This window comes from Chenopodium quinoa, unplaced genomic scaffold (assembly GCF_001683475.1).
Source record: "Chenopodium quinoa cultivar QQ74 unplaced genomic scaffold, ASM168347v1, whole genome shotgun sequence".
In the NCBI taxonomy this organism is placed as follows: domain Eukaryota; kingdom Viridiplantae; phylum Streptophyta; class Magnoliopsida; order Caryophyllales; family Amaranthaceae; genus Chenopodium; species Chenopodium quinoa.
In genome coordinates this window covers 7,919,151-7,991,239 of record NW_018743292.1, presented here as the reverse complement: position 1 = coordinate 7,991,239, position 72,089 = coordinate 7,919,151, and the positions used below count along the sequence as shown (strand labels likewise).

The 72,089-nt window shown below is 33.2% G+C and overlaps 6 protein-coding genes, 1 long non-coding RNA gene and 1 pseudogene across 8 annotated transcripts; 6 read left to right on the top strand and 2 right to left on the bottom strand.

Moving 5' to 3' along the window:
- The first annotated feature begins 272 nt into the window (after positions 1–272).
- On the top strand, positions 273–2,741 carry LOC110735898 (zinc finger MYM-type protein 1-like). Its single transcript, XM_021916075.1, has one exon. It carries the CDS (start codon positions 273–275, stop codon positions 2,739–2,741), a length of 2,469 nt encoding a protein of 822 aa, XP_021771767.1.
- A 14,362-nt stretch (positions 2,742–17,103) lies between these two features.
- On the top strand, positions 17,104–23,147 carry LOC110736818. Of its 2 annotated transcripts, none has more exons than XM_021917136.1 (4): positions 17,104–17,440; positions 20,461–20,656; positions 22,611–22,690; positions 22,818–23,147. In XM_021917136.1, the coding sequence occupies exons 2-4, from the start codon at positions 20,516–20,518 to the stop codon at positions 22,885–22,887; spliced, it is 291 nt and encodes a 96-aa protein (XP_021772828.1). In that variant the 5' UTR covers positions 17,104–17,440; positions 20,461–20,515; the 3' UTR covers positions 22,888–23,147. The 2 variants fall into 2 exon arrangements, with proteins under 2 accessions (XP_021772828.1, XP_021772829.1); XM_021917137.1 differs by lacking the exon at positions 17,104–17,440 and adding an exon at positions 17,447–17,893.
- Positions 23,148–23,559: 412 nt separating this feature from the next.
- On the bottom strand, positions 23,560–27,631 carry LOC110736817 (glycerophosphodiester phosphodiesterase GDPD6-like). The gene is made up of 8 exons (XM_021917135.1): positions 27,487–27,631; positions 26,698–26,876; positions 25,968–26,151; positions 25,766–25,840; positions 25,568–25,677; positions 24,608–24,826; positions 24,366–24,521; positions 23,560–23,909 (listed from the first exon to the last, which is right to left on the bottom strand). The coding sequence occupies exons 1-8, from the start codon at positions 27,497–27,499 to the stop codon at positions 23,667–23,669; spliced, it is 1,179 nt and encodes a 392-aa protein (XP_021772827.1). The 5' UTR covers positions 27,500–27,631; the 3' UTR covers positions 23,560–23,666.
- Positions 27,632–31,453: 3,822 nt separating this feature from the next.
- On the top strand, positions 31,454–35,275 carry LOC110736819. The gene is made up of 2 exons (XR_002514278.1): positions 31,454–32,133; positions 32,912–35,275. It is a non-coding gene; the product is annotated as an uncharacterized LOC110736819 (long non-coding RNA).
- Positions 35,276–38,170: 2,895 nt separating this feature from the next.
- On the bottom strand, positions 38,171–42,048 carry LOC110735897 (annotated as a pseudogene).
- Positions 42,049–45,227: 3,179 nt separating this feature from the next.
- On the top strand, positions 45,228–49,608 carry LOC110736816 (60S ribosomal protein L19-1-like). The gene is made up of 5 exons (XM_021917134.1): positions 45,228–45,456; positions 47,700–47,822; positions 48,075–48,388; positions 49,064–49,119; positions 49,203–49,608. Exons 1-5 carry the CDS (start codon positions 45,345–45,347, stop codon positions 49,225–49,227), a joined length of 630 nt encoding a protein of 209 aa, XP_021772826.1. The 5' UTR covers positions 45,228–45,344; the 3' UTR covers positions 49,228–49,608.
- A 3,091-nt stretch (positions 49,609–52,699) lies between these two features.
- Positions 52,700–55,332, top strand: LOC110736815 (lipoprotein NlpI-like). Its single transcript, XM_021917133.1, has 8 exons — positions 52,700–53,128; positions 53,340–53,406; positions 53,504–53,543; positions 53,851–53,983; positions 54,120–54,191; positions 54,551–54,631; positions 54,833–54,894; positions 54,980–55,332. Exons 1-8 carry the CDS (start codon positions 52,853–52,855, stop codon positions 55,056–55,058), a joined length of 810 nt encoding a protein of 269 aa, XP_021772825.1. The 5' UTR covers positions 52,700–52,852; the 3' UTR covers positions 55,059–55,332.
- A 1,939-nt stretch (positions 55,333–57,271) lies between these two features.
- Positions 57,272–69,533, top strand: LOC110736814 (phospholipase D zeta 1-like). Its single transcript, XM_021917132.1, has 20 exons — positions 57,272–58,104; positions 59,745–59,846; positions 60,053–60,168; positions 60,264–60,405; positions 61,062–61,226; positions 61,305–61,469; positions 62,417–62,656; positions 62,726–62,842; positions 63,740–63,879; positions 64,012–64,161; positions 64,315–64,471; positions 64,560–65,057; positions 65,972–66,082; positions 66,442–66,588; positions 66,671–66,868; positions 67,435–67,536; positions 68,232–68,363; positions 68,471–68,536; positions 68,779–68,840; positions 68,927–69,533. Exons 1-20 carry the CDS (start codon positions 57,856–57,858, stop codon positions 69,174–69,176), a joined length of 3,309 nt encoding a protein of 1,102 aa, XP_021772824.1. The 5' UTR covers positions 57,272–57,855; the 3' UTR covers positions 69,177–69,533.
- The last annotated feature ends 2,556 nt before the right edge of the window (positions 69,534–72,089 follow it).

Here is a 72,089-nt window from a genome sequence, read left to right as displayed (position 1 = left end):
CTAAACTTATGGTATGTCTTGCTAAGTTGCTAACCCTAATTCGAATTTCGAAATTCCCAATTTGTTAATTTGAAATCCCCAATTCACCAATTGTTAACCCTAATTTCCAGATTTTTGTTGAATTATTTTAATTTTAATTGCAATATTTGTTGAATTTTAATTTTAATTGCAATTTTAATGTTAAGTTTTATAGTATGCATTTATGCAATGATGTGAATTGTGGAAATTCCGAAATTGAATAATTGATATATATTTTTTAATGTAATTAGGAAATGTCAAATGATTCACCTAATTCAAACAAATCCAAGGCTACTAGAAAACAACCCGATCTTCGACAATTCTTGTCTAAAAGAAAGAAACTCCATGAAAATGAGTCAAATAACTCCCCTTCATTAAGCCCCCCTCAAAGTCAAGAAGATGATATGGAAATGGGTGGTTCAAGTACTTGTAATGTACCATTGGAGGAAAATTTGGTATACGATGTTGAACTTCTTCCTCATGATCCGGGAAAAAGAATAAACATAATGGATTACCCCGCAAATGAACGAAATGCAGTTAGGAGGGGTTATATTCTTAAAAAACCTTGCCAACCAAAAACTCATGACTTTCCTCAAAGACAAGTGTCTGGTTTACGTCGCTTTAGTGTTCATTGGTTCAAGAAATGGGATTGGCTTGAGTATAGTATTGAAAAAGATGCTGCATTTTGTTTTGTATGTTACTTGTTCAAGAATGAAGTTGATAGTTATTCGGGGGGTGATGCATTTGTTGATGGAGGGTTTAGGGCATGGAATAAACCGGAAAGATTTGAGAAGCATGTTGGTGGAATTAACAGTGCTCATAATCTTGCTTATGAGAAATATGTGAATTTAAGAGATGGAAAAAAAAAATCAATCTTGAATGTGTTTGACAATGCAAGTGAGGTGATTAAAAGTGAATATTTTATCCGCTTGAATGCATCTTTAACTTGTTTAAGGTATCTTTTGGGGCAAGGTTTGGCATTTCGTGGACATGATGAAAGCGGGGAGTCATATAATAGGGGTAATTTCCTTGAGCTTTTGAAATGGTTAGGAGAAAAGGTTGAGGAAGTAAGACAACATACTCTTGAAAAAGCACCTAAAAATTGTCAAATGATTTCCCCTTCTATTCAAAAGGACATTATTAATTGTTGTGCCAAAGAAACAACTAGGTGCATAATAGAAGAAGTTGGTGATGATTACTTTGCCATATTAGCCGATGAGTCAAGTGATGTGTCCCAAAAAGAACAACTAGCTCTTGTTTTGCGCTTTGTTAATAGAGATAGTGGAAAGGTAATGGAGCGATTTTTAGGCATTGTTCATGTTGGTAATACTACCGCTTTAACTCTTAAAGATGCAATCATGTCTTTACTTGTTGAACATTCATTGAGTCCATCTATGATAAGGGGGCAAGGGTACGATGGAGCTAGCAACATGAAAGGTGAAATAAATGGTCTTAAGACTTTGATTATGAATGATACTCCAAGTGCCTACTACGTACATTGTTTTGCTCATCAACTTCAACTAACACTAGTTGTCGTTGCTAAAAAGAATGATACTTGTGGTTGGCTTTTTGAGATACTTGCAAATTTATTGAATGTGGTTGGAGTTTCTTGCAAGAGAAGAGAAATGATTCGACAAGATCAAGCTAAAGAAGTTGCTCGAGCATTGGATGTAGGGGATATTGTGAGTGGATCGGGTTTAAATCAAGAACTTGGTTTGAAAAGGCCCGGGGATACTCGTTGGAGTTCTTATTACAAGTCTATTTCAAACATCATCCTCTTATTTCCTACAATTGTTAAGGTACTTGTACACATTGGGAAGCATGGTGTATCGGAAGATAAGTTCAAAGCTCAAATTGTTTTAGGACAGTTAGAGTCATTTGACTTTGTTTTTATTGCTCACTTGATGTTGACTATTTTTGGTTACACTAACGATTTGTGTGTTGCTTTGCAAAGAAAGGAGCAAGATATTGTAAATGTCATGGAACTTGTCACTTACACAAAATTGGTGTTGCAAAAAATGAGGGAGCAAGGATGGGATACTCTCTTAAACAAGGTAACTTCATTTTGTGCTAAACATGGTATTGTTGTTCCCACTATGGATTCTCCTTATGTTCCTCAAGGAAGATCAAGACGTTTTGTTGAAGAAGCAACAAATGAACATCATTTTCGGGTTGGAATTTTTGTAAGAGTGATTGATTTGCATCTTCAAGAACTTGATGATCGATTTAATGAGAGGAATATGGAGATACTAATATGTATGGCTTGTTTAAGTCCTAAAGATAACTTCTCATCCTTTGATAAAGATAAGGTACTTAAACTTGCCTCTTTTTATCCCGAAGAATTTTCAAGCTTTGATTTGATGGCTCTTGAATGTCAACTTGATATATTCATGGAGAATATGCTAAATGATGATAGATTTCAAGGTTTAAATGACCTTAACTCTCTTTCTATGATGCTTGTTAAAACTAATAAGCATAAGACTTTTCCTCTTATTCATTTGCTTATCAAGTTGATGTTGATTCTTCCGGTTGCCACGGCAAGTGTTGAAAGAGTCTTTTCCGCAGTGACATGTGTCAAAAATAAGTTGCGAAATAGCATGGGTGATCAACTTATGAATGATTGTTTGGTCACTTTTATTGAGAAGGATGTCTTCCTAAGAGTTTCCGATGAAAAAATTGTTGATCGCTTCCAAAATATGAAGACTCGAAGGATGAAAGTGTAATTTTAATGTAATGTTTATGTAATTTTTTTCATCATTTGAATTGTATGACTAAGTATGTTTTTTATTTTGAAATTTTAATATTAAGTATTAACTAATTTGTGTGTTTGAGTTTTTTTTTGTTTTTATTTTTTGTTAAGCTATTTGTAAGTTAAGCATTTTGTCCCCCCGAATTGAAAATCCTGGATCCGCCACTGCTCCTTCCTCAGTTCATGTTCTTCCTCATCCTTGACTACTTTACCCACCTCCATCTACTTCATGGATCTCTCTTATCCTTTCTCCTTCCTTCACCCACCTCCATCATCTTCATGTATTTCGTCTTTTGATTTCCACTCACCTTCGTTTCCTTCTTCAAGTCATTTCAATGGTAACGTCCATTTATGATCTGATGGCTAAATTAAACGAAAACCACCATTTTCAGTTATGAAATTAAACAGAAACCATCATTTCAATTCCGACTAATTAAAAAGAAATCCTAAGAAAAAAAAAGGAGAAAGAAAGGCATGGTTAACCCAAAGTGTAGGAGAGCTTTTCCCCTCCATTGAATTCACAATTAAAATTGGTATTGATTGTTAGCTTCTCCATTAATGATTTAATGATGAACCAAGAAATCTTTTTTTTTTATTTCAATTTCTTTTTAGATGTATAAAAGGTGAGAATTTTTTATTATTGTTGCACAAATATCAAGACAAGAGATAAATTAAACATGCAATGTTTCTCTAGGAGTTAATAGATAAGCTTGTATTTTCTCATTTAAAAATAAGTCAAGATTAATTAATTATTTAATAGGACACAATGCTTGTATAAGGACCCTACAAGTATTAAGTATTTGGTGGGGGGGGGGGGGGGGTTTATGTTTTAACGCTTAATCTCCTAATTGTAGTGTGAAACGTTGCACTATTGTTTTTAATGGAATTCCCAATGTTTTGGTTTAATGTGGGGGTGAAGTGCATGCAAATAATTATTTGTGTGTTTAATATATCCATGATTCTTGTTCATGTTCCTAAACGTAAAGAATTAGAGTTAAGTCAAGTTAATTTTTTATTTTTTTTAAAGGTAAGGAGAAGGACCCTAATCGTACCTCAGTCCTCAAGTTTTTTTTTGGTCCGGTATTTGCGGGTTAGACGCTTGGAGAATGGGGGGGAAGGGTAAAGGATCCCCACCCTCAAAGTGTCACTAGTGGGGATTGAACCCCCAACCTCAAGGTTGAAAGGTGCAATCTTTATCACTAGACCAAACTTAGCTTGGTAATTTATGTGTTTAATTGCATGATTAGTTGTTGATTCATGTACTACTACTTATGTGATTATGTCTACTGACTACTTGAATTTAATTAGTACTCCCCCTATCATTTGTTTTTTACGTTTTCATTTAGGGTGTTCCTTTTTATTCGTTACATTTAGTTTCTTTCCTTTTTTAGTCATAAATTTTGGATAGAATTACGCTTGCTTTACAATATAAATACTCGGTTGTCCCTAAAGGTGGGCACGGGCCGGGGCAGCCCGCGGACGGCTTGGCACGACCCGGAGAACGGCGGGGCACGGCACGGCCCGATGAGGTGGCACGGCACAGTGGTCGACCGGCAGGCCGTGAATCGTGCCACGGTCAGAGCTTCAGGGTTTCCAGCACGGCACGGCACGAGCCCGGTCAAAAGCCTGCGTGCTTGCCCGCGTGCCGAAAAAAAAAACCCGTTGCTCAACGTCTCAATTTGAGACCGTTGGAGCAAGGGCTCTTCTTCATTTCATTAGCAAATTAGCAACGACATTCTTCCTCCTTTTCCTATAAATAGCTCTACAACTCTTCATTCCAAATCACAAATTCACAATCTCTTCTCTTAATCTCTTATTTTCTCTAATAATTCTTTTAATCTCTTAAGTTCTCTAATTATTATCTCTTAATATCGAAAAAATTAAAAGTGTGTAATCGTAATTAGTGGAAAGCGTTAAAGCACGGTTGTAAGATCTAAATTAATTTTTAATTTATTATTGTTCTTATTGTTATTGTTATAATTATTGTTATTATTATTAATTATTATTATTGTTATTATTATGATTATTATTGTTGTTGTTGTTATAATTGTTGTTAGTAATTATATTATTGTTATTATTATTGTTAAAATTCTTGCTATTAATTATTATTATTGGCTTATTGTTAATTATGGCATCACCAAACACGAACAACCCATCAAATCCTCTAGGAAAGCCTAATTTGTCCGTGGTAATAGGTCTAGGGAATCAACTAATCCAATGACCCTCCCAATTCCGAGTCCGACCAATGACCCGGGTAACGTCCCCTTAGACTTTGATCAATTTAGGCACGATGGTACTTCCGGTTTTCAACCCTATAACATGAATAATATGAATATGCCCAATTTTCCACTAAACCAATTTCCACCACCAAACCAATTTCCCCAATTCGGTCAATTCCCACCTAATTTCTTTGACCCACAAAATTTTTAATCCAGCCAAGGTAGCCAACAAGATACCCTAAATGCCTCCGATTCTACTATTAACCAACAAACCCCCGAAACTACAAACACCCAATTCCCAAACACACAAGAGAAATGGTTAACCGAAAGTGACATGGTTAATATTAAAAGCCGCAAACGTGATGTTTGGAATTATTTATTGCTAAGTAAAGCCCAAACAAGAGCAAAATGTAAAACATGTGGCAAAATATACTCGGCAGAGTCCAAGGCCGGGACGGGACACTTGAGTAGACACATGAGAAATTGTGCACAACCAGCTAGTGATCCAACCTAGCCAAAAATTTCCCAATTCCATCCACACGGCTTTACCTACAACTATGAGAGGGATAGGGAAGAACAAGGGAAAATGATAGTACACGCCGAACAACCTTTTATTTTCTCCGAAAGTGACCCATTTAACACTTACATTAATAAAGCATTACAACCCCAACACAAAAAAATGTCTAGAAAAACCGTTCATTCCGCTGCCATAATACTTCCTAGAGTACAAATTGGCGGTTACAAGACGAATTGAGTAGACTTAATTGTAGAGTGTCTTTGACTGCCGATTCTTGGGATAGTGGTTATAAATATCAATATTTATGTGTGACTTGCCATTGGGTAGATGATCAATGGTTGTTACAAAAACGAATTATTCATTTCAAAATGCTAGAATACCCCCACACTGGTATTAACATTGCTCACCATCTAATGGAAGCAATAAATGAATACAACCTTCGAGAAGAAATCATGTCTATGACATTTGACAATGCAACCTCAATGACATATACTGCTAATTTTGTCAAACAAACTTTGACCGATGTAATATTAAATGGTGACGCACTTCATACTAGATGTGTTTGCCATGTTCTTAACTTATGTGTACAGGATGGAATTAGAGCAATTGGTCCATACTACAACAAAATTAGAGATGCTATTATGTCTATTAATAGCTCAAACATTAGATACCAGGAATGGAAGAGTTTTCTAAAACAACAAAAGATAAGAGCAATAAAAATCAAAACCGATTGCCCAACTAGGTGGAATTCCACCTATGACATGTTAACCAAGGCAATTGAGTATAAGACTCAGTTGTCAATTTTTTACAATGGAAAATTTCCAAACAATGCTATATATGAGGATGATTAGGATAAATGTGAAAGATATATGCAATTTTTACAGTTATTATATAACATGACGTATTGTTTTTCTTCTGTTTATAATCCTTGTGCTCAAAACTTTCTTTCAAATGCATGTTTACTCGCCCAACTTTTCGCTGATCATCGCAACCAAAGTGATTATGATCAGTATCTTCCAGCAATTAAAACAAAGTGGCGTAAATATTATAGTGAAATTCCTTTGATTTATATTTTTGCTTCCATATTAGATCCTAGGCAAAAGTATGAAAATACATTTATGTTAGTTGACATTTATTTTCAATGCATGATTCTTGACGATTATGTAGAAACGTATAAGAGTAATGTGACGGATCAATTTTTTACTTTATATAGAGTCTATGAAACCAAATATGGCACCGTTCCTCGCTCAGGCCCATCCCAACCATCCAAAAACGTAAGTAAGAAAGCCAAACATTTATTTTCACAAGCTACTAACTTGATTTCAAGGTTTTTAGGTGATTCATCAATAAGGAGAACGCAAAACGATGTCTCGGAGTTGCAAATGTACCTAAGTTACGACTTCACCAAGGGCATGGATGACGATGAGATAAACAACCTCGACCTCCTTGCATGGTGGAAACAACAAAGCACGAAGTGTCCAACTTTGGCGGCAATGGCACGAGACATTCTTGGTATCCAAGTCTCCTCCGTTGCCTCCGAACTAGCTTTCAGCGCATCCGGGAGGGTTTTAGATGATAGAAGAACAAGTCTAAAACCTGAAACACTTGAAATGTGCGTGTGCTTCAAGGATTGGTTGGATTTTGAAAATCGCACACGGGACCGTTCTTACGAGGACAACAACTACGAAGCCGAAACATTCGCCTCGAGCCGTTCGGGTTCGGCTAGTTCCCAATCTATTCAACTAGCCGATGACCTTGAACAAGAAGATGAACAAGAAGAAGAAAATGAATAAGAATAGACAATTTTTGTATATTGTACGATTTTAATCATTATTATCATTGTACAATTTTCATCATTATCCAATTTTTGTTTAATATCCTTATACGATTTTTATCATTATTATTATCATTGTACAATTTTTTCAAGTTATAATAATATGAAGTATGCATTATTCACATCCAAATTCCAATTTGTCTTTTTTCCCGTTAAGTTATATTGTTATAATTTGTAAATTAATTTCACATAAAAATAATTATAATATTTAATAATTAACAATACAAAAATAAATTTAATAAATTATAAACATTAAACTATAAAGTAATAGTATAAACTAAATATAAATATCAATATTAAATATAATAAATAATAAAAGAAAAATATTAAACTTAATTTATTTTAGAAAAATAATAGTATAAAGTTATAGACTTATATACATTATATATAAAAAAAACAGAATAAGCACGCAGGCCAGCTCGACACGAGCCCGCTCGGCACGTGGGCCGTGCCGTGCTGTGGGCTGGCCTGCAAATTTGGGTGGCACGGCACGACACGCCTCCTCCAGCACGGTGGCACGGCCCGGTATGATGCACACCTTTAGTTGTCCCTACTTTAATTTTCTTTGTGCGATTGTACTTTTTATCTTATTTTAATGGTTTTCCAATACTCATTATTAATATTATATCTCTCCTATCTCTTCTACTTTCTTCCTACTTTTGTAACCCCACATGTACAATATAATATTCTTTTTTAAACTAAAATTGTACTATCAATCATTGATTTTATGCTAATATACCTCAACTTTATACAATTTCTTAATAACCGCGCATAATTCCAAACGTCAAAAACAAAAAGGAACAAAGGGATTAAGTTTTAATTAATCAATCAAGTTTATTGTTTTAAAATGAATTAGACTTATAGTAAGGGTTTTATTTATTGAAGTTTACTTTAATTCATCCTATCTTGGTATTTATTAAAGTTTACTTTTAATTAATTAATTTAAGATCTTTTAATTAGTATACACTAGCTTAAGGTCCGTGCCATGCACGGTAAGTCTAATTTTTTTAAGAAAATTAATTATATCCAACAAATAAAATTTGATTAAACATACACATCAAATATAAGAAATTATATTATCATAAGCTATATTAATAGGCAAATTAAAGCAAAAAAATTAAACAAAAATGGATATTTTGGGCTACCCAATCCCGAGAATTTTTTTAGGCGAGTTTGGTTTGATCAGGTCTAGTGACCATATTACTAAATACTTATTTAAAAATGTCTTTTTAATAAATATCAAAAATTAATCAAACAACATACTAAAATCTCTAATAACACTCTTAGCTAGGCAAAGTGCATAACATGCATGCGCGCGCGCGCGCACACACACACATACACTAGCAAAAGTGCACACCGCACACACGCACACGCGCACACACAAAATAATATATCAACTTATATATCTAAATAAAAAATATTTCAATGGAAATAATACACGCACACACACACAAAATACTACTTTGATCATTAAAGGCAAGAACAATCAATAATTGGGCAATTAATCTATATTATTTACATTTTCTATTTATGGATTGAGCTGTACATATATGATATCGTCATTCTTTGTTGTTATAAAAAAATGTGTTTTAAGCTATCCAATAATTGTACTCCGTAATTTAATCATATTTGTTTATTGTCCTAAAAGTTTTATTGTAGATAATAGATATATATTCTTTTTTACAAAAAAATTACAAAAGGAGATGTACATTGTCACTACGTTTAGCATGTCTTTCAGTATGCAGATTATTTATGAATGTCGAATGTAATAAATTTATCATCTCAATCAAGTGTCTCAGCAAAAGATAATATTTTTTTTGCTTTTACTAAGATATTGATTTTTTTAATTACATAATTTACAAAAAAATTGATTGATATTTTACCTTTCTCTAGAATTAGACATATATTATAATCGTCAAACACAACATTTATTTTATAGCTATACTATACTCTATAAATCCTTAATTTGTGATAATATATATGTAGTAGTTAAATTTCAGAAACAAAATTGTAATTAATTTGAATATATAGTTAAATTGAAATTGAAATAAAATATTAGCTACAGGTATCTGAAAAATAAAAATTAATTGATGTTTTAAAGTAATTTTTGTAACATTAATTATATGAACCAATGTATTATTACTTTTTTGGCAAAAATTAATAATACTCCATTTAAAAGATAACTAAAAAGTAGCTGGAATACTTATTTTAGGTAAATGTGTATAGAAATATTATGAAAAGTAAAAAGAAATATATTTGTCATAAAAATATTAAATATATGGAATGACATTATTATAGAATCAAATATTAACAAAAAAAAAAGGTTAAAAAGGAAGGGGAGTTTTGGATGGAAAAAACAGCACCAAGATGTGACACGTGTCACTCCCGATGTCTGTTTTAGTATTAAGTTATTGATACATACTCAATATTTGTTGACTTGTTGTGTTTATTTGTTTTGTCATGTTTTTTTCTTCAATGGCACTGTGGTGATCCAATTTGCACTTTTGTTTATGCGGAGCAAGTGTTGTCAATTAGTTCGATCAGATGATTCTATGATGATGTGTGTCAAGGGATGACATGGGAATTACTTGCACTACCAGAAAACAGGACATTTCAAATCACCCTGAATTTAGTTTCCGGCGGAATTTCCGTCGGAACCGGTTGTCGAAAACCCTTTTGTAGGAAAAACGACCTTTTCCGATGAAATTTCCGTCGGAACAGTTTTTCCAACGGAATTTCCGACGGAATTTTTTCGTCAGAAGAGATTTTCCGGCACCGTAAAGTCCGTCGGAAACTGCTATTAAAAAATAAAAAAAAAACGCCCCACACCACCCCTACCAGCCCACCTAACCCGTACCACCACCCCTTCAGACGCTTAACGCCACCCACAACCAGACCAAACCCGTAAACACACTAACCCCTACCAGCTAGCAGGCCCCACCACTAAACCACCGCCGAACCACCAAATCCTAACCCAAAGCCCCCACCACCAGCAGCCCCTTACTAACCCTAACCCTAAGCCCCCACCACCAAACTACCGCCGAACCACCAAACCTCCGGCCCGACTTAAACCCTAACTAACCTCCCTCCCTTTAGCCCCCCAAAAACACCCCACCTACCCACTCTACCACCACGACACCGCAACCCAAAAAAACATGAACAAAATCCGACCACAACCTCGCCAACCCAACCACCATAATCCGAACTCCAACATCCACCACCACCAGCATAAATTTTCAAAAAAAAAAAAAAAAAAAAAAAAAACTGAAAAAAACAACAATTTAATTAAAAAAAAAAAGAGAGATACATACCTTGATTTGACCAAACAAAACGTCGAAATTGAGTTTACAAGGTCAAATTCGACCATGAAAACCTTGAGTTTAATTGCGCCGTTGATGTTGATGTTAATTTTAACCACTGCCTGCGTTGGTGTTGTTGCGGAGAGGAGAACGAGAAGAAGGAGATAGAAGAGGACGAAGAAGAAACAGCAACACCATGTCTGGGAAAGGAGAGGAGAGAAAAAACAGGTGAGAAGAAGAAGAGGAGAACCAGAAGAAGAAGAGGAGAGAGAAGGAGAACAAAGAGGAGAATGAGAAGAAGATCGAGAAAGATGAAGGAGGTCAAGAGAAGGAGAAGAAGATCAAAGAGAGAAGAGGAAATAGAAGAAAGAAGGGAGGAGGAGAGAGAATTTGTGACGGCTAGAGAAAGAGAAAGAGAAAATGAAATGAAGTAGGGGAACAGGGCCGTCTAGGGTTTTTTTTTGTAATATTATATTTCGACGGAATATTCTGACGGATTTTAATTCCAACAGAATAAAAATCCGTCGGAATTTCTGATTTTTCCGACGGAAATACGTGTCCGTCGAAAATCGGCCTATTTCTAGTAGTGTTGAGTGTTGAGATTATATATCTTGCTTATATGAATAAGCTAAGTGTTATGTTAGTTTTATTTGAACAATGTTGTCGAACTACTTTTCTTGGATTATTTAATGATGAGGCCTTAAATGGTTCTAAGTTGTAAGTTTTTTTTTTTTTTTAAACAAAGTTGTAAGTTTATTTAATTTAATTGGTTTCAAACTAAGTTATAAGTATAAAGTTTAAATTAATTAAAGTCTTTTGCTATCATATTTTGATAGATGTCTTAATAATATCCGATCAATAGAATTAGTTGATATGACGTCAATGCCCTATTGGTTCTCAATTTTATGATGTCACTCTACAAACTAATTAAGTATCTTATACAATAGAGAATTATCAAGGTGTTACATATAGGGATATATCATCTCTATGATTCTTCTATTGATTATCTTTTAGTTGAGGATCCCCGATCTTCATCATGGCCATGTTCTCCACCAAGGACCTGAAACATCAATCAATCAATCAATCGTAGCCTTAATCCCATAAGTGGGGTCGGCTAAACATGAACCAAATTTGATTATTCCGTGTAGTCATCGACATAAATCTTCCTCCTCTATCCCTTACGATCCAATGCTTCATCCTCATGCAAATCCATACACTTCATATCCTTCCTAACTCCTTCCAACCAAGTCATTTTCGGTCTCTCTCTCCCTCGTTTAACCCCTCCATGGTCCCACTCTTCCACGCTTCGCACCGTTGTATCTTCGGGTCTCCGTCTTACATGCCCAAACCAACGCAAGCGAATTTCCCTTAATTTATCTGCAATGTCTGCCACACCTACTTTCTTGCGAATAACCTGGAACCGCAGTGGGAATAAATGTATGTGCCCTAGTGAATCTTAGCAAACTAAGCTCTTCATCATCATTAGTCTCAATTCAACGTACATATATAATTACACGTAACGTACATTTTTACAAAATTTACAGAAACGTACAACAATAGAAAGTTCCCTAATGATTTACATCATGCTTCACTTTTGATTACTGCAATTTTTTGTAGGTACCATATACCTAGACGTATTCATAAGCTGGTTTGCTAAGGTAGGGAAAAAAAAAAAAAAAAGGCAACACATTACATACATAGAACTAGTGATATGTCCCTCAAAAACATAAAAAAAAAAAAAAAAAAAAAGAAAAGAAAAAAGCTAGTAATATGTGCTCCATACTATCTATGCAACCTTAAGAATTTGATGCTGGTTAGGATCGATAGTGATCACCTGGCTACACATGGTCTGACCACCCTTGTAGAGGCAAGCAACCGTAACATTATGAACATGGTTAATGTACTTGCCTTGTCCATCACGAGGTCCGTCTTGCGGCAAAGTTCGTGGCCTCCACAGCCCGTGCCCCTTTCTTCCTTGGCTCGCCGGTGCTGGCATTCCTAACTAATAACTCTAACTCTTTAGATCTTTAATTTGTGTGTGTTTTCTTACAAAGTGCCAAGATATACCAAAGTTTAGAGCCTTTACTCCTTTTATAGTAGTAGGTGAAGATTATTCCATGGACTAGGCTCGCTAGACTTGCTTGATTCTTACAAAAGTATAAATAAGATATGCTAATATTTTAGATTCGAGAAAATGAAACAATTATTATGAAGTTCCTAATATCTATTTATCTTGATTTGAACTACTCGCTCCCTTACTTTTTACAAATTCTTTATATGCTCCTAAGATTACCTAAATCAACACTCTTGTACATTACATGTTTGACTGTTTGAAGACGACATGTGGCCATCATCCAATGATGTAATGGTGTAGGCGTAAGAGCTTCATATACTTCTTCCGTTTCCCTAATATATATTACAACATGGGATGGGAACACATATTTTATGAAGAGAGGAGAGATACAGAGGATTAAACATAGGTACCTATGTGATGAGGAGGGAGAGAAAAAAAAAAACATGTGTAAAAAGGGAAAGTAAAAATTGCTATGATTAATCCCAACTTTGCTCCGTCCGTCAATATTAATCCCAACTTTCAATTATTTTTTACTAATCCGAACTTTATACCTCGTCCGCCCATAACACTCCCAACCGGTCATCCAACCTAATATTACAGGTTACAAGACACGTGTCAGCATGTTGGTGGAATTGGTGGCAGCTAGAGTGTCGCAAGTGGTTGCTGTGTTGTTGCGGTGGCTTATCTGGTTGTTACGAGGATGCGTTGTTATTGGGTTGTTGTGGAGGATGGAGATGGCGAATTCAGGGAGCAGGGGAGCTGCGACCTGGTGCATGTTGGTGTCTCGGTGGCTGAAGATGGTGGTTGCGGATTGGTGTTGCAGGGTGTAATTGTTGCTGTAAATTGGTGCTGATTGGTGATGGCTGCAGCGCCGGCACCGGGGAGGGGAAGGGGGTTGGGCTGGTCGTGGGTGGCTGGGTTATTGGGTTTTTTTTTATCTTTTTTTTTCTTTTTTTTTTTTTATCAATCACATGTTGACATGTGTATATTAAAAAAAATACCTACTCAACAGGTCAGCCGTCACTTGGGAGTGTTATGAGCGGAAAGAGTATAAAGTTCGGATTAATAAAAAATAATCCAAAGTTGGGATTAATTTGGGCGGATGAGGCAAAATTGGGATTAATCATGACAATTTTTCCAAAGGAAAACGTTACAATATTTATGATACTTTCTATAATGATAGTTGTTGCAATATTTGTGAAATAGGAAAAGTATATTATTAATTTTATTCTATATAGATATAGATATTTTCATACATCACCAAATCTATACTAATATTTAAAAACACAAACTACAAATCACTTCTATGCCACATGGCACCACAAATCACTCATATATCATATGTCATATGTCATATGTCACCTCTTTTAATCTTTCTTTTTTACAAACCCTTTTTAATATCAAACTTAAAATAAAATGTTAAAGTCTTTATGCATTCTATAACTTACAAATTTAAGTAAGAAAATGAAGTGTTTCATTCCCACCATATTAAAATAAAGTTGAACTAATTAGTTTACATTAATACACATATGAAATACAATAAAAATACTCTTTTCATCTCCTAAGCTTGAAATATAACTTAAATCAATATGTCATTTTATATCCAGCAATATTCATGTATATGTACCTAACTAACTAAATTCCTTGATCTTTTTCCACAGTTCCACCCTCGCTCTCTCTTTCTTTAAAGTTTTAACAGTGAGCTTTATTCACCTCAATGATTATGAGACAATTACTTCATATTTTATATCAAATAACCCGTGCATCGAACGGGCCAAAATGCTACTTAATCTTAATACGGAGTATTTATAATATATCAAATTATCAATGCATCATTATTGTGTCACGTGTCCAAGCAGCCATGCAACGGGCCAAGAAAAAAAATCTTGGAATAAGATAGAGTTTTTTCAATAATGGGATCAAAGTACAACATAATAAACTTAAAAATAATCCATAAAGGGATTCTAAATTCGGATTGAAAGAATTTTGACGGCTCCTTATTCTTCCTTTCATGGCCAATTCACTCTCGAAGGGCTACTAAAGCTTACTCAAGTTGTAAACTTTTGTTGCTACTTTGGACCAATTGTCAATTTAAGCATCTTATTTTCTCTAGAACTCTTTGGCTTCAATTTTACCTAGTAATCCATTAGATATTGGAGAATATATTCCTGTACATCGACTTGTGACTTTAGGCTGGATAAACACGTATGTCATAGCATATGTTCTCCTAGTAATTAATGTCTTAATCATCAACTACAAGTCTACAAACGATTAGTACATTTTTTTGCCAAACTTGGATTGTCTATAATATTGCCACATCTTGATACATGGTTGGTTGGTTGATTATTGTTATATCCTCATAAATACTACGAATTATTTATTATATTTTTTTTTTTTGATGTTTAGAGAGCCACATGGGCGGGTGATGAGAATCGATCCCAGGATCATCTGGAATCAAGAGAGGAGCTCTAACCACTTGAGTTACCCTCACTCTCACGAATTAATTATAATACTAAATGAAAGCCCGTGCGATGCACGGTTTTTTTCATACATAAATCTCAAGAAAATATATTTTCCTATAGACTCTAAGTTTATATATATATATATATATATATATATATATATATATATAATTATTTGATTTATTTTACTATTTAATAATTTTAGACGAAAAAAACACATATTAACTTAATTAAAGTGTTATTGCCTATTACAAAAGTATAATTTTATTTTAAATGTAATTTATTATGCAACGTTATTTATTGTTGTTTTGTATTTTATTTGTTGTTGTTAGTTATATGACAACTGAATTTAATAATATGAATAAATTGTAAATATGAAAATTTTTTGTAAATATGATATTTTATCGATTACATATTAGGTTAAAATCTTTAATGTGAAAAGATAATTTTTTTTTTATTTTTTGAATAATTTAAATCCTAAATAACTATTAGTTTTTTTTTTTTAAAAAAGAAATATTAAAAAATAATAAAAACATCTATACTATTTATCTTCTACTTCAATAGAATCACCTACTTCGTTCACACCCATATCTCTTCCATCTAATAAAAGTGGATAAATAAAACATGTTAGCAATATATATATATATATATATAAAATTAATCGTTATAGTCTTATAAAATAAATAAATATATTTACCAGGAAGTGAAAAATTGTTGTGAAATTGGTCAATTATCTACCCATAAATGAATGATCAACTATAATTATATTTGTAAAAAATAAAAATAAAAAAAATAAAAAATACTACCGCTCCTATAAAATCAAGTGTAGATTTTGATCTTAATGCAAAAATGCTATAGATGAGCAAGCTAAAGTATCTTAGATTAATATAAATGGTTGTTGTTTAGTTGACTTTACAGGCATAACATGTTTTATAATGTTTAAAGTTAAAAAGAAAACGTGCATGAATTACGGAGTTTAATTGACTTTACAAACGTAATGTGTTTTACAATGTTGAAAGTAAAGAGGAAATGTGTCTGAAATATGGAGTTTATTATCTTGTACAGGTTTAACGTATATTATAAAGTTTAAAGTAAGAAGAAACATGCATGAACTACAGAGTTTAGTTGCCTTTAATTTATAGGCGTAACACGATTTACAACATTTAAAGTAAGAAGAAATGTGACATGAATTACAACTTTAGTAAGAAGAAAAGTGTGTAAATTACAGAGTTTAGTAAGAAAAAAGGTGTATGAAAATTATCAACTATATTGATTGACAACTTTGTCGTGTTAAATACATTTGTAGATGTTTGCTAGAAAAAGGATAAAGTTCTGAACAATGATTATTGAATTGTAACTTAGAATAAAATCTTATTAACATTATTGTCTTTGGGACTTGCTCTACTCCAAATAAAATCTAGGTGTGTTGAGGAGGTGGCATCTTGATGACTAGTTTCCTTAAGGTGCTTCACATCATGCTTTAGCTCCCTAAACTAGTTTCAAACCTTTCAACAGGAAGTCAAAAATGAGATACTTTATCTTAAAATAGCAAGTCAAAATATGATTTGTAACACTTGAGACAAATTTATCTTAAAATTCAATAATTTATTCGGACATAGCCCGAGCACAACACTAGTTTGTATTAATGAGATACTTTAGCCAGCTCATCTATAGCATTATAGCATAAAAATCAAAATTTACACTTGATTTGGAATACAATCAATCAAAATCACAAATTTAAAAACTCAATTAGCATAGTTTCTTCATTTAGTACCAAAAAAAAAAAAAACTCGCAAAGAAAGACGAAAATCAGAAAATCACTAAACTATCCAAATTCGGGCATAAAAACAATTGTTCTTGCCAGGGGCGGATCCAATGTAGGTTCAAGTGAGTTCAATGAACCATTGATTTTTTGAAAATAAATTGATATTTTAAAAAAAAAAAAAAAAAACAAAAATTGTAAAACGGTTAAAATGAATTTGTGTAGTGAATGTCAGGATGTAAAGGTGTAGCCCAATGGATTTTTTAACCTCATATTGTATATGGGATTATGGGTCCATGACTCCGTGAGAGCGTGATGCATTCCGCCTTTAGTCGTCCTTCACCGAATGAGCGGCCACCTTCAGTCATTCACTAAATCAATCTGTGTCTCCGTGACGCTTTAGTGAGTTCAGTCCTTCACCATACCGCATACGCCATTACGCGGTATTTACGCCTCGGTTTAGTGAGTTGCCCAGCTGTCGATTGTCTGGCGAGCTTGCCTTTCCGGTTAGTCGGTTTCCTTTAAATCTTTAATGCCTATTTCTGCCTTGCTGGCTTGCTGTGATTGTGAATGCTCAATACTGTCTTTCATAATTTCAATTTCATTGCTGTCGATTGTCTAATACTCAAAATTGTCTAATTGGAATTTGTGAATATTGTTGAAATTGTCTAATTGTGATTGGAATTATGTTGGGTTAAACAATAATTGAAGAAGACCTCTTATTGTTGGAATTATTCCTCTTAATATTTCCTTAATTTTAAAGCAAAAAATTAAATTGCATAGAGCAAGAGGATTTGTAAAGGATTACAAGGCTCATTTAAAATTTACATAGAAGCTAAAAATCCCATGAACATAGAAAAATCCCTACTTAAAGAAACTAACTAAAACATAGCTCTTGCAAAAGGGCAAAAAAAAAAAAAAAAGATCAAATTCAGCCCCACCCAAATCCATTACAAAAGGTACTATTATTGCAAATCAATTGATTAATTTTGCTTCATTTTTTGACTTTTTGTTTAGAGATTCTAATTTTTTCCTTCAATTGTTCATCTGGGTGTTTGATTAATGTTGTTCATTTTAGACATATTATAGGAAATTGATCTGGGTTTATGAGCTTTTTTGTTAATTTTGAGTGTATATTGTTGTTGGGTTTTTATGATTTTATAGATTTGTATTTATAATGGTGCTGATTTTCTTGGATACTGTAAATATTCGAGGTTTATGTTTGTATCATTGACCTGCAGATTGTTGAGCTTGCAATTAAGGCTCATTGTTTAGGTTTTTGACTTCTTGTACTTCTTATAAGTTATTGGTCTGGATATTAGAGCTCTCACGTCAATTCAGAAGTCTTAAATCGGTTTTTAATTTACAATTTTTGTTCTTTATGCTTAGAAACTTGCAGTTTTGTTTGATTTCGGGTTTCGGCTTTATGCTCGTAGTAATCAATCTGATTCAATGTATAGCCAGTAATATAGTCTCATATTCTAGTTTCTTTGTCAAGTTCTTCCCATTATTTCCATAAATATATGAGCTTGCTCGCCAATTTTGCATCAATAATGTGTTTCTAGAATTATCTGATTAAATTTTGCTCATTCATATGTGTATGATTCTGGTTGGTTGTCTATGTTTTCTTGGTGATTTATCACACCCCATCTGACCTTTCTCTCTACCTCTTTTAACCTTTTGAATTGAACCTTGAGAGGAAGATTTGGTTTCGTTTAAATTGAAGTTGTGGCGATTTTTGTTTGTGAACAAGGGTTACTTCATTTTGTTGCTCAAGCCTGAAAAAGACTTCACTGCCATTTTTGCAGCATGTGACTGCTTATGATTGTAGCCTTCACAATCTGCCTTTTTTAGCTAATGATTATTCTTAGGTTTGGCAAGACCATCTATCGATAAAATGTGTGTATGTATGTGTTATCTGGGATCGGGGGAAAGGTTTATGATAGGAATTAGGAAGAGTACTTGTATATATCAACTATCCAAAAGCGAGCAAAAAGGGCAATCTGATATCAAGTCAGTGTGTATCTATAGGAAAATGACTGGGTGACTTACACTTTTATTTATTTATTTTTTTTTCCTAAATAAAATTTATTTATTTACATATATTAAAGGACTTTCCCTGTTCAAGGTGTGTCCTTTATATTTCCTAGACACTGTCTCCTTTGTCTGCCTACAAAGGTACAAACACAATTACACAACCCAAACTACTTTCAGTTACATGTGATTGAGCTATGGATGAGTGTTGCTGTTGAACCTCTTTGCCCATATCCATGAAAATGAGAGTATATCCTGAATTTGCTCTAACCTATCACCTCTGGCAAACTTTTTTTTATTGATGTATTATTCTAGCTATTCTCACTCAATTATTTTTGGAAACCTTTAGTGCAAGTTGCCAAAATCTCATTCTAATCAAGTATTGTCTCTTTCTGTAGTTATCCTATAGTTTTTCTAATTTCTATCGTCACATTTACATTCCAAGTCTTTAGCACCAGATTGTTCCAAAATTGTTATGAAAATAAAATAAAAGAACATTTCATTTGAAGAGACTGAGACTTGTCAGATGTTTTCTGGAATTTCGTAGGGTATTTTGGGATTACTTTGTCTTGTGATATTCTTTGGGATGCCTGAATTACTTCTTTGTAGAGTAGGGTAGCAATTAAGGATTGCTCAGGTTTTGTGTATTGTGTTTCCGAGGGGGAAACATCTCCCTTTTATAGGGTCTCGAAGTGTGTGCCCAGTCCTAGGTTACAGAAACCTAGAACTGTTTGGGCTGCCTAGGAGTTTGGGCCGTTGAAGGCTGCCTTTCCTAGTTGGCAATCTATTTGCCACGTGTCGTTCTCTAAATGGTCCACTTTAGACTCTTCTCTGAGTGACACGTAGCGGACTCTGGTTGTTTGGAGGATCTAGATTGGTCCACGTGGCGAGATAAATCCCCTAATCACATACCGAAATTTATCTTTAAATGAAACTTGGATAACTTTCGTATGTGATTGTCCACACCGTGTGGCCAATCATCATGGGGGTTACTCAATTAGTGTTATAAGGGTTACTCAATTAGTGTTATAGGGGTTATCCGGTCAGTGTTACAGGAGTTACTTTGTTGGTGTTATAGGAGTTACTTAAGGGGTCGTTTGGTTGGATTATTTAGAATGGGTTGGAATGGAGTTAAAATCCATTCCATCTATTTTTGTATTTGGTTGAGCTTTTTAGTAATGGAATCTCATACCCAAGGATTCTAACTCCACCCCATACCTATGGAATCTCATACCCACCTCTCCCCCTAAGATTCACATTTCATTCTATTAATGAAGTAAATAATCCATTCCAACATTAAAACCAAACAATTTTACTAGTATGGGTTTAAGAATCCATATCTCTCTAATATGAGATTCCATACCAATCAATTCCAATATAATGAACCAAACACCCCTTTAGTTAATGTTATAGGGATTACTTTGTTTTTTTCCCTAGCCGCACACATTTTTTTTTTTTTTAATAATTTGCTACCTATTTTCCTTACCTACAGTCCAGTGTCCATTTGTGTTTCCTACCTTCCCTTGTTCAAAGAAGAGAATACTGCAATGAGTACAAGTGAATCACCGGTGCCATCATCGTCACCGGCGCCGGTGCGACGGCGGGAGAGTCCATGGGGCGTTTCAGAGGGCGATCACCGCCAACCCAAGCCCCACCGCTGCAACGACCGAGCCGAAGATGTAATTCAGGTCTTTCTCTTTCTCTCTCTCTTACATTCTTGCCTTCTCTTCCCCCTTTTCCTAAAACCCTAATTCTTGCTTTCTTTATTGCAAATTACCCCTTTTTCATCATGGAATCAATACTGCTCTGCAACTTACTAATTTAGCTAGCTATTCAAGCTTCTCATTATGCTAGATTCTCGGGAATCCAAGTAAAATTGCAGGTGGAATAACAAATTAGGGTTCTGTTTGTATAAGATTTATTTGATTTACTCAATTTGGAGTAAATTTCAGAATGATTCTGGGTTTATTGTGCTAGTGTTAGTATATTAATATACAAGTAGTGACTATTGTCTGATTTCCTGATCAAATGCAGAGGAAATTTTGATTTTGAGGTGAACCATAGTTACTAATTATATGGGCATAGTTCTATATACCTCTCCACATATGTTTTTTGTCTAAGTCTCTAGGGTATGTTGCTAGGAAGTGCTTAGCCCCTCGAAAACTGATGTGCCGATTTCTTAGTTTGTAGGAAGTGAAACTTCTTTATGCTTGAACGCCTTAATCCCATAAGTGGAGTCGGCTACATGAACCAACATGAGGACATCCCAGGAGGTCACCCACCCTAGTACTACTCTCAATCATAGTTGCTCATGTCAAGCGATGTGACAGTTTTACACCGCTGTCATTGGCCTACCGTAACCCTCCTTTATTTAGGCTTGGGATTGGCAGCGGGAAACCCACTGGCGGAGTTGTGGGAAGTGAACTGATGAATGATAAATGGGATGGCATATTTGGGCATGTTGTTAGTTATGGGTGTTGCTGTGGTTATATGGGGAGGTTTAATGAGTGGAAGGAAATGGAAATCTGTATATATTCGAAGGTGTGATCGTGGAAATATAAGGTACTGAGTAGCATTGTGAATGTGCTTTCTTGTGGATTTTAATAGAAAGCTCATCTGGATATAGCTGGCGACGTTAAAAATGTGATCCCAATATTTTTTCCAGATTACACAAGGATAGATTTTTTTGCTTCAGATTTAGGAGTTGAACTCCTTAGTGTCTTTTCAGCTAGCTGCATCCATGGTAAATAGCTCCTTAAGGTTTAAAAACATTTGCTGATCCAAAGACTAAAAATTGATGGGGGTTTGAACTCGTTATGCTTGAAAACTAATTCCAGAAATAACTGAAGTATACATTGGTTTTATATTGGGTGCAACTGCACAGGTTAAACCTTTTTTTTTTTCTTTTTTTGTTAATGATAGGAGCTTTTTCTTACAGTAAATGTCACTGTAAGCCTAATTTGCAAAGCTGTAATTTAAGTTAAACCTGGTTGCATGCATTGCTTTGTAAATCCCATAAGTGGAGCCGCCATTATTTTCAACTCATCTGTCAAAACTGCGCTATCTTGAGTTATACTCAATTTCTCATGCTTCTAACTTAAGTTACCTAAATTACTTTTGGTAGCACTTGCCTGGTTTCTTAAATTTTCTTACTCATGATGAGTGAACAACTGAACATACGGAGTATATCTGTTTAGGAGCTCCATTTTGAATACCAAGTCTTTGCTAAATCATACAAAGTAATTTGAAGCATTTACTAGTTTAGTGCATATGGAAATGAATTCAATAGCAGTGTCTCAAAGATATTTTAACTGATAAAATGGTGATTTGGTAGATTGTTGAGGTTGTGGGTGTCTGCTTACTCTCCCATGATAGAACTACCTCCCTTGGCTATATATAACCCTTGACTGCTCAAGTGATAACTTCTATCTCCTTGGTAGATTTAAGTGGAGGGAAATAGTTAGAATGACAGACTCTGACAATTTTTCAGTGGATTTCGAGAAGCTCTGGATACTGGAGATCTTCTGATCCTCATGATGCCTAAAGTGATTATCTTTCATGTTGGGAAGCTCAATTTGAGCAAAACGAAGTACGAATTTTTGCCCTGGCACTGTTTAGCAAACCATTCTTTGATTGCTGTAGGCTTGTTTTGAAGGAAACCCATTCAAGACTGTTCCAGGCCCTTTCAAGCTTTTCTATCGATGCATGCGCTCAAAACCTGGGTAAGTTTTCTCTTGTTTACTTGCATTATTAGATAGTTCCATCACGTTCTTCAAGAGATTACCTTGTTTCTATCACAAAGACTTCAAGTAAATTGAGCTGTTCTCATGACACTTGATTTTAATGCAGGGAGGAGCCAACAGAGCCTTTCTACTACTTGGAGCTAGATCCACCAAGGAGAGAAGTACAACTTGAGTGAAATTTTTAGTAAATTTCTCAAAAAGGGGTATTATTTTGGGTTTTCCCTGATATCTGAACTCGGAGTGTTATGAATGATGACCATATATGCATCATACACTAGGATTGCTCTCCTTGTTATAAATGAAGAAATACCACTTCATATCATTTCCTTTTTGTTTGTTCTTTGAAATTTTGGTTTGGGTTACCTTGTTAATCTACACAACTTGCCTTGTGATCACTCGTTAATAATATCATGTACACAGATTCATTCTGTTGCTAGCACAATCTGTGCAGGGTTGTATATACTCCTCTGTCTCTGTGTGTGTGTGTGTGTGTGTGTGTGTGTGTGTGTGTGTGTGTGTTTGTGTTTGTGTTTGTGTGTGTGTGTGTGTGTGTGTGTGTGTGTGTGTGTGTTTGTGTTTGTGTTTGTGTGTGTGTGTGTGTGTCAACATATATAGAATGGTACACAACTGACTGTTGCGAATACGTTACCTACTTACCTTAATAGGGTACCCTTTGAAGATAGAAGGAAATTTGACTATTTGAGCAAATGTATCAAAACCCCACGATAGAACAGAAATCATAAACGAAGTATGAAGTATTAAATATTTATTTACTTTTTTTTTTAAATTATTATTTTTTTTTCAAAAATCATATACGGATTACTAAATTTTTGCAAACACAACACAAATTTTCGATGAAAACTCAATAGTGGAAGAATTTAACATTATGAAACTATTACAACTATCTTTTTAATTGTATACTGGTGGACATCAAAAGAATGGATGGTTAATAAAATCATTTATACTTCTGCAACATATTGGCAATCTTATGCAACAAGTATGCTGAGTAGCCATCAATATTATCACTAGTGGAGAGAGGAGAGGTCCATTCCTGGAAGTTGTGAAGGCTGCCAGTGAAGTCGGTGAATAAGCCATCTACTCCTATCTTGTTTATCCAGAAATCATATTCGATGTATGGATCTTGATGGAAGTCGAAGTGCAGAGATTGGTTGTCGTTCCTGTAGATATAAGGATGTACCTGTATTCATGTGAACAACTCATTAATAATATTCCTTCAAATCAAAGTGATATCAGTGAAGGGCAGATTCTAAAACAAAATGTGTAATAATCTTCCAAAGAACAAAAACTCACTATTTCACAAAGGAGTATACTAGTGAGAATTCTCAGCGCTACAATTAGATTTGATTACACCAAATGACTGACTTGTGTAAATTACTAACTGTATACTATCGCGAGTAGTAAATTTAATACTTATACTCTGTACTTATCCATCTGTAGTGAAGCATTTTAAGGTTCTTCAAAGTTTCGTTTTGAGGGGAATTAGATTATACAGTGTCATTGTGAGGCTAATGTTTCCAACAATTCAATTCAACTCAACTAAAAATTTATTCCGGTTAGTTTACACTCTAATCTAAAAGACTAATTGATCTATAATCAAACAATAACTGATTCAACATATCGTTGGTATAGATACCTGCAAGTCACGAGCGTGTGCTCTGGCAACTAGATCCGAAGGTGCTTGGATATAATTATTTACCACTGGAACCAATGTATCTTTCCAAGGTCCAATACCAACAACATATGATTTGATGTAGTCTAAATAAGCATCTGAAGTGATTTCCGAGTAAGTCTGCACAAATGCTCCATATTTAGAACCAATACAAGAAATGGTAAATGATGGAAAATTACTAATGGAATAAGACAGTAGCAGATGACCTGGTTGGTATCTTGAGTTAACACAGTTACATCATCAATCAAGAAGATTTTGGGCAGATCTGTTTGATTTGATACATGCACAATCGAACTTGGAGCAAATGATTGGATAAAACAAGGCTGTTTTAGCCAATCTTTTGACAAATATGAACCTTTGTAACCATACTTCTTCAGGGTCTCCACAAAGACATCCTCAAAAATCTTGCCATTAGGCCACTTCACCTGAAAAACAAAAATACACAAGAAGACGTTACTCTTATTGTGTATGAACAAAAACATAACAAGCAATCCAAATGATCATTTTTTCTTAGTGCATTCCAAAGACCAATTAGGAGTATAGGGTACTCGTGCAACATATATTTGGTTAACTGGATATTTTCATATGTAATATATTATGAAACCCATGAAAGCAGAGAGATAGCAAAACAGAACTATGTACTTCTGTCAGGCGCAGCTAACTTATATGATATGAGTACTTGAGGCGAAATGAAGAATCCGAGCAACACATGAACAAAGTGAAAAAAAAAAAGAAGATAAAAAACCTTTTCTACATGAACACAATAAACAGCATCCTAGCACTAAGTTGAAGTGTACTTAGAAGCTGTACATGAATATAGATATACAACTAAAAGTCTTTCCAGTCAGAAATATAACTGTTGGTTTCATAACTACATATACCACCATGTGAACCACTTCAAAGATGGATCTGAAATAAGAAGAGACCTGCACAGATATTGTGGACCTATTTTGACGTAACTGCTTGGCTGGTTCATTTTAAATTAGCTATTTTAGCTTGGCCAGTTGACACACAGAAAGGTGCCTGACTTGGGTGGTAAGTTTTTCCAGTTCATCCATTATACGTATGTAAAGTTCTAGTATTCGTGACTGCTAGGCTTGTCAACATATTGGAAACAAATTTGTGGCAGTAGAAAATGCAGAGTCCATACAAGTAAATTTACTTACATGCTCGTTGATAAACACGGGGCTTTTCATCTCTGGATATATCCCAACAATTCTAGGAGCATCAAGAGCAATAGATATGTACTCTTCAAAAGTAATGATAGGAAATTTTCCTGTAATGCAAAGGCATACAATGACAAAACTTCTAAATTTACAAACCATTTGCTTTCATTACAGCTCTACTTCAGGAATCATACTTACCATTGTATTGCTGATCCCTGAACGGATATCTTTGCTTTGTTCTCAAAGTTTGTAGTTCTTTCCAAGTAAAATCAACTAAACATGGAAAAATATTCTTTTAGAAAGACAATTAATCACAAGCAAGATGACATCAATTTTCGGCAAATTAAAAAGAAGAAATTTATGATGGGTAGAAGACTCCAATCTGGTAGAGACATCATACCAATGAAGAATCCAGGGATGTTGCCTCCTTCAACCTCATATGTTCTTTTGCGATCAGCAAACTCCTTGTGGTCAGCAATATTAGTGGTGACATCAAGATAAACATCATGATGACATATAAGCACACCATCCTTTGTGGCTATGATGTCTGTTTCGATGAAATCTGCACCTTCTTCTATAGCTCTCTGCCAAGGACAATACCCTTTAATCCCCACTTTTTTCTTGTTATACGGTAAACTAAACATTCACACACCGTAATCTATGACATGAGAACTTAAACCTAATAACTCTTCGAATTCATACAAGATTACCTTGGATCGGAAAAAAATGAAATAAAAAAAGATATTATCATATCACAGCAAACAAATTTCGCCACAATTCTGGTTCGCAATAACAGCACTTAACAAGGTATGATCTCAGAATACACACAAACAGATGTATTTCCTATACAACAGTTGTTTCATGGACTTGCTGTTGTAATCTTCTCTGACAAGAGAACAAATCGATTAAGATACTAGATGCAAGATTCATGGACAAAAGATACAATAGTTAACAAAGTAATTCAACAAAACAATCAACAGCATGGCTTGAAACAGAAAGAACACTAGAGGCTAAGCTAATCATCATCAGCATATAGCACATGAACGAGCACCATATCATTAGACTAGAAACTAAATATATCAACAAAAAAGCACAGGAAATTCTCCTTGAAACAGAAAATCGAAACACACCAGATATGCAGCAGAAGTTTCTTCAGGAAACTCTCCATTAGAACCTCGATGTGCAACATTATACGGACGTGAAGTTTGCAAGGGCTGCTTGGTACCTTTATGTTCTTTGCTTGGAAGCTGATATAAAGGCCGAGCACTACAGCTTACAAAGAGTAGCAAAAGAGTAAAAGGGACAACACCTGCATATTATAAATATATGCATTAAGTGTCTTGGATCAGCAACAATAACATGAATTTATTAGCCAACTCACAAAATTCATAAACATCATATCTTTTGTGAAAACAGAAAATTTCAGGAAAATCAAACAACTTTTGTTTTTGATGCTTTCATTGAACTTGTTGGTATATTTTTAGTATCAAGAACATGAATGATTTCAGTTTTCGACATTCAACAAGTCACTGATTAGATAACAAACTGATCATAATCAAAACCATTATACAAAGTTCAGAAAAACTTTCTGCAAATATTACAATTCAATTTATGTTAATTTCACACAATTTGACATGTATGATAGAAAATATATAAATTGTTGCCAAAATTATTACTTGCTCCGTCTGAACTGTAATTGTATCACGAAAAAATAAAAACATAAATTATAACAAATGAAATTCATACCCAACATACTTATTTATTCAAATTAAAATCCAAAAACTCCGGAAACGAGATGATAAATTACATTCAATAATTAACTAAAACCCACCAAATATAATAAAAGATTGATGCGTATAAATTGAAAATCAACAAAATAAAATCAATTAAAAAATTTGGGTAATTAAAATTTTACTTACAGAGCGAAGTCATGATATGATTGCCCCCTTATCTCTCTCTCTTTTTTTTTCCTCTCTCTTATTCAAGTTGGTATGGCATTTATAGAGAAACTTTTTGAGAAATTCAAGTCAAAATATAATACGACCACTATCTATATATAATTTTATTTTTTTTAACAGAATCTATAAATAAATTCAAAGTACTACGTATATAAATTTTATTTTTTGGGGAATAATATAATAAGCTTAATAATGTGATAATAATAATGGACTATTTTTTTAATTATTTTTTTAGATAATATAATAAGGTGATAATAATGATTAATATCTGAATTCCAAGCATCACTCAATCTAAACTTAGAATATTCTGTTTATAAAAATTATGAGTTGTAGACATAAGTATTAAGTATTGCTTCATATAAGGAGTACTACTCTTCAAAATCTTTATCTTATTTTTGCTCCTTTTTTTTTTTTTTTTTTTTTTTTTTTTGGTTACCATTTGACTTTTATTTGTATGCTCCACAATTTCTTAGGTGTTTTCATGTACATTTTCCTACCATTGACTTGTTTTATGGGTTTCTTCTCTATAACGACTTGTCCTACGAGGCTACGAAGTACTTTGTATATTGGAAAATAGAAAATAAGACAACTATTTTCAAACATTATAAAATTATAAGTATTGTGTGTTGATTTTGAAAGGAATAATAAAGGAGAGACAGATTATTAAAAGTCAATTGTCAAAAAGCACAATAACAAAAGAGGCATGTTCCATCCTATATTTAAGAAAAGGTAGATAAAAAAGTATATTGACTCATGAAACATGACCAAGGAAATTGACTTGACTTAACCATATACTCGGTATAGAAAGTCAGTCAACTTTATAACGCCATTCTTCTGCAAAAATTTTGTGGATATGGTTGCACCTATGTATGTGCAAGAAGTCAAGTAACTCAAGCTTAACTAATGAGGATAAGAATACTTTTCAAAGATCCTTTATATTATCGGATAACTATTACGCTTCCAACATCATAAAAAATACAATTGTAAATCATTTTTTTATGTAACAACTAATCTTTTTCTAGACATCACAAAATCATACCGAGTATCAAGTACTCCAAACTTTACGTCTTTACATGGAGGATTCTAAATTTCTAAGTAAAATAAACAGTTTTTCCAAGTCAACAATTTAGGAGTCAATACAGTCAAGATACTAGACAAGCAGATATAACATTCGACAAAATTTGCTTCTCAACATAACAAGTCAACATTATTGACTTCAAAGTGATGCCAATCTTTTCTAGAATAGATACCACGACATTGACACATTGTATCCTCTACAATTTACAATTACCCCTTGGATATCTGCTGCATGATTCAAATCTAAACATCCCTCCTTTGTTGCATCTTGAATCTGGATACCGCATCATATAAACATAACTTCTTATTAAATGAATGAAAAATGAAACATGATGATTAGACTCGAAAGACATAATTACCTTATCAATAGTTTCTTATCCGGAGAAATTTGTAAATTATCTGTTCGCTCCATGATATACAGTAGAACAAGTGAAGGCCTGCAGTGAATGAAAAATTAGTATATGGCAACAAGGAGAGATGAACTATAAAGTGGAAGTATGCAAACAGGAGGGGGAGATGGTCAAAATACATACCTTGAGACTATCGGTATTAGGTCTAGACTCTAGAGTCTCTAGACAATCGATTGCCAGCATCTGGTTTAGGTGTTGGAACACAAATCTGAAGGTAAAATAGGAAGGGATGAAATCAGTACAGTTATCATATAGAGAAATTCAACTAGTATGTATATTCCGAAAGCCAAAACTGCAAGAAATGGGGTTGAAACTACATGTAACATAATACTATTCTAGTGATATTACCAAGCAATGTTTAGTAGTTTACTAGGTTATAATCGCAAAGCAGAAATTTTTAGTCTAGTCATGGAAAATACTTCCAATCACCTAATCAACATGTCCACTTAAGACCTACTCCATATGATTTGAACCTGAAATAATGAAAATCGATTGCTAGCATCTGGTTTAGGTGTAGGAACACAAATCTGAAGGTAAAATATATAGGAAGGGATGGGATCAGTTATCATATACAGAGTAGAAAAATCTAACCAGTAGAGCTAGATCGAACTGCAAGAAATGGGTTGAAAGAACATGTACCACAACAATGTTCTAGTGATATAATTAAGCAATGTTTAGCAGTTTATCTATGCTATAATATCAAAGCAAGAGGCTTTTAGTCTAGTCATGGAATATTAAGATTGAACAAAGAAAAACCGGTCTTTTACTATTGAATGTCGCAGTGAGCCTTACAATGCCTCATTCTTCCTTCTTTGAACTCCCTTCGCAAATCATGTTGTGTCCCTCAATCACTCACCAGTACCGACACTAGCACTTCATCTCCCTCTATCCGCAATAACCCTTGAGTGCTTCAATACAGTAGTAAGTAAGATTTTGTCAACTATATTAGAATGAAGTCAATATCATGACAATTTGCTGCAACTTCACCAATCACCACTACTTTTGGAATGTAGTAGTAATGATTTGAAAAATGAGCTTATAAAGCATAGGACAAAACAAGCAACATTGATTTGTATTTTAATATTTTTGGGAATCCTTGATTTGAGTATTGTAAGATCTTAATCATGGTTGTATTTCCAAGGATTAATTTGTGATTGTACTTGATTGATTAGTGTTGAACTGGTGAAGGCTCTTATTGATTAGTGTGTTGAGATAAGTTTGATTAGTTAAGGGTTATATATTATTTGTAGGCAACTCAAAATGTGCAAAATATTAAATTGTTGTATAAACTTGTATTTCATGGGTTGAATGTGTAACATATACCAAACCCGTATTAATGAAATACGATATGATAATGTATTAATACATTATCATATCGTATTTCATTATTAATATGGGTTTGGTATTATTTGTTATTATTAGTAATATTGTTTAACAGATTCTTGTAATACATTATGGAAGGCCAGGATAATATATGAGCAGAATGAGAAGTTGAAATCAATTCCCTTTAGAAGTTTATTATCATGCTTTCAAGATTGTTGCGCAAACTTTCACCCTAATAATGTATAAATTATTACTTGATTATTTAGACCAAGAGTAGTATAATTAAAAAAATGTCAAATTAAACTCTAAATACTCTTAAATGAGTTAGATTAGTATTTTTTCCCGATTGAAATCAACTTTGGTATGGAGCAAGAAGAAACAGATACATTTTTGACTTCCTGTTGAAAGGTTTGAAACTAGTTAAGGGAGCTAAGGCATGATGTGAAGCACCCTAAGGAAACTAGTCATCAAGATGCCACCTCCTCAACACACCTAGATTTTATTTGGAGTAGAGCAAGTCCCAAAGACAATAATGTTAATAAGATTTTATTCTAAGTTACAATTCAATAATCATTGTCCAAAACTTTATCCTTTTTTCTAGCAAACATCTACATATGTATTTAACACGACAAAGTTGTCAATCAGTATAGTTGATAATTTACACACCTTTCTTCTTACTAAACTCTGTAATTTACACACTTTTCTTCTTACTAAAGTTGTAATTCATACACATTTCTTCTTACTTTAAACGTTGTAAATCGTGTTACGCCTATAAATTAAAGGCAACTAAACTCTGTAGTTCATGCATGTTTCTTCTTACTTTAAACTTTATAATATACGTTAAACCTGTACAAGATAATAAACTCCATATTTCAGACACATTTCCTCTTACTTTCAACATTGTAAAACACATTACGTCTGTAAAGTCAATTAAACTCCGTAATTCATGCACGTTTTCTTTTTAACTTTAAACATTATAAAACATGTTATGCCTGTAAAGTCAACTAAACAACAACATTTATATTAATCTAAGATACTTTAGCTTGCTCATCTATAGCATTTTTGCATAAAGATCAAAATCTACACTTGATTTTATAGGAGCGGTAGTATTTTTTTTTTATTTTACAAATATAATTATAGTTGATCATTCATTCATGGGTAGATGATTGAAATAACATAATACACCATTGTTTTTCACATATAGAGTATGTTTCTATAATACTCTTAATTCTATCTCAAAATATCCCAAATTATGAAATAGCAAGTCAAAATATGATTTGTAGCACTTGAGACAAAATTTATCTTAAAATTCAATAAATTATCTGGACATAGCACGAGCACAACACTAGTTTGTATTAATGATATACTTTAGCCAGCTCATCTATAGCATTATAGCATAAAATTCAAAATCTACACTTGATTTGGAATACAATCAATTCCCAAAAAAAAAAATTAATAAATAAATAAATAAAAATACTCTCAAAACTAACAAAGATCACAAATTTAAAAACTCAATTAGCATAGTTTCTTAATCTAGTACCCAAAAAAAAAAAAAAAAAACTCGCAAAGAAAGACGAAAATCACTAAACTACCCAAATTCGGGCATAAAACCAATTGTTCTTGGTTGATCTGGTCACCGTCTTTCTTATATAGCTTTGCAAAATCACTTCTGTTTCCTTCTCCCAATTACTGCGTTTACTCTTCTCTGTGCTTCTAGATCTCTGGATTCTTATTCTCTCTCATCCATAATTTTAATCATCAAGATCAAATTCAGCCCCACCCAAATCCATTACAAAAGGTACTATTATTGCAAATCAATTGATTAATTTTGCTTCATTTTTTGACTTTTTGTTTAGAGATTCTAATTTTTTCCTTCGATTGTTCATCTGGGTGTTTGATTAATGTTGTTAATTTTAGACATATTATAGGAAATTGCTCTGGGTTTATGAGCTTTTTTGTTAATTTTGAGTGTATATTGTTGTTGGGTTTTTATGATTGTATAGATTTGTATTTATAATGGTGCTGATTTTTTTGGATACTGTAAATATTTGAGGTTTATGTTTGTACCATTGTTTTTTACATATGGAGTACGTTTCTATAATACTCTTAATTCTATCTCAAAATATCTCAAATTATAAAATAGCAAGTCAAAATATGATTTGTAACACTTGAGACAAAATTTATCTTAAAATTCAATAAAGTATTCGGACATAGCCCGAGCACAACACTAGTTTGTATTAATGAGATACTTTAGCCGGCTCATCTATAGCATTATAGCTTAAAAATCAAAATCTACACTTGATTTGGAATACAATCAATCAAAATCACAAATTTAAAAAACTCAATTAGCATAGTTTCTTAATTTAGTGCCCAAAAAAAAAAAAACTCGCAAAGAAAAACGAAAATCAGAAATCACTAAACTACCCATTCGGGCATAAAAATAATTGTTGTTGGCAGGGGTGGATCCAATGTGGGTTAAAGTGGGTTCGATGAACCCACTGGTTTTTTGAAAAAAAATTGATTTTTTTTTTTAAAAAACAAAAATTGTAAAATGGTTAAAATGAATTTTTGTGTAGTAAATGTCAGGATGTAAAGGTGTAGCCCAATGGATTTTTTAACCTCACATTGTATATGGGTCCATGACTCCGTGAGAGCGTGATGCATTCCGCCTTTAGTCGTCCTTCACCGAATGAGCTGCCACCTTCAGTCAATCACTAAATCAATCTGTGTCTCCGTGACGCTTTAGTGAGTTCAGTCCTTCACCATTACGCGGTATTTACGCCTCGGTGGTTCCGGCGTTCGCCAGTTGCCCAGCTGTTGATTGTCTGGCGAGCTTGCCTTTCCGGTTAGTCGGTTTCCTTTAAATCTTTAATGCCTATTTCTGCCTTGCTGGCTTGCTGTGATTGTGAATGCTCAATGCTGTCTTTCATGATTTCAATTTCATTGCTGTCGATTGTCGAATACTCAAAATTGTCTAATTGGAATTTGTGAATATTGTTGAAATTGTCTAATTGTGATTGGAATTATGTTGGGTTAAACAATAATTGAAGAAGACCTCTTATTGTTGGAATTATTCCTCTTAATATTTCCTTAATTTTAAAGCAAAAAATTAAATTGCATAGAGCAAGAGTGATTTGTAAAGGATTACAAGGCTCATTTAAAATTTACATAGAAGCTAAAAATCCCTACTTAAAGAAACTAACTAAAACATAGCTCTTGCAAAAGGGCAAAAAAAAAAAAAAAAACTCAAAAAATGCTAACAACATAACTTAGATCATTATATACAGTCATACAAATAATGTTTGAAAGCTTAGTCCATAAATGCAATCCAAGGATCTCTAATGTTGTCATATAAAATTTAACTCTAAACACATTGAAAAATTAAGCAGCCAAAAAAGTTGCCAAAAGAGCTTACACGAAATTTCACATATGCAAATTGCCAAAGTATGAAAACTCATATAATGCTTTTGTAGTTTTTTTTCTTCATTTTTTTTATGGGTAATCTATTTGTAATCCACGATTTGAACTTATGTATTGAATATTTAATTATTATAATTTCATTCTTTTGTTAATTACGATTCCGAACCGAACCCACACTTCGTAAATCCTGGAGACGCCACTGGTTCTTGGTTGATCTGATCACCATCTTATTTAGCTTTGCAAAATCACTTCTGTTTCCTTCTCCCAATTACTGCGTTTACTCTTCTCTGTGTTTCTAGATCTCTGGATTCTTATTCTCTCTCATCCATAATTTGAATCATCAAGATCAAATTCAGCCCCACCCAAATTTATTACAAAAGGTACTATTATTGCAAATCAATTGATTAATTTTGCTTCATTTTTTGACTTTTTGTTTAGAGATTCTAATTTTTTCCTTCAATTGTTCATCTGGGTGTTTGATTAATGTTGTTAATTTTAGACATATTATAGGAAATTGATCTGGGTTTATGAGCTTTTTTGTTAATTTTGAGTGTATATTGTTGTTGGGTTTTTATGATTTTATAGATTTGTATTTATAATGGTGCTGATTTTTTTGGATAGCGTAAATATTTGAGGTTTATGTTTGTATCATTGACCTGCAGATTGTTGAGCTTGCAATTAAGGCTCATTGTTTAGGTTTTTGACTTCTTGTACTTCTTATAAGTTATTGGTCTGGATATTAGAGCTCTCACGTCAATTCAGAAGTCTTAAATCGGTTTTTAATTTACATTTTTTGTTCTTTATGCTTAGAAACTTGCAGTTTTGTTTGATTTCGGGTTTCGGCTTTATGCTCTTAGTAATCAATCTGATTCAATGTATAGCCAGTAATATAGTCTCATATTCTAGTTTCTTTGTCAAGTTCTTCCCATTATTTCCACAAATATATGAGCTTGCTCGCCAATTTTGCATCAATAATGTGCTTCTAGAATTATCTGATTAAATTTTGCTCATTCATATGTGTATGATTCTGGTTGGTTGTCTATGTTTTCTTGGTGATTTATCACACCCCATCTGACCTTTCTCTCTACCTCTTTTAACCTTTTGAATTGAACCTTGAGAGGAAGATTTTGGTTTCGTTTAAATTGAAGTTGTGGCGATTTTTGTTTGTGAACAAGGGTTACTTCATTCAGTTACATGTGATTGAGCTATGGATGAGTGTTGCTGTTGAACCTCTTTGCCCATATCCATGAAAATGAGAGCATATCCTGAATTTGCTCTAACCTATCACCTCTGGCAAACTTTTTTTTATTGATGTATTATTCTAGCTATTCTCACTCGATTATTTTTGGAAACCTTTAGTGCAAGTTGCCAAAATCTCATTCTAATCAAGTATTGTCTCTTTCTGTAGTTATCCTATAATTTTTCTAATTTCTATCGCCACATTTACATCCCAAGTCTTTAGCACCAGATTGTTCCAAAATTGTTATGAAAATTAAATAAAAGAACACTTCATTTGAAAAGACTGAGACTTGTCAGATGTTTTCTGGAATTTCGTAGTGTATTTTGGGATTACTTTGTCTTATGATATTCTTTGGGATGCCTGAATTACTTCTTTGTAGAGTAGGGTAGATGGGCCTTCTAAAGTTATAAGGGGGTGTTTTGGTTATTGTTCAAGGATTGAAATGGATTGGAGTATTGGACTTGATACCTAAAAGATCTGGTAGCACTTACTATGGTGTTTCGATCTTGGTACATTTGAACATCACTTGCAAAGGAGCGAGATTCACTGGTTCATTACATGTCCTCTCTTCCCTCTTTTGCTGTCCATCACTTGCAGCTCTCTTTCTCTTTCTCACCAAAACTGCTCAAACCACCAGTCCATACACCATAAGGCACAAGCTCACATTATGTCACCTCTCCTTACTGTATTCAACCCCTTCTTGCTTTCAACAACCATCGTTAATTCGCCCTTCCCAGGGGTGAAAGGATATTGAACTTTGGAGTGTACTTGACAAAGGCTAGCCATGTTGAAGTTTTTATCGATTGAAGTCATTAGCTACCTTCATCAATTTTCCATGCATGAAGCCTACGAAGAGGTAAAGTGAGGGAAAGTATGAGCTTACTTATTCTTTGGGATTTAGTCGCTGTAACTTTGAGGTCATTTTGAGAGGTGATTTTGAGTTGTGTGGAGTGGTGATTGATGGTTTCTGAAGGGTGGCTGTTGGACGGCAGCAGGGGGTGTTTATCTATTGGAAAAATAGAGAGATATAGGAAAGACTAAATTGGTAAAGGTTGGGACGTTGGGTACTACAAGGCTATTCTTGATTGTTATTGATTATTGCAAACCAAAGGTGAAATGAGCAGCGGATTTCGGCAATTTTCGGTGCTGGACAGCAGCCAGTATGTTATTCAAAGTTTTTACTTCTTTGTTCTCTCTCTCTCCCTCCCACCCCCCCCCCAGTCTTTTTCCGGTCCTTTTAGACCTGTAGGAGGAGATTAAAAATAATAGTTATTAGATGTAATATTTCGATGTAAAAAAATTTGTATTAAAAAAAAATTTCAATAGGATCACCAACTTTGTTCACATCCATATCTCTTCCATCTAATAAAAGTGGATAAATAGAACAGGTTAGCAAAAACAAAATTTATATAAAATTAATCTTTATGGTCTTATAAAATAAATTAAAACATTTACCAGTAAGTGAATAATTGTTGTGAAATTAATCTAAAAATTGTAATTATACAAAATTAAATCTATGCATTGAAATTTTTTCATCGTCCCTAATCGCCCAAACAATAGTATTTTGGAAAATTGAATCATTATTTTGTTGTCGCTGACAATGTGTGCGATATTGCTTCTTATTTGTAACGACTGAAAAGTATCTAATGGAGTAAACTTTTCCTTCAATCAATTTTGAACAAAATTGTAGAACAAAGTTGACTTTAATTGAGGCATGAACGTAACCCTGTAATTAAAAATAAAAATTAAGTTAATGTTATAACTTAATTAAGCTACCTAAATCACAAAAAAATTGTTTTAATTATAAAATTAATTGATAAAACCTAAAAGGCTCATTAAAAGATTTAATAAATGTAAACGATTTATAAAGATATAATACCTCCTCATTCAATAGCGTACTTTGATATTCCAAAGATTTTTGCTTGAATATAATTCTCTGATTAAATTAGATCTGCATGTTAAAAAAAAATTCAGTAAACAAAACATAAACATATAATCATTAAGTATTCCAAATAAACACAATTTAAGCAATAACCACAAATATACATTTAAACATGAGTTTTAAAAATTAGGCTAAGAATTACACAACCATTGATGACCTAATAAAACTGACACAAAATTTGCTTAGTTTGGTTTTGTATTGATACGAAATTTTGTTGGTGTCATATGATGCGTCAATTTATAATGGTAAATATCACAAATTTTAATTTAATTATAATTAAGGAATAATTTTTATTTCTTAGCATAAACACTATCAAAATTTATCTTATGATAGTAGGTATATAAATCCTATATCTAAAGATGATTATTTAGAAAGATAATTTTTAGATTTTTAAATAAATTAAATCCTAATAAATCAATATTCGTTGTTTTTACTTACGTGGCAAAATTCTTAATCTCACTCGTTACTTTTGTTTAGGTAGCAAACGAATTTTTTAATTCATATATAAAATAGAAATCTAATTTTTAATTGGTCGAAAATACACCTTTGCTTATGTGGCGCGCCAAATGCTCTCCAAAAATGTCTACTTTATTTATATATATTAGATTAGATTAGAGACTGTTTTACAAATAAATAAAATAAAATAAAATAAAAATGATCAATGCCTTTACGACCCTGTTTATTTCATCTTGAAAAATAATATTCAGTAAAAATAATTTCAATTCAATAAAAATAAATTCAGTTTAGCAAAAATAATTTCAGTTTAGTAAAAACAACTTCAGTTCCATAAAAATAATTTCGGTTTAGGAAAATTAATTTTAGTTCAATAAAAATAATTTCAATTCAGCAAAAAAATATGACGTGAACAAGGCCTAATTTTATGTACTCGTATCGATCTGTTTGTCACATAAATCACATTCTACAAAGGGCAATCTTGAGATGAGACAAATTATTAATAGAATAATGAATTTGGAATCTGTAAAGGAGTAGGTTAAGATGCTTTACTTTGGTTAAAGATTTGGTGCCAACACTACAACTTCTCTAAAATGGATTAGGGTCTTCAAGGACTAATATATTCATTATCATCTTGATTTATAATTATCGAAAGCGTTAGTATAGATCGAAACTATTGAACAAGATTTTGTTTAAAGAAAAACAGTGGAATGATGGAATAAGAAATCATATAAAGGCAAAGATGGTCTAGCTAATTAATGCAAATTAATCATACTAGGAATATTTCCTACATGCTAGACGAGAATGGAGCGAACTAAGAGAATCACAAATTCACAAGTCAATGCTTGAGAATAAATGGAGAAGGTAATGGAATCCACTACTCCCAAACAAATGTAGAATAATGGGGCTTGAAATCGTGATCTCAAATTCATCACAAGGTGAGTAACCTACCACCTCCAACAAGCATGTTGGGCTATTTGTTACTAATTATATATATACTTTGTACAAACATAACCTTCATAAACTCAACATGAAGGAGATGTTCTAATTATGGAAGTATTAACACCTTGCTTTTTACTGTGTAAGGTAAAAATTCATAAAATCATTAACTTCAATTCTTTTATAGACTGTACAAAAATATTCCTATACCATACCTTCAAGAAAAAAATTGACACCTACCTTGTAGAGGCCTTATTTCAATCCCTTCAACAATAAGGCCACCCATTAAATGATGCCCTTTAATCTCCGTCATACTCATCTTCACAACCTTACCATCTCTATAAGAGTCACCACAAAAGAAGTGTCCTAACTCGATTTCCATCCATCCATCACCGCGTGCACCTGGAAGTTTTAAATTACTTTCCTCCGACCCATGATTCACCCTTGATGTAAGAATTTCTGTTCGATTATAGTATAGCAACCATTGCATTTGATGCTTCTTTCCTTCATCTTGGCGAAGATACACAGTATTATGGCTCACCACATCACTACCCACTTCGATTGATACTTCCATAGGCATTATTTCCAACCCATATGCACGTTTAGACACTTTGAAGATTAGATATGCTCCGTAAGTTGTGTTTGGTGATAGCATATTAAGTTTAAATAACCTTGTATATCTAACCATGATGTGGTTCTTAGTTCCGTACTTTCCTTGAACCTGAATTAAGAAAACACATACGCAAGATATAAGATTAAATCTCGTTTACAATTCTAGCAATTTCATTTATCCTTGTGACGAATGGACTAGAGATAATAAACCTTGATTGAGGAGTGTGTTTCCAGGCCCAATAAATTGGGTCATCAGCCCATGCTATTGACAGATCTCTTGCTGATAATACGTAAGATTTGAGTCCAGTCATCTTGTTTAAATTAAAAATCTGCATGGCAGCTTGTCATATGTTAGCTAGACATATTATAAAAAAAACAATAATTAACTTTTGGTTAAAATTAATTTGGTTTGACAAATCTTTTTACATAAACTGATAAGATGAATTGACGTTACATAACATGCATTAGTGCTTGACAAACCATTTCTCTAGGACAAATAACAAATTACAACTGCCTAAATATTATAATCACGAAAGTGTCATAGATTATGATTGATAACTAATTATTGCCTCCGTTAAATATTAGTTGTAATTTTGGGGTATTATTTGGAGATATAAAATATTCTAAAGTTGCAACAAATATTTATTGCGGGTAGTATATGAATATATGACAATATTGCAAATTTTCAGAAGCATATAAGGGTATATGTAAATATAGATTTAAGAAACAAATAAGGAATCCAAACATGAAGGCTTTATTCTCCTCCCTTTTGTTAACTTTTTTTCAGATAACTCAGATAAGATAAAAGAAAAACTAAATTAATATATTGGGCTAAAGTAAAGGCTAATAGCCTAATAAAATAATACCAATAAAATAAGTGATTTTTTTTTCTTAATTAGAAACTAATGAAACTTAGTTAAGCTATTCAAATGGACATAAGATAAGTGAATTTTGAATGAAAAGAACATTACCGTACCCTGTAACTTTCATTTAAAAAAATACGAAGTATATGAAACACATTAATTCATATGCATGCCCATATGCACCGGCCACTCTTGCTTGTCCACAAATAGGCCGACTATGTCTATATCTCTTTGGTACATACTACTTTTTGTTTTTAAAGTTAAGGAGAAGGCCCAAATTAAGAGAGGGTGATTTAAGAAAAATGCAAGTTAAAATGAGTTAGGTGAAATTCACCCCTTAGAATCAAGCCTGAAATTTAAAAGAGGTAGCCAATTACTCTAGCCTCCTATCTCCTACAAAATGTGTATTCCTATGATATTATCTAGTTTGACTTTTACACTATTCATAAGTGTACCTTAGACTTCCTTTTTTTTGTAATTTATACAGATTACATAAGAAAGCATAATCATGTCATCACGTGAGATCTGTTTGAATCATCTCAAAAATCCTATCATATATATATTATCTAATTGCTATACTTTTTTCTTATAAAGAATTAAAGATATTGATGATTAAATTTATACATTAACAAGTGTGATAAACTGATTAAGTAATAATGAAAGGAGGAAGTATAAAATCTATCATATACAGGTATATCTAGCTCTAAATGAGCAACTTATATTATAAGGAGTAAAAAAACAAGTAAATCCGAGAATTATCATGTACTTATCAATTATCATGTATGATGTATGTACCTAAATTGAAGTAAGGCACATTTTAGTCATTGATGAGTGTAATTAAAATAGACACTCAAAGGTAGGTAGGGTTTAATAAGTAAGATATTGGATAAGGTAAATGTTCTTTGACTGACCTTGTTACCACCATCTATGAGAAGAGAGTTGCAAAGCAAGAAGAACAACTCTTTCTTTGAATCCCACTTAAGCAAAGCTGGACCAGCCCTTGAAACTATCTCATGGTAATCCACTGGTAGGAAGCTCTCCCATACACAATCCAATTGAGCCACTGATCGGAGCTCAGAACATGCCGCCGCAGACCGGCAAACATCCCATGGGGAGGAAAGGGAAAGAATTGTAGAGACACAATCTTCAGGCAGCTCATTTAAGCTCATCATCTTCATATATATTACACAATAATCTATTATATCCAAAGTATATGAATTAATATATATACAAATTAATGTTACTACTATAGTTTAGTTTGTGCATTATTCAATCTATGTGTGCTAAAGCTAAGCTATTTGATTCAAATAAATCTGCTTCCATCCCTTGTTTAAGACAATCTGATATTTTATTTTATCTTTAACTATGCAGGTGGCTTTAGTTTTTTCCATGTGCATAAAATGTTAAGTGGGGTAGTTTGATAGATTGAGTGGCCAACTTGCTGCATGCAGCTAAATTTTGATGATATATACTCGTATGGAGTATGGACCTCATGGAGTATCTGTACAACGTAAATAATACGATTACGAAGTTAACCTCTAGATATCGACCCGTATTGATTTATTATGACACATACATACGTACAAACGCATAAAGTTATTGACTCTTGTTTTAGGTGATCATATACAGATAAATTATACCAAATTACCAATAAGGCAATAAGGTGTTGGTTCACTTGGTAAACCTTTTACCTTAGATCTTCATAATACATTATTTGTTTCAAAAAAAAAAAATACAGTTTAATTAAAGGAGTATTTAATTAGTTAACCTTTATGCATTTTCCTCTCCCAAATAATAATAATAATAATAATAATAATAAATTGATTGGAGAATAAAGAAAATATCTGCTAGCTAGTTTTATACTTTTAACTCATAAAGCCATAAAGGCCTATTCCATCTATATGACAAACTTTAAGTCATTTTCATATAAATATATATACTTGTACTAGTTTATTCTCATACTAATACACGTAATAATGTAATGTTGACACGATTTGTATTTAGTTCTTGCACATACTTCCTTCCAATCGATCTTTACCTTTAGATATCAAGATTTATACAATTTGTTTGATTAGAAATACAGAAATAATATAATTTTAATTTGTAGCACCTTGCTTACATATGCGCAACTCCAATCGTAAACAACTAAACAACAATGGGTTGTAATAAAAAGAAACCTCAATTGAAGAGTTTAAGAGTTTGATTAGAATCAAGCCGGTCGGCAATAGTATTTTCTTTACCCATTGGCAAATAGCCAAATAAACTAAAATCACAATCTAATTTGTCTAATATGAACATAACGATAGAAAGTAGTGTAAAGCAATTTGCAACTAATCAAACCACAAAATAATTTGTATTATTATTAAATATGGATTGCAAAGTATATTATGCAATTCTTTAAATACGTGTGAAAAAAACTGATCAAAGGATTTCTCTATTAAATAGTAAAATCTTCTTGCATATATACCAACCTCATGACGAATTTTATAGGTAATAACATCTAAACATTATTTAAAACATCAATATGTATGTATAAAATATATGTATATATATATATATATCACAAATTACTCCATATGAAGAGAGAAAAAAAAAAAAAAGATAAGGAAAGTAAATACGAGTAATGTTAATGAACAAGCTTACCTATGATTATTCTTGAAGCAAATAAATGCTCCTATATCTTTGCTTGTAGAGTTGTAGATCATGCATGAATGACTTGATTGTTTTTTATTGTAGGAATTGCAGCCGTTGACAATTTAACAAATTATAATGGGTGTTTGAATGTTTGAAACACGCAACATATTGTACTTAATTGATAATAATGTTGTATTAGTTTAAATGTCAAACGGAACCTAAATATAATTGCCTAATTTTTATATGGGTAGATGGTACATCTTATGAGCTCTTTTTAGTACGTATTCATTTGATGAAATCATGTTGTCATATGACGACATTGATTTTTAGGTAACATTACTACCATGCATTACAATGGTCATGAATGATTATGACGCAATCAATCATGCCCATTCATACATTCCAAACTTTTTTTTAATCATATGAGATACCACAGGGCACCTTTCACCGGGGCCATTCGAGGCCTGACTCTTGATACATTATTGATTTATTGTAATTTATTAGCTATTAAACTTAATAATGTTATTTTACTTATAAAATATTGAGACACAGTGATTAGTTTTGAGCGAGAGGTAAAATATTCATATCCCGGCTTCTTTAATATTTTTGGTCAAGATCCGCCACTGTGAGATACCACTACAACTATCTTCTTCGTACAAGATTTGTTATCTCATAGATTTGCCAAATTATCTCATTTGCTTTTGTCAAAAAAAAAAAAAAAGATTGCCAAATTAAACGTACATTTTTTTATTAATATTATGCAAAGTGTTTGAGAACCTCCAAATTTCTTGAGAATTTTTTTTTTAAGAAAGGAAAACTCAAAACTTAAAATAATTAAATAAGAGTTGTTCACAATTTTTTAATGAAAAAATTGTAAAAACGGAGTTACAACGAAGAAAGGTGAAATAAGTAGCAATATTGTTCTCTTGTTAAAAAAAAGTAGCAATTGTTCACATTAATAATTGCTTAAACCACTGGAAAATGCTCATTATCTATTTACTCATACAAAAAAATCCAAGTACGATTTATTTGGTTTCTACATGAGGAGGCCCAAGGCCATTAGTTGTTCAATTAAGGCAGCTTATAGGCCACTCCATAATTAAGAATTACTTGTCTTATGCACTTACTGCGTGCCATATTGGCTCTTTCCATTTCCAAATGGTAAAGGTAGATGTTGGGCAAATTGGGCAATTGTGCAAGAAAATAAGAATATTTATTTGTTAATTGTGACTACATATATATTGCCACGAGTTGCTTGGACGCAATTGCAATCCATTGTTTTTCTATCAAGTCCACTAGAAAATTTGTCAAATACAACTGTCAAAAATATCCATTTTACGGGTTTTAACCTTTTAAATTTATTCAAAATACAACCTAAAAATACACCTAACGTTTAAAACTAATTTATGCTAAACACTTAACAAAACTACTATTACTTTAATAGTTTTCCCTAGCATTTACTCATCGATAGTAAACATCTACTATCACAGCCACAGGGTCGCAGCAGACATTAAGTATGTATCAGCTACCACAATAAACTAATTTTGCCGAACAAAGGTTTCCGAAAGTTTAATGTTTTTTCTCTTTTCGTTCAAATCTCCAACGTTTCAAAGCTTTCAGTTTCTAATAAGGAAGAATTTTAAATTTTAAAGTTGAAATTTTACATCGACAAGTGTGTAAATTAAAGTGTTGCAACCTCAAAAAAATAAATAAATAAATAAAAAGTCCTGCAATATCAAAGAGAAAACACTATTTTCTTCGGTTTTTTTTTTTTTTTTTTTTTTGCTAATTTCATTAATTCAACTTACACACGCATCATCATTGTTCCAAAAATCCAAAATGACTAGCAAAAGTTTTAGAATCGAAAATTTTAGCTCTTGAAAGAATAAATTAGTTCAATATCAACACCAAGAGAAACCATAAAAGTTGAACATGATTAAGGGGCAATTTTCAAGATAAGATATTGCTACCCATTAGAATTTAGAAACCATAAAAATTAATTTTACTTTTTTTTTTATTAAAATGTTCAATTAAGCACAATAATACATTAATTTTAAAGAACTTTACTCGTAAGTAAAAATAGCTTAAAAAGCGATTTACAGGACGTGTCTCAACTGAATATAAATCTAAAATGAATAAGTCCTTTCGGGTCCAATTTTCAAAGATCCAAATGGTATAAAACGAATCTAAATCCATTGACTTCAAATCGGTTCTAGGATCCATTACCGACACCCGTTTCCCCTTCACCCATGTTAGGAATTTAGGACGCAAATTATAAGATGCACCATGGTGCATCTAGTTCTATGTAGTCCAGCGTAAAACTACATCATTTTACTCCTGATGTTTAAATTAAGTTTTCTACTCCCCGATCTCAATTGACAATCGTACTCAGACCTTAAAGGAGTGAAGGACCATCATCAACCAAAACTTACTATCGTTATGCTGCCGATTGCGACGCTTCTTGGCTTCAATCCATTTTTTGTCTGGAATTCCCCCGGAATTACTTTCGTTATAACAGAAAATTCGACTAATGAGATTGAATCGAGAGGAACAGAAAATCGACTAATGATATCAAAAGATGATTAGTTGTAAAACAAAACAGGAGGGAATTATTAATTGGGCGTGGATTTTGCTCCGCTTGGGCCGTTATTTGGGCCTGGTACACCTATTTCTAGGATAACAATTTCGTTGCGATTAACAAACTTAAAAACCCTTTCATTAAAAAAAAAAAAAAAAACCAAAGCCCAGATTATAAAATACCATAAAAAGGGCCCATTAATTGAATCTGTATCCACAATTAGGGTTTCACTGCAATTTGGGTTAAAACTTGTAAACCACCACTCTATAACTCCTTCAATCTTCGCCGCTTTCATCTTCCTCACAAAAAAAAGACTGAAGTTGCAGAAATGGTGTCACTCAAGCTGCAGAAGCGGCTCTCTGCTAGCGTACTCAAATGCGGGAAGAAGAAGACTTGGCTTGACCCCAATGAGACCAATGAGATCTCCATGGCTAACTCTCGTAACTTTCTTACCCTTCTCTTTGATTGTCATTGTTATTTTGTTTCATTTTCTGTGTTTTTAGTTTGTAATTTGTGATGATAATTTGTTGGTTTTGAAGTGATGGATTAATTGGCTATTTTTATTGTTTTTCTGGGGTTTTCGTGTTAAAGGGTTTGTTTTTTAATGTACCTCGATTCTACAGACTGAAATGCGATTTGTACTTGTAATTACTGGGTTTTGCACTTACTGTTTAAAGCGAAGAATTTTCATTTTTACGGTGAAATGATGTTGATTGAGAATTTTGAGTGGATACATTTGAATAATTAGGTTGAAATTAGTGAGGAAAGAGTTGTTTTTAATTGGGTGCAATGTCAGTTTTTAGGGTTTGGTTAGGTTATTCATTTGGAGGAGAATTAGGGTTTAGGTATCGCACGTAGTTCTTCCTGGAATCATTATTGATGATTTTGAGGATTTTATCTGTGCGTAAATGAAATTTATCTGTCGTTACTTTAATGAGTATTCTCCTTCTTGTTTTATTATTGGGATGAAGGTTTGCTCTTGTTTCCGAGAGATAAGACATTTTGTGTGGACTTACACGTATTGAGATCGGTGAGGTCTTTGATCATTGCATTTGGCGAGGAAAGTTAGTTATTTCATATGAATTTTAACTTATTAGTTTGGTTCTCAAGTTAATAGAGCTATCAAGGACCATAAATTGCATTTTTGCCTGTTATTTTTTTAAAACCCTTAGACATTAATGTAAAAGAGTTTTATCTTGGCTAGCACAATGCATTAAAAACTGCAGTTTAACACTTCAATTACTATGTGCATTGCTGTTTATGATTAAATTATTGTATATTTGTGTTTATGATGTTGTGTATGAGTTCCATCATGATTTACTTGATCCTAGTTGTGTATGCTATACATTATGTACTTTAATGTGATAAATGTAGCCTTTCTTTAGTTAGCTCTTTAAACTGGATGCTATTATGTTCTTCGCACTTGACTATACTTGAAATTGTTTAAAAATGTGATTTCTGTGGTGTTAATAGTGCGTATAAGAAAATATCCTTTCTGCTTGAGCCATCTCTTTTTGGCAATGGACATGTTCTCCAATGATATTGGATGATAAGTGCTAGTGAATGTCAGTAAAATAGTTTTTACTTGCTTGCCTTCTGATTCTGCGTTCACTTTTATTGTTAGTTACTGCCTTATTCTTCTACAAAAGTCTGCTGTCCATTCTTCGAATTTGCTACTATGCTATCTGTCTTTAACTACCCTTGTTCTCATGAAAGTTTAGTTCTTTGTGATGTGATGTTATGTTATATTGTATGTACTGCACTTGTATCATTGGTTATTTTGTTTGGGAAAAAGTATGCTGTCATTTTCTCCGCACTTAGTTATTCTTGGAATCCTAACTATGATTCTGAGATGTTTTAGTGCGTATAAAAATCTATCCTTTCTGCTTGAGCCATCTCTTTGGGCAATGGACATGTGCTCCAATGTAAATGGATGACATTTTAGATAGTGAGCATCAGGAATATCGTCTTTGCTTGCCAGTTTCTTCCTTCATTGCTATTATTGGTCACTGCTTTTGTATTCACTGGAGGGTCTTTATAGAACTAGTGATTATAGCCATTATGAAAATAAATGGATATTGGGATGTAATTCTGTCTGGTGGAGCCATCTACTCTTTTGAGCATTGGGGTGTATTTATCTTTTTATATGTAATCATCAGTTTAAGTTATTTTAGTTATTTTTGAAGTATTGATTATAGGCATGTCTTTAAAAATATTGATCTATTATCTTCTCGCACTTAGTTATTCTTGGATTTCTTTTGAAATTATGGTTTCTGAGATGTTTTAGTGCGTAAATAAATTTAACCTTTCTGCTTGAGCCATCTCTTTGGTCAATGGACATGCGCTCCAATGTAACTGGATGACATTTTCACTAGTGAACATGCTATTGCTTATATACATCTTTTACATAAATATTAGGTCATTGTTGTAGGTTGGATTGGAAATCATAATGCAAAAACCATTTACGTATATAACCTGTTGTAATTACGTGATATTTGTTAGTTTTATATGTTGATCTGTCCAGATATTGGTAAACTTATATTGATGTAACCTGTAATATGTGACTCCTTACAAGCATAATCTTAACAGGGGGTGGGTTGTTTTCTTGCTGTGAAGGATAATTTTTATTATGTGGTGTGTTGCCTACTTAAGGTGTGTTTGACTTAAAGCTGATTCATTTCAGGACAAAACATAAGAAAGCTAATCAAAGATGGATTTATCATCAAAAAGCCATCAAACATCCATTCCCGTTCCCGTGCTCGCCGAATGCTAGTAGCAAAGAGAAAAGGGCGTCACTCTGGCTATGGTATGTGTTGATACAGTAGTTGTCAACTACATGACTACCATGTTGATTCTTATATATGTGCTCCATCTGATTAGTTCTATATATTAATATTTTGCAGTCTTCACCCAAAAAAAAAATATATATATATGTATATTTTGCACAGTAGTTTTCTTGCTGTCTACAGCTGCAAAGCATTTCTGTAAAATGCTTTACCTTGGTTATTATTAAGAGGTCTTCTTTGATAGTTATGCTATTCTTGTTAAATGATCCCAGGTAAACGTAAAGGTACCAGGGAGGCAAGGTTGCCTACAAAAATTCTCTGGATGAGGAGAATGCGTGTACTAAGGCGTCTGCTCCGCAAATACAGGGAGTCCAAGAAAATTGACAAGCACATGTATCACGACATGTACATGAAGGTCAAGGGTAATGTCTTTAAAAACAAACGTGTTCTGATGGAGAACATCCACAAGTCAAAGGCTGAAAAGGCAAGAGAAAAGAATCTCTCTGATCAGTTTGAGGCTAGGCGTGCAAAGAACAAGGCTAGCAGGGAGAGAAAGATTGCAAGGAGGGATGAACGTCTTGCGTTGGTGAGTCCTTTGACATGAAACTAACTTGATTCCCCTGACTTAATGTGATTACCCTTTCTATTGTTTTAGTCTATGTAAGTTGTTAGCTTATTTAATTTAGTGAGGTGGGGAGAGCATGAAAATGTTCCCTTGTATGATATGGGTTGCTTAATGTAATCATTTTTGAGGGGATATTATGAGTCTTATGACCATGGGATTATCATTGGGAAAAATTCTGGGATTATAACTTGTGGTGACTGTAATAATCAAGATGCTTTAAATCATGTAACTTGCATATATAGCATTTTGATCTATGTTAGGATTAGCTTCTGAATTTCAGAAAACGTGGAGGTAAATAAATGCCATGATGGGATATGGTAGTTAAACAAGTTGTGGACTTGTGGGAAGCATTAGATAGACAGAGTTAGTTGGGGTGGGGTTCGTCAACTTAGGTTAAACGTGCAATTAGGAAAAGTGCATAGTACTATATGTGTATACAGCCCATCTCAGAATCTATTCCCTTGGGTCATCACGGTATTTTCGCCTTGTTCTAGCTGGTGGTCATCCTCATCACCTTGCACCTCAGCATGGTTGTACTTTATATAATGCACTGACATGAATTATATTATATCATTCGTTGTAATCTCTTACTCCGCTGTTTCATCTTTTGAAATTTATATTTGATGTGTTATACAGGGGCCTGTAGAGAAAGCTCCAGCACCAACACCAGCAGCTGCTCCAAAGCCAGCAGAGTATGTTTTGCCCTTGTATCTATGATTTAGCCTTTGAATTTTTAAATTTATGTCAATTATTGATGTTTTGCAAATGATCACAGGCCAATTAAAAAATCCAAGAAGTGAAGCAGTGATATCGAGTAGGTCTTAAAATTCTGTTTTCATTGGAGCAATTGTGAAAAGACTTGATTAACTTGGATCACAAATTTTGGCCTCTGAAGAAAGTTTTCCGTTTTTTTTTTCATTTTATTCATTGCAAGACAAACAATTATGTTTGCGACGGTTGATGTAGTTGCCAAAGACACGAACTACTGCACAGTTTTGGTAAATTTGGTAATCAATTGGAATTTTTGTAATGTGCAATGAGCTATGTGAGTGTCGGTGACATGAAATCTATTGGTGTTTCTTTTTCTAGCTGTGCTGGGAAATCACCAATTGACCAGCTTGACCTAGATAAGATTTGTGGTTTTGTTGTCTGGTCAGGCTAGATGACGGTTGGTGTTCTTACATGCTGATAGTATATTGTTTTCTGTGGCAGAAGAGTTGCATTTTTCATGCCATTGAGTGTTAAAATGCCTAGACATTTATAACTGATTTGTGTGATACGCATGTTTGTAATTTATAAAAGTCCTACTTGTTAATGAGCGATGAAAGAATTCGGGCAATTAAACCATTTGGTTGTGTATTGGAGTAATTAATTTATACAAGTGAGGGAACGGTGAATCATTCAGTTCCGCATTAACTAAAATTACTCGAAAACATTGCATTGTGGGTTGTGGCTTTTGGTTATGTAAAGGTTACACATAATTGTTACTACCTCTGCTAATATTTACTTGCAACTTTGGGGGTGAATACGCATCCCAAGGCAAAATTTCCAAAATGTGTTTAGTAAAAGATTATGCATGTGATAATGTGGATAGAGAAAGTGTGGGGACTAGCTTAATCCTAAAAAAGGAGGGAGTGGAGGTCTGGGTCTAGTAAGGGACTGTGATTTGGGTTTTTTAGCATGACCCAACCCAGATTATGCACCCATCTCAGAAATAGATCCGAGTCCTTTTGAACCATCCGAACTTGAACTAGCATTGTTCTCAGAAAAAATAGTGAGTTTGTTGTGAAGAACAACTCGAGCTAGACATTCCGGCAACCTTAATAAGTTCGGATTTCACCTCCCCTTCCCCAACATTCGAGGCAACCGCACTTAATTTCTAAGCGGCTTCCTCATCTTCAATAGATTGAGTACTTTACCAATCGCAGCAAAGGTTCGTTGGCTGAAAATTTCGCCACCTTTGCCCGACATAAAGAACAAATTAGGCCAGGAACCCCGTTCTTCAAAAACTTCGACGAGAGCAACAATGAAGCCCTGCTCAATTTCATCGTCAGTCGCAAATAGGGCTTCATGTAGTGGAGATAGATCCATTCGAGGAAGAGAGGAGAAAGAAGGAGGCAAGATCTATTCAAGAGGAGAGAGAATGAGCCAAGATCAATTGTTCAAGGAGGAAGAGAGGAGAGAGAAATACCCAGATGAGGAAGATGAAGAAACTTCAAGAACTAGGGTTTCAATTCATTAGATCTGATGAATTGTTGATTTAATCAAAGGCATTTAATTTGGTAGGTGGGGGAATGATTTAATTTTTGGTGGGAGTTGTTAAATTAGTGGAATCATATTAGAATTCTAATGTGATTTAACTAATTTTCTAAGTGAATGTTTAATTTTTTAAGTAAGGGTAACATTGACATTTTAACTTACAAAGGTTGCAACTAATAGGAAGTAACCAAAAATAGTAAAAGTTGCAAGTAGATGTTAACGGAAGTAGTATTTTTAATCGCAACGTTTGAAATTTTATACTAATAAATATATCATATCATATCACTAATAAATAAAGCCAGTCCTTGGCATTTCAGTTTTTTGCTAAGTATCGAGCCACGTAGACAACAAATAGGTATTCTTGTGATTAGATTAGATGCCACGTTAGATTAGATTGGATAAATTTGTTTAGGATAAAAAAGCATACATAATATAATTTATAATTCTTTTGAAAAAAAATTATCTTTTTATTGACAATAGAATTTTAGTTATAGTGACACACCACATATTATAATTAATATGAGCATCCAATTAACAATAGAATTTTACTCCTATACAAATAACCACGTAATTATAATTATAAATATGGCCATGTATCATTAATTTTTTTAGTCTACCATTGATTTACCATCAAAGATTTTGAATCAAGTATTCTTCATATTCGGTTGTAAAATTTTTGTGTATGTTTGTGAGTTATTATGTGGTATGTGATAATAAGATATTATTATAATACGTAACATAAATATACGGAGTATCATATCATATCATATCACTAATAAATAAAGTCAGATCTCGCAGTTAGGCCACAAGGCAGCGACACTTGACATTCAAGTTTTTCGCTAAATGTTGAGTCACGTAAACGATAAATAGGCATTATTGTGACACATATGATGCTAAGTAAGCGAATTTTCAATAGATATTTTAAGATAAAAATGTTGTATAGAATTTTATTATCGATATACTTCTAACATTTCATATTTACAAAATTAATCATAAGTTTTTATTAATATCATATAATTTGGTGTTTTATTTCTATCATAAAATTCGTTTTAAAAAGTTCTTTAAAATAATCCATTTATAATATATTTTAATTTATTTATTTTAAAAAATAAAAAATAAGTAAAAATAAGATTTAATCAGAAAAAATAATTTTAGTTTGGTAAAATACTTTTAGTTCAGTAAAAATACGTTAAGTTCAATAAAAATAATAACATAAATAGCTAATCACAAACAAAACTACAAAAAATGCACTATTATATAAATTAGCGATATGATATCGTATGTCTAAATATTCTGCATTATTAAAGGGAATATATGATTGTATTTAACATTTAAACCAAAAGATTTTATTCTAAAATTTTATCAACAATCCGAGCATCGCCCGGGCATAAAATTAGTAAATATATAATCCTAATTGTTGGCTATTAAGACAAGGCAGCATTTAGACTCCTAATTTTCAATCTGTATAATGATCAACATTTGTTGTTAGGATTGAAAATAGCTTATCAATATCTTTAAATGCAAAATTAATACTTAATCTGTTTTCTTATAATAGAATAATTAGGTTAATTCTGTGCAATGTACGGTTGTTAAATAATTATAGTGAAAATAAATTTTATAAGAGAAAGTATATAGTATAATTAATTGATTAACCAAAAAGTATGAAAAAAGTATTAAATAATTATAAAAAATAAAATAATAAATAAATAAATTGTTATACTAGGGAATTTGATTTTGTAAGAAGTTTAATTAAATTGTTGTAATAGGAAATTTAATATTTTATATAAAATGAAAGACATAAATTAGATACAAATATTCTTTTTATGTAACAAAAACTTTTTTTTTTTGTAAGAAAGTAATTTTAAAGAGAAATTTTTTAATAATACGTCGCCAAGTGTCATTCTTAGTTTCGCTTTTAGTATTATATGTAATAGATAGACACCAAAGTAATTGAATCACAACCTCATTCTTTAAATAAACTCGGCATATATGGGCTTGGATTGAAAGATGAGCAATTGAGTAACAGCCCAAAGTTAGGTATTGTAGTTACAGCTTAGCCTTACGCGCCTTATCTTTCTTCCAACCCCATTTCTCTTCTCTCTTCCTCTGCCTTCAAAGAACTCAACAACAACAACAACCTTCAAATATTGCACAAATTCAAATAAAATGAGCATAAATATCACTTTCAATCCCACAATCAAAACCATTTCAATCTTCTCCCCCAAAACATCATCCAACCTTCAGCAATTACCATTTCCAATCACACTTACTTCCAAACCACCCACTAATTACTCACAACTTTCTCTCTCCTCAATCTCTCTCACAAGGAGGACATTTCTTCCTTCAGTTTCAGGCATTTGGGATGCTCTGACTGGAGGCGCCAACAATAATCCCCGCGAAGCTGCTCTTGCCATTCGCCGCGGTATGCAGCTGTTTAGACAGGTAATTCATTCTTTTTTTTTTACGCGAGCAAAGTTGTCCCGCATTGGAAAAAAAGGAATAATCTCTCCGTCAAAGCCAAAGTGTCCCGCATTGGAGAAAGATAATTTTTATGACGCGGTTGATTTAGTTCGTTGATTTTCATGTTATATTTTTCTTTTAGTACTCCGAATTATTCATCTTAATTTATTTTTATATTTCTAAATTTATGAAGGGTGATGTAATGGGGTCTGTTGTGGAGTTTGATAGAGCAATTGAGCTTGATCCTCGTCAAAAGGCATGTATGTTTGTAAATTTAAGGGAAGAAAAACGTTGAATTTGCAACAAGCTATAAATTAAATGTTCACTAATTATTTTGTCGATGTGGGTCTGTTTTAGATCTTTGGCAAAGAGGATTGTCTCTATACTATCTAGACAGGTATTATCTGCTTACATAAATCCTTATTTGCCCTGGAAAATAATGCTTCTAATGTAATTAACTAATTACTGCATGAGTATATGATAGTAAAATAATGATGAACAATGTCTGTTAGCCATAAGCTTTGCAGTTGTAGAGCATATATACGAAGTATATCGGTAACACCAGATAGTTGATGCTATCCTCTTACGAACACTTAACTTGAAGAGACAAAATGTGGCAACTTGGAACATTTGGTATTTGAAAAAGTACATGTTTATGTCTTTTTATTGGAGTAATTTTGACAGAAAATAAATGCTTTTGATAGATTTGAAGAAGGTGCGGAGCAATTCAGGTTGGATGTAGCTCAGAACCCAAATGATACAGAGGAGTCAATTTGGTGCTTCCTTTGTGAAGCTCGACTTTATGGGGTTGATGAAGCTAGGAAACGATATCTTGAGGTTAGTTTGTTAAAACTTCAGCACTGAATGCTTGCAATTGAATGCTTAAATGTCTATGAACACTGATGTTACTGATTACCACTAGTTCTGTTTTCTGTTTCTGATTAACGATGACTGAGATCAACCATTTTCTCAGGTTGGTAGAGATCCAAGACCGGTGATGCGCCAAGTCTACGACATGTTCAAAGATGGTGGTGATCCTCAGAAGGTACTAGTTACAATATACTTTATTCAGTTTTTCTATCTTTTTGTTTTCCGATAAGATTAACTTGACTGATAACCAACTGTCAAAACTTGAATAAAGTGGCTGTTTTTGTAATTTCTTCCTGCTAACTGGTTTATAAACATTGCAGTATGGCTTGCTAAGAATTCTTGTATGTGGGAGTGGGACAAAATGCTCTTCCGCATTACATGAAACAAGAAAGAAACTGTTACTCTTTGCATTTCACAAATTGCGCTTGTGTTAAATGCTTCTATGGTTATTTAAAGTTAAATATTAATCAGAGATCTGTTTCTTCTGTATTAATCAGAGATCTGATTTATAATCTATGATTTCTTTCTTCGTAGCTGGTTGATACATTCTCAAACAGTCGAGATGGAGAATATTTTTATGCATCTCTGTATGCTGGCCTCTATCATGAAGCACTGGTATTGAATCCCTTTATTCTCATACAGAGTACTATTTTTTTAGATTATATGATTATTACGGACTAGATTCTACCAGCTTCTGAAAAACACAATGTGAAAATTTCATGTTTTCAATGCATAATTGATAATTTAAGTGTGATTAATTAGGATGCTTGTACCCATTAGTCCATGACAGCCTCAACTGGGTTTCTGATTGTGCAGGGTGAAGAAGACGCAGCTAAGAAATATATAGTTGCTTCTTGCCAATCCCCTTATGCACAAAGGTCTATCACCGCAACCCATACCTACAAATTTACAGACTGCTTTCGTTATATTCATCTAAATTTATTACTAAAATCTTCATTTCAGGTCTGACGATTACATGGCTTCTTTAGCCAAGGTCCATTGTATATGTAGAAACTGGAGCTTAAATCCAACTTCAACTTGAGACCAACATTTGGCCTAGAGCTGATCATTGTGTTCACATCCATCTTAGATCCAGGTTTCGACATGAAAGACAATGTATATGAAGAGATCTTGGCATAGCAGTCAAGACATTTTTTACTTGCAATTGTTAAATATATAAGGAGTTTTGGTCATGAATTACCAAAATTTTGGCAATCCCAGCATTACATATATGGAAGCAGTTTGGTCACGACATTTATGTAGATAATGTGTATGGCTTCTTTGTTATTGAAATAAGCAAAAGATCAGCTTGAAAATTTTACTTTTATATTACAAAGAAGCTAATTAACATCAACAAGATACATCTATATAAATTTGATGTTACTTGATAATAAAATTTAAACTAAAAATGCAAGGCTTTACCCTCCTAAGAGGGAGCCCTTCCAGAAATTCTCGACGGCCAAGGTCAAGCCCAGGCCGAAGAGGGGGTTTGGAAATAGTTTTCAACCAGCAATTGACGCGCCTCGGTTATTACCTCACTAGCTGCGTCATTGCCCCAAGCGCAAAGATAATTAATTTGTTATTCGAAGTTGGTTTTTATAATCCTCATTCGCTTGCAGTCTGTACTCATCTGTCTCTTGTAAATCATGCATAAAGCATAATAATGTATACCTAGCGTTTAGCAGTGTTTCTTTTTTTATCAAAGAATGAACCTATAATATAAATATAAAACATACTTTGCCAATAATAAGATAATAATTTTTTTTTTCGAGACATACTTTGACTTTTGTATTATCCATAAACTATACTTTGACTACCTTTTGTGATTTATAGCTACGATAAAATATAGTCATGTAGGATCTTTTTTGAATCGTATCAATGTAAATTTTATTAATAATCATTTTTTATAATTTACAGTGTTAAATAGTTAAAATTGTGCATTGGCCAAAAAAAAAAAAAAAAAAAAAGGTACCATGTTTATAGAAGAGTCACTGACATATCCAAAATTTTTATGTACAATATGCACAATTATTAAAGAAAAAAGGTAAAGAGTTTGTTTCTTCCCTCTTTTCAAAATAAATGTCCAGTTTGACTGAGCGTGCATGAAAAAAATTGATATTCAGAAATTATATATTAAGACGATTACAACAATTACTCATTTACTCAGATGATTATATTTTCTCTTATGTACAACTCATTAATATTAATAAAAATCGTGTTATAGAAATAGTATAAAAAGATAAATTGGGGTCTTTATTTTGTACGGGGGAGTACGAGTTTGGTGAAAACTCAATCCTCCATAACCAAATTCCAATATACATATTTTACTCTTTTTTTCGTCTAGAGTTAATGATTCTGATTGAGCCAATATTGTAAATAAATTAACATGACATTTTTATAAATAACTCGACATTAGTGAGTTATCATGAAGATAAACTTTTATCTAGGAATTTATCGTAGACTTATTTCACTAAATCACTTATGATAGACGAAAGTTACAACATGAGCTAAACAACTAATGAGTTATACCTTATACCCCAATTTTAAATAAGATGAGCCACTAACAATAATATTGTTATTGATTAATGAATTATAAGTACATTGTGGGACATCAATCATAGGCCATATCAGCATATTCGTGGTTGATCAAGCATAACATATTTGGATATTCTTCAACGCGATCCCAAAGTTCCGAACGGTTGGTATATGCCTACATTATATGCTCCGCCAACCAAGGCGGCAACATCACTACTACACAGGTAACACAACTAAACAAATTTGTCAAAATTGGCACCACACGCTCATAAGACATTAGGCCTTATTGCCTTAAGTTAAATCGGTCGGATTCATATAGGGTTTTGATTTGTTAGAGCGGTTTTTTCTAGCTCGCCCCTTATAGCCCTTATAGCCCCAAAAACAACCAATTTAAACTATTAATCTTAGTTTCTAGAATGTATCTTTACATTATTATCCTGGCTTTGAGGCCAATTTGAAAGTTGAAATAAAAATAATATTAGAGGAATTAGCGTATCTTTATTAGGAAAATCATGTTTGTGGCAATGATGGTAGATAATTTATGTTGTAGTGTTGTGGAGTTAATATAAAATTAAGTATAAATTGTTAATAAAATCCAAAGTGAGTGACTTATATCATAATAAAATTGATCAGGACTCAATTAAGGAAATGATCTAATTAGATTAAAAATAGACCAAAATCTCTGAATTTTATTTTTCTACTGAAGACAACATACTCACACAATCACACTTGTATAAAACAAGAATGTACATCGAAACTTATAAAATATAAAAGAATTACACAATATTATTACACTAACGCAAATGACAAAAACTAATCAGCGAAATTAGTTTTATATTCTTATTATAATACCCCTAAATTTGTTCCATTTCCGGATTCAAAAACTTCATCTTGCATTTGTATCAATCCAAAAAAGAAACAACAGAAAACACTTTGGCTAAACACCGAAAATGGTTAAGATTGAATGAGAAAAAGTCGAAATAATAACAAGTTTAACAACCACTTGTTGTCTTAAAAGGAATATTCCACACAAATCATCCCAAAATTCTTTCCTATATTCCAAAATACCACCCCAAAAATCCAAACAAAATCACACGAAATTACACGTGGCAACAAACGACACCCACCTTAAAAAAAACAAGTCTATTTCTCCGCAATTTGGCGCACAACAAATCCTCCTCTCCTTCCCCTCCATTTCATTTCTCCTCCACATTATATTATACAAAAGTGAAACTACAAAATTATTTAAATTCTCAAATCCTTCATAATTTATAGTGATTGTTTGATTGTTACATTGATTAGATATGTCGTCGGCGGCAACGGAGAAGTTGCTCGGCGACAGTGAGCGGGTGCACTACACACCAATGCAGCCGGCGTCGTCGGCGAAAACAACTTTGTTACGGCAAGGCTCTGATATTACGGCGGCGATGTATTCTCCGATTTTCGAGGAACTTCCAAAGGCGACGATATTGTCTGTATCAAGGCCTGATGTTAGTGATATTACTTCTCTGCTTCTTTCTTACACTTACACCATTGAAGTCCAGTACAAGCAGGTTCACTTTCTCTCTCCTCTAGTTTTTTCGTAAGAAAATGTCATTGCAAAATTGACGATGTTGAATTATTTGATTTTTGTATTTTTTTTTGTATAATTGTTTATAGTTCTGTAATTTTGTGTGATTGTAGTATTTCATTTTGTTTATTTGGTGAAATGGTGGATTATTGATTTATTGTATACTAATAATTTGCAAAACACTGTTTTTTAGGTTTAATTTTAATGTCGTATCTTGGAAGTTTATACTAATAATTAATTACCTACTAAATATTCTTGTGTAGTACTAGTAGCAGGTAGATTGATGCTTTGCTTATAATATTAGTAGCAGATTGCCAGATTGTGAGTTTAAGCTCCTTAATTAGGTAGATTTTTGATGTCTTGGTTATTATATTATTTAAGATTAAGCTTAGTTGGTAGATTATGTCTCATACTACTCGAAGCGATTGCAAACATAATTTTGACTATCAATATTTTTTTAAGTATCAATTACATACGATGTTTGCAAATGGTCCATTCGATATCTTACCTATTAACTTTTGTTTCCATATATAATACAAAGTATAACATTATATAAAAGTAATATAGAATTTTGAATATATACATTAAGATAAAGCCAACTATGTCTTACATAATGCAGTAACTTTTGTTTTCATCATATAATATAAGTAGTAAAAAAAAATGGTCAAAGTGTTGTAAGTAATACATGACTACGGAGTATGATTGTTTGAAGTTTTCTACTCGCTTGTTGATTGTATTACAGGCAAACTAAGAATTAGAGGCATGTAAATAGATTATTGTGATCACGACTGAAATTAAATAATGATGCCAGATTATGTTGCCAGATTCATTATCTTTGTGCAGTCATTAGTCCTTAAACTAAAGTCTTCGGTGATAAGAAGAATTGGTTGTGGGCATGTGACATTGTGACATGTATCTTTATCAGGATACGATTCTCTTCATTCTTGAATGTGAATGCTACATAGACTTGTGATTTCTTTTTGAAGCCATGTTAGCTTTAGTTACACGCGAGTATGTATCCAAGTGCAAGACTTGACCATGTTATGAAAAGTTTGCATGTCTAGGTCTAAAGCGAAGTGTATTGTGCAGTGTACTCTTTTAGAGTGTGAATTTCCAACATGCATACTTTTACGTGAGGTAAAATGTGGATTTTTTGTGATTATTTTGCATGGAGTGTTCAGTATCTCATTTCATGTATGTACTTGAGTTGAAATGAAGAGAGTTCCAGTGTTGGGCAGGAACAGCCAGATGTTAAGGAGAATTAGGACTCTAGAGGTGGCCAATCTTCAAGTGCACTTGCAGAATTGGACAAACTTAGCTGACTCCGTATAAGACGAAGCATACAAGAAAAGTTTATTTGTCCATCTGCTCTTGCTATAAGCATTGATAAAAAAAAGTCATGCATGTCGCATCCTGATTCTCTTGTGCAATGGTGTTTTTCCATGATATGTTCTGGTCAATTTTACAGTTTCTGAAACTCTAATTGTGCTCATTATTCTGAGCAAGTTTTTGATCAATATGTATTTGATTTATGTGGAAGAGATTCTTCTATAGTAAAGTGTGCAATTTTCACTTTCTTTGTTCCAATTTACCATAGAATTCATCAGACTTTTGTTTGAACAGTTCAGGTGGCTGCTACAAAAGAAAGCTACGCAAGTTCTCTCCTTGCACATTTCTTTGAAGAAACGAGCAATCTTTGAGGAATTTCATGAGAAGCAAGAGCAGGTATGTCTTCAATATCTTCTAATCATTTTGTTTTTTACCTTTAAGTAAAAAAAAATATGAACTTTATTTTGTGCCTACTTAGTCATTCTGTTGTCATTGCGCTCTACTATGATTAGTCCTGTAGGATTAGGAACCATTAAATTAATGACTGTGCTTTATGCTTTTATGAAGCTCTGATATCTTTGTAATGTATGCAATTTGCAAAGGTGAAAGAATGGCTTCATAATCTAGGAATATTAGATCATGCAGCAGTGATGCATGATGACGATGATTTTGATGATGATGTAGTTCGCGCTCACCAGGATAGTAGTTCACGTTATCAGTGAGTGGCTCTTAGTATCTTGTTTTTCTATAAAGCTTCAGATTTGAGGATTTCTTGGACTCTATAACCTGTATTTCAAAATGTTTCTCATGCAGCAACATTCCCTCTAGAGCTGCCTTTTCCATCATCAATCCATCTGTTGGGAGGCAGGAGTTCGTTGCAGAAAAAGCAAAGGTCGCAATGCAGGGATATTTCAATCACTTTTTAGGCAACTTGGAAATTGTAAATTCTCGACCGGTGAGTTGAGTATTAACTGCAACTTTGTACAGCTGAGAATGAGAAAGCATTTCTCCCCTAAAATCTAAGCATTTCCATTCTTATTTAAATATTTCATTAGAGGCATATATCTTAACAGTTGGAGTCAATAATCTTTCCTTACGTGTGATTATATGTTTAAAACCAGTAACAACAAATTACAGTATGTATGCTTTGGAACATTTTCTTTTCATGTGTCCCCTTCAAGGCTTCTAGTATAAGCTATTTTCTTTTATTGCCTTTTAAACATTGGTGTTCTTCAACTTCACTCCTAAAAACTTTAGCTCTTGTCTTGAAATATTTTATTATAATGTGTGTTGTGTCTCTGAATTAGAGCATAATACATTTGATTCACCTTTCTTATGTTGACCTGAATACACAAGCATTTTCATGGTCACTAAATTGGATCTCGTTAGAGAAAACTAATTACTTCATAGAGTCCATAGATTCCATACACTGATACACATGACTTGTATTGCCATATTGCTGCAGTGTATAGATAAAGTGCTATTGTGCATCCCCCAAGTTGTATATGCTTTTATCATTTGTTCATTCTCAAGGATATCTTATTAGTCTGTATAATTTGTACTCCCTGTGTTGCTCTCTGTCCACTTATCATTAGAGTTCATGAATTACAGGTGTGTAAGTTTTTGGAGGTATCCAAACTATCATTTCTACAAGAATATGGCCCAAAGTTGAAAGAGGATTATGTGTCAGTGAATCATCTAGTGAGAATGCCACGGAAAAATGTCACTAGACACTGTTTTCCTTGTCAGTTGTTCGGTTGTTGCCGATGGCAAAAGGTGTTTCATGTTTTATATTTCTGTGAATTTCTATGTTATATTTACAGCCAAATTGAGCTCTATTATACCTTTATGCAGGTGTGGGCTGTGCTAAAACCTGGCTTCTTAGCCTTTCTAGAAGATCCTCTTGATATGAAATTATTGGACATAATTATTTTTGATTCATTACCATCCTCATGTAATGAAAAAGTATATCTAGCTTATGAGATCAAAAGCCGCAAGCCTCTACATTATTCGTTTAAGGTATGTTTCTAAGCATGAACCTTATTGTATAACTGAAGGATTTAAACTTGTATCCTTGTTAAAATGTATTCAGTTCACCCAAAGACAAAATCTTGATGTAATATTGTCACTGTGATTGCTTGTTGTTGAGTGGTCTTGGTTGAAGATTACACTACAGTTGATACAAGTCAAAATTAAACGTGTCAATTGGATGAATAACTGAGAGAAAACAATATTACCTGCTGAGAAAAGCTGTGCAGCATGTAAAATTATATCCGTGGTCTAAAAGGCTTTTCTTGCCATCAGCATGTAAAATTTTATCCGTGATCAGCATGAATATATTTTTTTTTATTGTATTCCTAATTGGAAAATTTATGAGTTTACCTAAGCTAGTAGATGTAAACTTTTGTAAACTGTAACCTGACTGACGACTAGGTTTCTCACTGTTTCATACTCCTCTAGTCCTCTTGTTCTGCTTTGTTTTTCTTATTTGAATTTTCAAGTTATTAACTTTGACCGTTTAGTCTAGTGATTTCAGAATATCTGTCAGGGACTATCAGGATAATTGCAAGCCACAACCTCCAAATGCAACCCCCCTCCCCCTCTAATAATTTTTTGCCAAAGTTTCCCACCTTTGATCCTAAAAGGTTCAATAAGAAAAGAACTGTGGAAGTTAAGGAGTACTAATTGAATTATGTATATTATCAAAAAACCATATAGTGTCAAAGAACCAACTCAACCAAAAGCTTAAGCTGATGGTTGGAGCTCCAAGTTTGGTTATATGTTCTATTTGATATATACAAAATGTGCATCAGAGTTTCAAAATATCTAAACCCTCTAACTAATTTATTTGGTTTTTACTAGTCAAATGTTTTAGTATAGGCAAACTCTAGTTGTCTAGGATCTATGTGCTTCTAAGCCTTGCGAACTCTATGATATTTTTCTTTGGAATTGTCGCAACTTGCTAGATCTCCTGTGGCAACTGGAGTGTAAGGCTGAGAACTTCCAGCAGTAACAAAGTCAAAGACTGGGTAGCTGCAATTAATGATGCTGTTCAAAGGCCACCTGAGGGTTGGTGCCATCCTCATCGTTTTGGCTCTTTTGCACCCCAAAGGAAGAGTGACGATGGGAGCGAGGCTCAATGGTTCATAGATGGGGAATCGGCATTTGATGCTATTGCTACAGCCATTGAGAATGCTAAGGCAGAGGTTGGTTCCTAAAACAGCAAGATCATTAGCATATAATTATTGTAACCAATGCCTGGAATTTTGTTGCAGATATATATTACTGGTTGGTGGCTCTGCCCAGAGCTATATCTGAGGCGTCCTTATCGGAATCATGAGTCCTCCCGGTTAGATGTCTTACTTGAATCTAAGGCGAAGGAAGGAGTTCAGGTGCATACTTATTTAATAGTTTTTTCCTCCTCTTATATGAATATAGTTGATGGTTTCTTTCTCTGTGGAATTTGACCCTCTGTCATGTACATTATCTAGTAAAGAGATTGACTGTCTCTTAGATTCTAGCATTAAAAAGAATCTTAATAACATTTAAAATCCTTTGTATTTGAACCAAGTTAGAAGCATATGCTTAGCTAGTGAGGGGTTTGTACTTCTGCGAGGCACCATCTAACCTTTTAAGTGATACACTGAAATATATATTGAAATTGATGGGAGGGGGGGGGGGGGAGTGGAAGTTGGTACTTGTTACTGACCACGGGCTGGGACGAAGGAAGTAAACTTTTGTGTTTGTAACTTTGAACCAAGTTGAGCAGAATTAATCATATAATGAGATAAGTGAGGAGTTTGTACTTCATGTCACATGAATCAAACTCTGAATTGGAGCTAAAAGGGAGGGGTGGAGGTTATTTTAGTAGAAAAAAGCAACTTTATCCAACTAATTTTGCAATTTCATAAAGCCAGGTTGTTTGTTTTGTCTTAACTGTTTTGAGATCAAAATTTTCAATAAAGTAAGGTCAATCTAATTTCTAGTGACTCACCATACTTTTCAAGCTTTTCGTTGCTGTGTTAACTAAGCTTGATTTCTATTTCTGACAATTATCCTCATCAACATCTTCAAGTTTCAGGTCTTGCACTTTCAAGTTTTCATGAATTAAAAAATTTCCACATTTAGTTTGTTCACTTATATAATATGAGAGGACAGTAGGACACCGTTGTGCTCAGATGTGCAGGGTTGATAACTTGATATTGCTTCTTGAATTCGTAAGAATGAAGAACTAACAAAGTTTTAGTGGTTTCTGTATTGTTTATTTGACTACTATCATTGCTGTGCAGATTTATGTACTTCTTTACAAGGAGGTTTCTATAGCTTTAAAAATTAACAGTCTTTATAGTAAAAGAAGACTCCTCAACATTCATGACAATGTGAGAGTGTTGCGCTATCCTGACCATTTGGCAACTGGAATATATTACTGGTGTGTAGCCAAAAAAATACTTATTAGTAAGACAGTTTGTTAGAAATTTGTTGAATGGAATTTTGTGATAATATTGTCTTTCCAATTTTATGCATGCTGTAAGTCAATTTTGTAGAACTTGCTTCTTGTCAGGTCACACCATGAAAAGATCGTAGTTGTTGATAACCAAATATGCTTTATTGGAGGCCTTGATTTGTGCTTTGGACGTTATGACACAGTTAGTCACAGAGTGGGTGATCTTCCTTCCCAAGTTTATCCAGGAAAAGATTATTACAACCCCAGGTTTCCATACTGTTTTTGATATTCTAGAAAATCTTAACTATTATAAATCTTTCCAATTACTTCTATTTCAACACCAAGTTTTCAGTCTACTATATTCCTTAATTTGTTTGTATATTATATACGTATTTATATATTTATTATTTATTGTTATAGAGAGTCAGAACCAAATTCTTGGGAAGACATGATGAAAGACGAATTGGATCGCCAAAAATATCCTCGTATGCCATGGCATGATGTTCACTGTGCTCTTTGGGGACCACCCTGTCGTGATGTTGCTAGGCACTTTGTTCAGCGGTGGAACTATGCTAAGGTAGATTTTATAATTCTTTCAGTTTTTGTTTTGGCATGTATTAGCCAAAGTTTACTTCTGAGTTCTGACGTGATTATCATCGTGGCAGAAAAGTAAAGCTCCATATCAACGGACAATACCTCTGCTCATTCCTCGTCATCACATGGTTCTTCCCCATTATTTAAGAAGTACAGAGATTAACATCCCGAAGAATGAGGAGCGACATAGTGAAAACACAAATAGACAGGATCTCTTTTCTCCAGAATCACCAGAACTGGATGTCCCACTGCTTCTGCCTCGAGATTCAGAAGCAGTAGATGCATCAAGATGTAATAATACTGTTCAAAATATTCAAAATAACTTTGATTGGACAAACGAGGAACATGGAAATTCATCTTTCCATGATGCTAAAGTTGAATCTGTAACCCAACATACACAACTCGATGAGTTAGTCGATCAAGCTCAACCTGAAAACATGTCTGATAAAATGCTGTCCTCTTCTACTCCGAATTCAATTGAGTGGTGGGAGGCACAAGAGCGAGGTAAACAGGTTGATTTCACGAGTAAACCTTCCCAAATTGGTCCCCGTACTTCATGTCATTGTCAGGTATCTTCTGATTGAAATATTGTGATGCAGCTGGTGCTGTTCTATAGGAAAATTGCTTGTTTTTGGTGGAGATCTGTGAGATCAATGATAACTAATTGGCAGTTTCTAATACGTCAAAACATTTAGTAATATACTAACCACCTATATTTCAATGTTCAGGGGGTTGCTGTTACAGCATATATAGTAGAAGCTGCTTAATCAGAATAGTACTGCATGTCCGTATTCTAGCACATATGATTATTTCGTAGTTCCTTGAATTGATGAGAAATCACTAATAGAACTTGCAAAACAATCTTGTCTTTCTATCCAAAACATGTTTATTAAATATCAGGGGCTGCTTCCTATCTTTTCAGCCTAATCTCCACTCTCCAGCTTCTATTTGGCTCTAACCTCTTGCTTTTGCTCTCTTGCTCTCTAGTTACTTGGTGTTCCCATGTCTGATACATATCCTACACCTCAATCTGACATGAATACTTGATTTATTGGGTACATTCTTATGTGTAATAGGAAAATAAAAAATACTAATAATCTTTCCGTTTTTTAGGGCAGTCATGCTAGATACTTCTAAAAGGTTCAACACCTGTGAAGAGATATAGCTTTTCACTTAATTTCCATATCACTGCTGTATGTATCTTGGCTCATTGTAAGTATGCTTTAGGACCTTTTTGAATGAAAATTATCTATTTAGGCATTATGGTGAAGTTTGCTCAAGGTAACTTTTAATTAACCATAATCACATGTAAAGCACGGCAGTATTGATTGAAAATGACATATTCATCTTCTGTTAGGCATTGGGGATTTCAAATCACTTTGAGCTTTTTCCCCTCATTATTTGTTGAAGTTTTTAATAGTTTAATGCTTTTACTAAATTGACTTAACTCTGATCTCCTTCTCATTGCATTCAATATGTCTAGATTATCAGAAGTGTTAGCCATTGGTCAGCTGGAACAAGCCAAGATGAAGAAAGTATTCATAAAGCTTATTGTTCCCTTATTGAGCAAGCAGAACACTATATTTATATTGAGGTAAACTCATTGAACAAGTGAAGTGAGGTTGTCGTAGCAAAGACTTCATCAGTTATTATCTGGTCTACAGATTGATGATTATTATTTCAGATTCTAGGTGTAACAGTGCATTACATTTTGAATGTCTAGCAGCTCTCATACAAATAACTTTGATATGCTCTCATTTTCATGAAATGAACTGCACTACCATACCCTTCTCTCCAGCATTTGTTTTAGCATGTCGTGCTCTATAATGCACCTTTTTTGTAAATATAACACTAGTTTATTGTAGTGAAATATTAACATTGCTATGCATGCTGTCTAATATCTCTAGATATGACTCCCTTGCTTATTCGTTTCCCTCATTTTTGCTGCTCCAGAATCAATTTTTCATATCAGGCCTTGAAGAAGATGACATAATACAGAATCGAGTCATGGAGGCTTTATGTAGGCGTATACTCCTAGCACAAAAACAACAAAAATGCTTCAGAGTTATTATAGTCATACCTCTGCTGCCGGGATTTCAGGTATTAATTGTAAATTTCATCCTGGAAGGTTAAAAAGTGCTGACTCATTCTTACCTTTGGCTTTGATTTTTGTCAAAAATAGGGTGGTATGGATGATGCTGGTGCAGCTACTGTGAGAGCCTTAATGCATTGGCAATATCGAACCATTTGCAGAGGAGAAAACTCAATATTCCATAAACTTAAGGCTGAACTTGGTTCGAAGACAGATGATTACATTTCATTTTATGGCCTTAGAACATATGGCAGGCTTTATGAAGGTGGACCTCTGGTCACCAGCCAGGTAATTTTATTATTTCATGTCCTGGCTTTTGAAGGGTTTGACTGCTTTGTCTAGGTATTAGGTGACACTATCCCTTGCGATACTTATAACTTAGGAACAATTTCCCTCCTCACAATTTGCACTCCTTAAAGCATTGCAGGAATCAAATTTCCTTGGATGGTTACTTGTTTTGATGAATTCCATTTGCAACAAATTCTACTAGGAGTATTTGTGTGTCTACCTATGATCAATCCTATTCTGTATCTAAAACTGCATCCAATCAGCTTTAGTGCATTGTGGGAAGGAAAGAACCACTGACAACAATGAAAATAAGTAGATTTATTGCATTGTTTCATTATGTATGATACATTTTGGCTTAGAGAGGAAGACTTTGTTTACATCAACGAAATGAGTAATTTCTGATAAGCAAACCAAATAGAGCAATAGAAAGTAAGTTAACCATCTCAAAATAGAAATTTTCATAAATGAACAAGATATGCTGTCAGGTTATGCTTTTTACTGCATAATTTAAAGAGAACTGTTTCTTGTTTTGAATTTTCCTAACTTGCAATCGTGTGATTTTTCAGGTATATGTCCATAGCAAGCTGATGATAATTGATGACCGTATTGCTTTAGTTGGGTCATCCAACATCAATGACAGGAGCTTGCTTGGATCAAGAGATTCTGAGGTACTCTGTCTGCTTTTTATTTAAATAGGAGATGTCTTACTCTGTCAACAAGGTGGTTTTTTCTACACAATCATGAGTATTAGAGAATATTGGCCTATGTGGCTGTGACTACTAAAAATCCTTTGCTCCATCCTATTATATTCTCTTATTGTGCTACACCACTTTTATCTGTTAAAGCACCAATAACATATTCATAAATTGATGGTGCGTCAAAAAATCAAGAGGAGATAGGACACAAGATGGGACATGATCTCGCCTAATAGTCAAAAAATCAAGAGTAGAAAGGACACTGTTGTTTTCCAAAGGGGGGAAAAGAAAACTACTCCATGCTTGTAGTAGTTAATTGACAGGAATAAGTTATAAAACCTGAAGTGTCACAATTGTTTATAATTTATGATAAGAGGAAAGAGTTATTGAAATTTGCCTGAGGATTTCAATACTGGTTCTGACAAAGAAGCGGGGCTTTGAGATTCACCTATTGATCAAAGCACTTGCCCATGAACCTTGACTGAGGTGATAACTGATGATTGGGGATATTGTCTCTTACATGACTTTCTTTTCATAATTTTTCAAAATTCGTTGCTCTTTTTCCCTCTTTTCTAGGGCAAGGTGTAACAGCTGTGATCCTAGTCCAGTTCAAATTTGCTTAGTATGGGTATCAGACATTAATACCTAACTTTATCAACTGTGTATAGATTGGAGTAGTTATTGAAGATAAAGAGTTTATAGAGTCATCTATGAATGGACAGTCTTGGATGGCCGGAAAATTCAGCTCAAGTCTCCGGCTTTCCCTATGGGCTGAGCATCTTGGACTCTCTGCTGGAGAGGTAAGATTTATTTCACCTTGCTACCTAAGCCATTGTTCATTGATCCAGTGTTGTATTCAACTATAAAGTGGTGGTGGAATTCTAATAATCCGATTTCACTCGTTCAGATGAATCAGATCAAAGATCCTGTGGCTGACAAAACATACAAAAATTTATGGATGGAAACTGCCAAGGTTTGTGAAACAATATTAATATATCATTGAGTCCAGCATTCTTCTATTTTTCTATTGCATAGAACTGTAGCTAAGAAGTAAATCTGTACAAACTATTTAAAAAAAGAGTGGTGTAATCAGGTTTTATGCCACTTGATAACTTGCACCTTTCCGGTAGTCTGCAGTTGCCTTGGTCTTTTCGCTCATGCATGCATTTTAATCATATGTTTTGTCTGTCTTTTTTTTCTTTTTTTTTCTCCCAGGCAAATGCTTTGATTTATGACGTCGTCTTTGGATGCACACCAAATGATCGTATACACTCCAAGTATGCTTGTTCTTCAACTTGAACTTGTACTTGCTGAGCATAATGCTGCTTTTGTGTTGTTCACATTATATTTTCCTCTTGTGCAGGAATGCTTTTAGACAAGAAATGTCGCAGTTAACAGAGAGTATTGGTTATACAACCATAGATTTTGGTGTAGCGCCTCAAGTGGTAAAGTTTTATGAAGATGGGATGCTTAAGACATCAGACCCTCTAGAGATGTTAAAATCGGTCAAGGGTAACATTGTTTGCTTTCCCTTGGAATTCATGAAGCACGAAGATTTGAGACCTATGTTCCACGAAGGAGAGTTTTATACTTCTCCTGAAGTATTTCACTAGCATGCTTTCCATTTCATGGTAAGCATACATAAAACATTTAGTTGTGACTTGTGAATATGGGTTTAGCAGAAACTTGAAAGATGGGTGGATAGTCGGATAAACTATACTATGGTTGTGTAGGAAATTCTTTGGGTATTGGGTAGAACTCGTAGAAGATTCAATTTTTAGGGTCCCTCTTGTTCAAGCATTTTAAACTTTTAACTATACTAGTTTAAATCTCATGTAACATAGATGATGATTGATTCTTTGTTTTACTAGCTTGACAATAATATTGTACAGAAAATTTTGAAATTTGTCTAATGAATTTGACAATAATAATAATGTACATAGTGAATTTGAAATCACTTGACTTGGCTTATTTATGTACTATAAATACAGTATATGCATAGGAGATAGCAATTATTTACAAACGGAAATCTGAAACTGGAAAGCTTCCGCAGGTTCTCAATGATTTTGGTGAAAAATCTAAATTATTGTATGCATACAACTATACAAGTACTCCATAATTTTTCCTTAATCAAAAGATGTGAGATTTGTTTATGAAAGACATTTTAGTTTTTATGGTATAAATATTGTCCCCATAACACATAATAATAGGAGAAATATATTAATAAAATGTCATATAACACAAAATCGACCCATATCCTATATCTAATTATGCTGTAAGAGAAATATAATTGTTAGTCATACAAATAAATAGGGTAAAAAAAAAAGTCAAATAATATGAGACGAAGAAAGTATTTACTAACAACTCAGACACATTAAACACAAAAATACAAGCTTCAATAGCTAAGCGTACATAACTACGACTCTACCAGTACATACAAAACAAAGGACCTTAGATTTTACCTCAATCTAAAAGGACCTTAGATTTTACCTCAATCTAAAAGGACCTTCCCTAAAAAAACAAAAAAGTTGAAAATGACATATTTTTGTTCTCACGGAATACTGGAGTGGTAATGGCAATGGCAATGGCAATGGACTTTGAAGAGGGAAATGAATGGGCCACAAAACTGTCAAAATCACAAATGCATTAATATATCACTGGCTTTTACAGAACAATAGTAGAATGACAATTGGATCCATGGAAGTTGGATGTCATGTGATGTGGGCCAGTCCAAAAGGCCCACTTTTACCCAAAATCTTAAAAAGGCGGTACTACCTACCAAATACCAACATTTCACTTTTTCTTTTACACGTTATTTTTCTGCCCTCACAAATCACAATTATCATCATTTATTATCAGCCGTGTGAGCCATGCTACAAATCGAAATTTCTTGCGAAAGTACGGTATGAAGTAATACTCTATAAGATTCTCATCTCAATTAATTGTTTTCCTTTGGTAAGTAAATAATATTGACAACTTTATGTCATCTCAATTAGTTGTTGAGATCATATGTCTCAATTTGTGTTACATCTTTAATGATTTAGTCACGTCACTTAGAAGTAATATACTCCTTGTTCACATTTGATGTTTCTTAATTGAATCAATAATGAATGTGTGGGGATGTATTAAGAAATAAGAAACTCCCTGTACTCCTAATTTTCTAAACTTTTTTCTATTAAAAGTTACTGTGTAAAGGGTGAGTGAGATCCATAAGGTAAGTCGTTGTAGATAAAATGAGAGAATATGCTTGTAAATGAAAGTTGACGAGCATGAAAAACAAAAAACAAATGGATTAGATGCATCCAATGTTCCAATTAACTTAAGAATTAGGTATGCCGAAAGATATATTTGCTCATTTATTCATGTTTTTGTTATATAATACATCTCTTCATTAGAGGGACAAATTTAGCATTATATAGCTTATATGTGTAGTTATGCGTGTCATGCATGTAAAGGGCGGCTAATCTAATCCCTCTCATCCATCGACTTCAACAAGTTTAACGTAAGCATCAAAGTCAACCAACAAACAAATAGCACCTTTACCCTTTGCAACAAATGAGTTAATGGCCTCTTTGTAAATTTCAATCTCTCGAAATATGTCAAAGGGTAATTGAACTACAATTCTTGAAAAAAAGAATGGAAATAATGCCTTATTTCCTTCCATCTAGAAGACTAAGCTAGAAACATGTCAATAATTTTACCAAAAAAAAAAAGAAAAAAAAAAAAAAAAAAAGAAGCTCATTTAAAGCAAACACTTCATAATTTGAAGAATGAACAAAACTCAAAAGAACTTAGTTTGTGTGGTTATGACTCATGAGGTTAAGTACCATTATATTATACGATAATATAAGTTACAATATTTTTGAAAATTCCTACTTAATATAGTTATACGAATATTAAAAAGTACATATGTAGTATTAGTTTAAGATGTTAAGTCTTGATCTATAATGTCGTCAAACATGCTTGTGGAACACATATTAGCAAATTTGAGTATATATTATCCGTATAATTTAATTTGTAGGTGTCAGCTTATTTAGAAATTAAGTCTTGATTCATAATATTAGCTTATTTGGAAATTAAGTCTTGATTTATAACGTCAGCTTATTTGGAAATTAAAATTTTTAGTTTTAAAATTCATCTGAACTAATAAAATATTAATGTTGTTTTATAAAATTGTACTCATATTATATTACATCGAGTTTATGTGTTTGTCCCATTAAAATTTGTTTTGACTTTATATTAGGAGAGTATGAGATTTGTTGAACTTGCTTAAAAAATCAATTATATGACGTTTTGATTAAAAAATAGTTTAAAGGAATCAAGTTACATGTCGATAAAGCTACTAATACGCAAAGATACAAAAACTCATCATTATATATATATAAAATACGTTTTATAAAAAAAATTACAACTTCTATATTATATATATTCCCTCCATTGCGTTATATGTAGTATATATGATTAGCGTACGGAGTAATACATTTTTTATATAATCGGATATTCTCTTACCTTTAATTTTCCTTGCA

Coding starts and splice junctions, on each gene's coding strand:
- LOC110736814 (XM_021917132.1), top strand. CDS start 57,856: ATGTCGTCGGCGGCAACGGAGAAGTTGCTCGGCGACAGTGAGCGGGTG. Junction 60,406..61,061: donor AAATTGTAAATTCTCGACCG/GTGAGTTGAGTA, acceptor CATGAATTACAG/GTGTGTAAGTTTTTGGAGGT. Junction 62,657..62,725: donor TTGAGAATGCTAAGGCAGAG/GTTGGTTCCTAA, acceptor ATTTTGTTGCAG/ATATATATTACTGGTTGGTG.
- LOC110736816 (XM_021917134.1), top strand. CDS start 45,345: ATGGTGTCACTCAAGCTGCAGAAGCGGCTCTCTGCTAGCGTACTCAAA. Junction 47,823..48,074: donor AGGGCGTCACTCTGGCTATG/GTATGTGTTGAT, acceptor AAATGATCCCAG/GTAAACGTAAAGGTACCAGG. Junction 49,120..49,202: donor GCTGCTCCAAAGCCAGCAGA/GTATGTTTTGCC, acceptor AAATGATCACAG/GCCAATTAAAAAATCCAAGA.
- LOC110736815 (XM_021917133.1), top strand. CDS start 52,853: ATGAGCATAAATATCACTTTCAATCCCACAATCAAAACCATTTCAATC. Junction 53,984..54,119: donor CTAGGAAACGATATCTTGAG/GTTAGTTTGTTA, acceptor CCATTTTCTCAG/GTTGGTAGAGATCCAAGACC. Junction 54,632..54,832: donor GCCTCTATCATGAAGCACTG/GTATTGAATCCC, acceptor CTGATTGTGCAG/GGTGAAGAAGACGCAGCTAA.
- LOC110736818 (XM_021917136.1), top strand. CDS start 20,516: ATGAGTACAAGTGAATCACCGGTGCCATCATCGTCACCGGCGCCGGTG. Junction 20,657..22,610: donor GAGCCGAAGATGTAATTCAG/GTCTTTCTCTTT, acceptor TGATTGCTGTAG/GCTTGTTTTGAAGGAAACCC. Junction 22,691..22,817: donor TGCATGCGCTCAAAACCTGG/GTAAGTTTTCTC, acceptor ATTTTAATGCAG/GGAGGAGCCAACAGAGCCTT.
- LOC110735898 (XM_021916075.1), top strand. CDS start 273: ATGTCAAATGATTCACCTAATTCAAACAAATCCAAGGCTACTAGAAAA.
- LOC110736817 (XM_021917135.1), bottom strand. Junction 24,827..25,567: donor CCGTGTTTATCAACGAGCAT/GTAAGTAAATTT, acceptor TTTGTTTTTCAG/GTGAAGTGGCCTAATGGCAA. Junction 24,522..24,607: donor TAACTCAAGATACCAACCAG/GTCATCTGCTAC, acceptor GCATTTGTGCAG/ACTTACTCGGAAATCACTTC.